The sequence below is a fragment of the Amphibalanus amphitrite genome, unplaced genomic scaffold, assembly GCF_019059575.1.
Source record: "Amphibalanus amphitrite isolate SeventyFive unplaced genomic scaffold, NRLGWU_Aamphi_draft 001799F_arrow, whole genome shotgun sequence".
NCBI classification, from domain to species: domain Eukaryota; kingdom Metazoa; phylum Arthropoda; class Thecostraca; order Balanomorpha; family Balanidae; genus Amphibalanus; species Amphibalanus amphitrite.
Window position 1 is genome coordinate 17,162 of NW_024883292.1, and position 58,304 is coordinate 75,465.

The window sequence follows — 58,304 nt, forward strand, 5'->3', positions numbered from 1 at the left end:
GGCAGAATCTGCCCCCCCCCCTCCAGCAGGGCGCGTATGGCTGATTAGCCCAGCGGGGCAGGGCGCGGGTTAAAGCATTCTAAATAGCGTGCAATAGGCTAATATTTACTATTGAACCTGAAAATTGCAACCATGACCCCATCTAAGTGACCTTAGGTCATCTTCGAAATGACAGAAAGTTATTAACGATGAATGAAGTCAATGCAACATTATAGTGTACCATTTAGCATTAGGTGTCTGAAATGTCAAGCTTTCATCATCAGGACTCTTGAAAAATCAACCCATGGCTGATTTTGAACCCATGGCTGAAAGAAGACAAAATTCCGTCCACCAATGCGCTAGGTGAATTAAAAGAAAATGAAAGCATATCTTTTACCTCCAAAATACGCTAATCATTCAATTGTATTCAACATTTCTTTTTGTTTTTGGTTCATAGCGTAACCGTGTAGTTAATTCGTTTTTCCATTAACCCGCGCCCTGGTGGGGTCTGTTTATAACGCGACCTGGTGGGGGGGGGGGGGGCTATTTTTTGCCCCCCCTCGTATCTCCGAAACTACTGGACGGATGCGCAAAATTCAAACGGCGTTCGAAAGGCCTGTCAAATTTGTCGAAGGAAACCAAATTTCATTGACCTCGGGGTCACCGATGACGTCACAGGTCAGGTCAAAGATGAAATGTTTCACCGTTCACGGGGCTTCTAGGGAATGCGCTATAACACCGAGGAAAACGCATTTTGTCGAGAATCAGCGGTAGAGCGTCAGTTGCCTAGTAGATATGTTGCTATTAGAGGTCACTGGCAATACCAGGTCAGGTCACAGGTCAGGTCACCAAGGGTCACAGGTCAGGTCACATGAGCCCAACTTTACTAAGGTTGTGTGATACATGTTTTATGGCCAATTTTTCATTTCCAACTCAATGGTGTTGGTTATAAGACTATCAGGTACGGCTTAGGTCACTTTCTGGTGAAGTTCAGGTCAAGGTCAGGTCAAGGTCAGGCCAAAAAAGGTCAAATTTTAAAGTTGATAGTTTTGCATAAAATGGGTATTGATTCGATGCAGGTCGTCACGGGGAGTCTAATGGTGGTGTTTGTTTTGCGCTACGGGGTCTAGAATTGCTAAAAATTTAGTTTGAAAATTTGACGTCATCAATTTTGAACAGTTTTTTCGCTATAACTTCGCCAAAAAAAGAGGCATCAATCTCAAATTTGGTATGTGGATGCAAGGCGGTAAGGACTATCACATATATTCCGGTTTTTGCGAAATTCAAAAAACTTTTTGGATTTTTCGATTATTATATCCGAAAAATCTATTTTTTGATTTTTGGGGGTCAAAATCCAAAAATTTCAAAAATCCGAGATACCAGTTTTGTAGCCCTGTCCAATCTACAGCTTTTATGTCTTTATCATTTTTCTGTATCTGCAAAGCTATAGGCCTGACAGCTCTTCCCGCGAAACCCTTTTTTGGGTCGAAAACGGCAGAACATGACGTCATTCTGACGTCATTTCCGGCCAACCTATCATAGCCTTTGGAAAAATTTTTGGTCACAATGTGTAAAATTGATGTCCGGGAGGGTACTGGAAGTTTCGTGACGATCGGCGCAGCGGTTCTGGAGATATATCGAAAAGTCTGGAGGGGGGGGGGCAAAAAATAGCCCCCCCCCCCCACCAGGTCGCGGGTTAAGTTGAAATTGATTTAATACTGCCCCAATATTTTCTGTCATCACATTCTTAGAAACAACTTTGAGACCTATCAATAGAAAATGCGAAGTTCCAGCACGCAGATCCAAAATAAAATACAACCTCGTCCTCCGTCCACTGACCTCCCGCGGCCCTGCCCCGTCACCCCTTCCCACCCCCCTCACTCCCGGCGGCGGTACAGCCGGATCCACACCAGCCCTCGCCGCTAGGTGTGCTGAGGTGGAGTGGCGGCGGCGGCGGCGGCGGCACACCGCGTCGCAGCGCCCGGCCACCCGCACCGCCCGCCCCCAGTGCTGCCGTGACAGTCGCCCGCGCCGCGCGTCCCGCAGGGTTTCCGCTGCCACACACCTCATCATGGACACAACAGTGTGTCTCAGCCAGAGCATGGACTCGGTCAACACTCAGAACGGCGAGGAGGAGGTGAGTACAGAGCTGTGTGAGAGCTTCTGTCGGTCTGTGTGACGGTGTTAGGTGATGTGTCAGCGTATAGGGATTTCCTGTGGGTGTTATCGGTCGTCTACACACGGCTTGGTGACCACCTGGGTCTCGCCAGGTAACCGAATCACAATGTCCCACCAGCGTGGGGTATGTATCTACCTGCCGGTTCTTTCCCAGGTTTACTTCCTGTTCATTGTTCATTATCCTCATACGTGCCAACCAGTCCAAACTTCCGCCACAAGCTCTCCAGCCTACCTTCTAAACTCCACCTACGTTTCCAACCCAGAAGGCTCGGTATGAGCCCTCCCCTCCCTCCCCTTCCCCAGCCCACGGATACGGACTCAGCTGTTTGCCCGGTCTTTGGTTTCCTCCGGCGTATCAGCTTTCGACCGCCAGCCACCCAACAATGCCAGTCGTGGGGGACGATCGCTGATCAACCTCCAATACCATGGCCACCGAAACCCGCATCCTCGGTCGAAGCACGCGCCCCGGAGAGCGGCTCGCTGGTCGCGGCGCGGCGCGAACGCTGCCGGGGCGGTCGCTCGCGCTCGCGCCGCTCCCGCGCTCGATTTCGCTCCAGTTGTGAGCTGTTTCCGGTGCTGGCCGACCGGTAAAAAGCTCCCAGCGCGCGGCGGACCTCCGAATTAGAGCCGTGCGGAGCGGCGCTGTATGCCGGGAAACTGGGTTATTACCACCGTGGTCACTGGACTGTTCCGGAGTAGACAGCGGGAGGGCTCCGTTCGTAACACCTGAGTCTTTTGTGAAGCTATGCTCCGTATATATCACACGTCGCTCACTTTCCGCAACGCATACGTCGGTTAGTTATACGCACTCCGGGAATGTTTTGCAAGCACGCACGAAAGTTGTTACGGAGCGGTAAAGGCGCCTGAAGCGCCATTAGCAACATGCTCGGAAGTTGTCCCTTGCTTTCATGCTGAACAGTCATAATGCTCTGTGACACATTGGCCAGTGCCGTTCAAAGCGGACAAAGGGACTCGTACAAACGGCGGAGAGCCATGTGGACCCGTTGACCCGTCGCCTCCACCCTGTCGACAGACATATGTGTGACTTCGTGGTCGTTCTGTGGGCACGTGAGAGTTTCGGGGCAGCTCGGTAGTTTAGGTAGCTGGGTGGAGCGGGGAGCTCGGCCCGCTCGCCCGTTTTGCTCACTACAGCGATGGGAACGTTACACGATCCGTCGTGACGCAGAGTGTTGTGTAACGGCACCTCCGCTCGTGGCTGCCCGTGCTGAGAGTGATGAAAATAGCTGAACTTGGACACCGTGCATGAATATTTGTATCTGGGTTTATCATGCATGACCCATATCAGGCTAAACAAAGGCATTTAACATAAGCAGTGGTCCGAGTCATGTGTGCCAACTGTTATTATGCGCTTTGTTTGGTTCATGCGTAGACCATAAATGAACTGTAGAATGGCTGATAGAGGAACAATAAGAGGATCCACCCTCACAGTGGGCGGGAAAAGGAGACAACGGTTAGTTAATTGCAGTCGAAGAATGGATGACACAGTTTCATCGCTGTACTGTTCTGGGAGATTTGATAGCGCACCATGCCTTAGGTGAAACTGTTTGAAAAGCAAATGCGACGCATGCCAGGAAGATCGCTCTTCATGAGTACGATCATAATGCATGCATTCTCAGGTGCTCCGCCGAGTCATCGCTCTCCATTGCTGAGTGATGCATAGATAGTCTGCGGGCGAAACTGCTCAGGTAAACGGGGAACCCCGGTCCGCTTACTCATGCCGCTGCTGGTTGAGGCTCTTCCCGAGTGCGTCATACCTACAGTAGAGTGTATCGATAACCGAGATTTGCAAGGAAACTGGCATAGGTTTTGGCGCAAGGACATAAAAATAATATCTAGGCGCAACATTTTCCTCAAAACTCAAAATTAACTGACCCGGAACGGTTTTTGTAAGCCCCTTTCCAACCGCTGCGGTCGTAGGATGAAGCTTTAGTTCACCCTTTTGACGCTAGATGGCAGTGATTCAAGACTGTCTCTAACTTAATTTTAGACACTTGTAAGCGTAAAAAAGCAATTGGGACTAAATTATGCACATTTTCTTACACCACTGGGTTTGATATATTGCTGTTTTTTTCCATTGCAAGTGTTTTTAAACGCATAGCTTTCCACACATAAACACACATTACACAAAATACATTACATGCGTAGCGCCTGAGCCCTGAAACAGGAACAAATGAGTAGTAGATTAGGCAACTTTTTGCAACTGGGCTCTTAACGCCTCGTACTTTTATGACTACATATAACCGGTAATATTGTGTTACCAGCGACCAACTGTCACAGTAGACACTGGTCAGGTGGTCAGTAACTGGTAACCGGTCAGCCACTTTGCCATCCGTCCTCTTTATTCTCACGACTAACTCATTATCATCCTTGCTTGCACTTCTCCGTGTTCCGGACTAACGGTAACGGTCCGCCTAGCAGACAACCGGTGGAAGTCAGCTTCGGAGTGACCATTTCAACGAATGTGTGCTCTGTCCCGTTGCGACTTGCCATCAAAACAATATGTCCCGGCGCTGATTCCGTCCCAGCGCTATAGCGCACTATATTGCCCCTTTCATACATTGTCCCCCTTTCGTGTTTTATCATCCCAGCATAGCATGACTCTCGGAGCATTGCAGCCATTATGGTGTCTTTTGACTGAGACGCTGCGGCACACAGCCGGTGCCCGATGGTCGACCTTTTCTGATATTGCTCTCTCCCCTCTTATTCATTCATTCATCATACAACGGCCCTAAAATGTTCTCGAATAGACTGAGTGGCCCTAACCAAGCATAACAGAACAAACCCACTTAGCAGTCTCCGAATGTCTGCTGTTAAAGTTAGTAGGTGCGTAGGTGCAACCCAAACCGACGAGTGGCCGCGTCAAGCGGTCCCTCAGTGCCCCAAAGGTGGTCACTGTCGGGGACTAGGGGTAAAACTTATCACAACTCAGCATATCATACCGGGCTGCCGTGAGCTCCTCTCTTGCCGCACGGCGAAGTGACGGTGAAAATCGTGCTCTGGTAGTACATAGGTATTACTTATATAGCTCGCGTCCCAAACAAACAGTTACTGCCGGCGAAGGCCCCAACCATTCACCGCACTATGGTGCAGGTCCCGTGACTTTCCCGCCGCCCGTGTCGCCGCGACCAACGGCGGCGACAGTGCCGTCACCGATCCCCTCGAGACCCGGCGCGCGGCCAGCGAGTGATGCCCTGCGCTGCAGATGTCCCCGCTGATCATCTTCATACCAATCCTCATCCGCATACCGCCCATACCCTCAATGCTAATCGAGTTTTAACGTCAGCCACTAGGAAGGAAGATAAAAAACGAAGAGTGACTCTCCCCCCCCCCCACATGCTGCTGCTTCGGTCATATCGTGCTCTAGCTGAGTCCGCACAATACATTGACAACGGCACCAGAAGTAACCGGGCCTGCCAACGACAGGTACCATGCACGTGAGGCCTCAGATGCATGGCGTCTCTCGCGAGTGAGACTTACCGGACCAGCCAGGCACCGATATGTGACGTGCTCTTTCAGCATCTCTGTGCATCGGCTTATCATCCCAGTCCGCAATACCTACTCCTCCCCGCACATATTTGTACCCGAACAGGCGCGTCTATGTGGAATAGGCACACTACGAAACTGAACTGCCGCATGCGAGAGACGGCTACAGTCAGCCAGGTCTCGTGAGTCTGCGGTATGTTTTAACACAGGAACACATGCAAGAGCCCGGTCACCGGCACATATTGCCTTGTCAACTATTCTGTTATATGACCCCTGCTGTAGCTAGCTCTCGTTCGGGCCCTGCTCGGCGCACTTGCCGATGAGACCAATGACGAGACCGACTTTTATGACGGTCCGTCTCCGCCGCGCCAACTGAGCTAATAAAATACCTTTCACTTTTGTTTTCATACATAATCATATTTTTACCCATGTGCTGTACACGCTTCGCGTCTGTTGCCGCTCAGCTGTTTCAAGCGTCACAGGCTCTAAATGAAGAGCTCTTGGCTAAATGACGGTGAACTGGACTGGTGCGCGATAGGCACTGGTGTACGCAATGCACTTAAGTTTTTAGGGTATTTCTATTACTTTGCTCAAATTCAATGGCCATTTGTGACTCAGACAAACATACAGTGATTATAGAACAGGAGACATGACAACAGCACGAAAACATAGCCTAGGGAATAAGTGCAGGGATGCGGTTTGATACTGCTAATGATAATGGTGCAGATATGGGTGTTGAAAGTCCATTCAAGCCTTCCAACGCATGTAACGCGCTCCTATACACCCCTAGGCATAATTTAGGCTTCGTTCGGCCCCAGACAGAACAGGGCCTGGGCCGAGAGCCAAGAGTAAAACTAGGGCAAAATAGGTTCATGTGTAGCTAAGTGTCCACTTTCCTTGCATGTTTTGTTATTTTTTACTATGAAGTATGCCAAAGGAACCTCTAGCAGTCATTTAAAGTTGTAAAACTGGACGTCTGAAACACATTATTATGGGAAATAAAGAAAAACAAACGGTATTGACTGAGTAAAATCAGCATCAGGCACCACAAATTGTGTTAAAACACCGTGCCGACGCTAGCGCCATCTACAATTCTAGATGGCGCTAGTAGGTTTTCCCATAGGAGCCCGTGTTACGGCGAAATGGTCTCAAAGAAGTGGGCGCGGACCAGACAAAATTGACTGCAGGACACTGATTTTGTGTTTTTCTTACTCACAAATATATAGCGCCACTTTATCCGACAGTTTCCTCTCAATCTGGAATAAAAACCCTCAAATCGATACACTCTAACCTACAGTCCTTTCAAGGGAGCAGCCGGTCGCTATCAACCGTCCGTAGGTATAAAACCATGTACACTCTGACATAGGTCTATACGTCTATCCATCGGTACGTCGTCCGTACGCTGCCCGTGCGGCCGTTTGACAGCTAGCGCCGTATGTCCGTCTTCCAGTCTTCGCTTTGTCGTATAGCCTACCACCCATCTTCAATTCTCAACTAAATTCCTTCAGCCTCTTTCCTAACCTCAACGCATCGACTGACACACACACACTTTCCAGTGGTCCATCCAGCATCTCTTGGAGTCTCACTTCCAGCGCGCAGCCTGTCCAGTTTTCGGGACCCCGCTCGGCCCGCCGCCGCCGCCGCCGCCGCCGCCCGGTGCCGCTGCCGCCACCGGTGTAATGGCCGGAAGTTTGCCCGACCACTCAGCCTATGACGTCATCCATAGGCGAGGATCAGGAGGGGCTGCGCTACGTGCTATCGGACATTTTGGTCAAAATTGAAGGCGCTAAACGATCCACCAGAGGGCGAGGAGGATACAAACTGCAGGGAGTGGTATGGCGGTGTTTGTGGGCCTCTAAAGTGAAAACAAAGCCATTCGCTAGCTGCTCGCTTTGTGTGACACTCCTAGGTTTGTGACGTCAGCCGGTTTGCTCGTGTCAAATGGCGACAAGGCGAGTCGACGTCACCATGAGCCACGCCTGTGTTACAGAATCCGGTACGTCTTTATCGTAGCCCAGCGTACATATGCTTGCTTTACTTTACTGGTAGAGCTCTGTAGCTATGGGTATATGATGAAGTTCGAGGTTTCGGAGAGTTAGGTGACATGACCATCACCAGGGTCATAAACGGCGTGTCGGCTGAGTGATGGGAATGGTCTGTAAGGGTAGGCGACCACGGTTGGTTGCGTGAGAAAAGTTCGGCCTATTCTTACGTGAGATGTCTGACTACATCAGTCGGGCATTTATTGGCGTTCAGAAAAGGTCGTTCCCAGTAAAATATGCCGGTTATTTCACTGTCTTCAGCGAGATGGCGTTAGCTATTTTGGACATACGCGCGAGTAGGTCGTTATCGAGTGATACGGAATCTGTCCTCACTTCTAAGCCTCCCTCGAGAGCTTCCTGCCTCTCTCTGGTTTATCCACGAGCTAATGGGGCAAAAAATGATGATTGTTTTTAGTCTTTCATTAGAACCTTCAAATTTCACTCGTGTTAACTATATCTACTGCCTGCCTAGGTATATTTTTCGTCATTCAAAAGCCATCCGCCTGTTCTAGTACGTCATTTTGCGTATTTATATTTATTTGATTAAAAGAAACATTATTTAACCCAAAATATTAAAAAGCAGCATGTAAAGGGTTAAAAATGTCGGTTTTACGTTATGCTTGCATTGATTTACCTAACATGAAGATTACCTAGAACTCGGCCTTATCGGAGAGTGCCGTGGTCTTTATTGCCACATGAGCGACTACACTGTAAAAAAATGTCACGAGCCAATTCTATGACAAGGAGTGGGTTACACGGTCGTCCATTGTACCTTGCTGTTATATATAGGGACATTATCAGCCTGAGAGTTGTTAGTTAAAGAGTGGCCTCGTGAAATAATTGGTTACAAACGGTAACCTAATAACTTAAATGCTTCCCTAACACCCCTTCCTGCTTATCAACAGATTTCGCGCTGTGTCGGAAAACTACGCATAGTCTCATAATTAAATCCGCCAGAAGCTTGTTGCATGCTAGTTACATGCGTGTTTCATTATCGTGTCATATTATTATTATGTCGGCTAATGAGGCACCGCCCTGCACGTGCTTTAAATATAATCCTGCGCACACGCCACCTCGTCGGAAACTCATCATCGGACTAGTCCTGGTAGGGTTTTCGTGTTGCCGAATGAGGCGAAACGACTTTGATTCGGTAGTGCCTCATAAATCCCTGATACGGTGAGCAGCGACGAGTCTGAGACTGCTCCTAAAACGCGTCCTTCACTTCCGGCGCGGGGCCGTCATTTCCGGCCGCCATTGTTCAGTTCTGCGGCTGCCGGCGGTTGGTGCGGTTGTGTTGTGGCACGGTGCGTTGTGAAGTTCTCGGACTGGGATATTTCGAAGGTACGTTATATTGTATGATATTTACGTAGCAATGGGGGACATTTTATTTATTTTGTAATATTCTGAACACATGTTGCGTCATAGAATTCACCCCTTGACCGTTGCGGGCCACTGTTTCGTTTGAATTCCGACTATTGGAAGACGGACTTTCTTTCAGTTGCTGTCTAGCCTTTTTTCCAAATATGTAAGCTACACATATTGCCTCACATTGATTTATCTTATACAAAAGTCAGTTGATGTAGATAATAAAGCCATCCTCACTGATATTTTAAAATCAGCAGTTAATTTTCTTTTCTGTTTGCAGAGCTGCTTAAAGTTGTGGGAGACTGAGGCATGAAGGTATACCGGAAGCCAGCGATATTTCTGTTGGTAAGCCTCGCCCAGAACAAAATACTTGCTTGAATCTGCAAAGTATGGCAAATATTTGATGGACTGCACAACTTGCTCACTCGCCTGTTGTAAGTGCCGTTGCGTCAGAGCCCGTGGAAGTGCCCGATCGTGTCTCATGCAACCGTATTATTTTGTGAATGTTATTGGTGGTGACTCGAATTAGCTTTTACACCACTCCACTATGATATTGTAATATGTATATATTTAGATATTTTGTATCGTATGCTAATAAGTAATAAACGTTATTTTGGTGTATGTTTTTTTGTAACGTTGCTGGCACGCTGTCGTGGCTGTCGTTGGCCGGGTCGTCCACCAGTCGGAGGGGCGGCTGGGGAGAAGGAGGGGGGTGTGGGGGGGGGGGGTGACGCAATTGAGCTAGTATTACTACTGGGCAGCAAAAGCAGGCGCTAGCTGGTTGGGTTACCAGGCGAGTCCTGCTAAGGAGCCTAATCGGCGTACCGATCTGCTGGTTTTGCCCTCGTTTTCAAACGAGGTACCGAATAACGAAACGAGGGGCTGACACGGGGGTGCTCGGTTTATGAGGCGTGGGCTTGTCATTTACTAACGAAACAAGCTTGTACCCTCTTACTAGCTAAATATGAGGCGATTTTTACACGTCGCTGCATGCTCATTTTTGCGCCAGCGGTTTTCCTACAAGGGGCTTGTAAGATTTTTTTACAGTGTACTTATTAAAAGCCATAATAGGTTTGAAGTACCTAGTATTTTGGTTTGACTGCTGTCAATTGATCGTTTATGTCAAGCACAAATGTAAGAGCTATAACGCAACATCCAGCATTTGTTATGACTTGGCAATGCTAACACCACACATGTGACAAAACGTCGTCGAAGAAAAGTGTATTATGTAACTCACCTGGAATGGCATAGGTCTATCACATAGACCCTCCACGCTCCATTCAGAGTGCTATTTTATTTAGAGCCAAAGTACATACTAGGCGGCAAATGCATACTAGTTCATGCAAAAATTAGCACATTTTCGTCATTACTAGGTGTCGACACAAGGACTTGTGTGCTGTTCTTCGCATTTGCCAGGATCGTGGGTTATGAAGGACGAATTATTTCTGGCTACCGTGGAAGCACTGCTGATAATAGACGCACAGCCTTGAGGCATAAGTCGTGTTTAAATGCCAGGCAGGAGTGCGTTTCTTTTTTAGTTATGCAACGCGTAATTAAGGGAGCATCATCGTCAACAACGTAAGCAGCAATTTGTTGCAGTGTCCGTTTATTTAGACACTTGCTGCATCAGCTAACACTTTATGCACTATGCAGTGTTGTAGTGTATCACATGCCGCTAGTGAAATTATATTTAAAAACAAAACGGTCAGAGTAGAGGTAGGGGAAGTGAAATGTGCAGTGTGAAACCTTCCCGAAGGACCCATGTAAGTCCTTTTTCCTAATCATATAATCGACATCTCTAGCTCTGACAGCTGTCTCCATAGTTTTGTCTTCCACACTACCATCTATCTTCAATCTTGCACACATTTGCCGTCCCCATTCTTCCGCCACTCTCTTTGTCTTGGTCTCCTTCTCCGCACCTATTTCTCTCCGTTTCTTTCCCTGTCTCCGTCTCCGTCTCTGTCTCCGTCTCCCTCTCCGTCTCCGTCTCCGTCTCCATCCCGGCCTCGGTCTCCGTCTCTCTCTGGCTCTCCGCCGCAGCCGCTCCAAACACTTTCCTGGTATGGCTCCAATCAGTTGGTCGGCACCCGTGCGAGGAATAGAGGCCGGGCCGAGTCAACAGCCACTTTCCTCACATTCCTTCAGCCGCACGCTGCACGTGCTGTGTGCGCCGAGGCACGCTGAGGAGCTCTCTGACCGCCGGCGCACCGTGGGGAGCTCTCCTGCCTCGGCTTTTAGCGTTTACGGGCCCAGCTCACCGATATGTCAGCGGGCTGTCACCCGGTGCTGACCACCGCGCGGTCTGTCAGTGCAACTCGTGGTCTCTGTCAGCTCAGCTGTCACTGACAGTTCCCGCAGACCGGGATCTGGCCCGGGCGGGCCGGCAGTCGGCCTCTCCGCGCCGTGTGTGTAACCAGGCCGACGGGGAAAGTACTACTCGGCTCGACGGAGGTGGGGTTAGCCGTGAGGTCTCGTTTTCCTGTCACCTTGAACCCATACCGCCGAGAGGATAGCGACGACCGGGCGGCGCCGCCCCTCGGAGCTGATACTAACCAGCTCACCTGGTGCTCTGGTAGGAACTCGGTAAAAGAACAGTCTCGGCTGAGTGGAACCCGCGCCTATTCCAGCGCTCCGCCTAGGGACAGTCGTGTTTTCAGCGGCGCCGAGCTTGGCTTCGCCGGGCATTGCCGTCCGCACGGTCTCAGCTCTCGGCGCTGCAGTATCAGCACTCAGCAGTCAGCACCCACCGCGCTCCGACGGCCGATAGGGCACGTTTCCGCCTTCCCGGCCAGCAGGCAGGTGTCTCATAACGACGAGCGGCGGCCGGCGCGGTGCCGGTTCCGCCGTCTGGAGGTACCGTCTCGTCACGCCGACCGGCCGGCCGTGACGCTTGGCGCCGTGACGCCGTGACGGGGGCCGGCTGCAGCTGCTCGTGGCTGGCCAGGGCGGCGCGGCGCGGTGACCTCCGCGCTGTCCGTGTCCGATGAGCTCCTCGGGCGCGCCTCGGTCGGTCCGGCGCGGCTTGACGAGCAGCGGCGCGCTGCGGCGAGGTTCGGCGCGGGCGTGTGCCACCGCGCCGCTCGGCTGCACCTGTTTCCGGCGCGGCAATGCGCCGGAAACGGCGCACTGCGGCGTGAGCGGCGCGCCGCAGTACCGGCGTGGGGACACCGATTACCGTGAGGCGCCCCTCTGGCCGCCGACTTCCGGTCACCTGGAGCGGGGCAGAGGCCGCCACGGCCGGCCAGCGGACCGGAGGACCGGTGCGCCGTGGACGGACGGACGGACGGACGGACGGACCGTACGCTGATGGACGGACGAACCGTACGCTGACTGACGGACTGACGGACGGACGGACCGTACACTGACGGACGGACGGACGGACGGACGGACGGACCGTAGGCTGACGGACGGACGGACGGACGGACCGTAGGCTGACGGACGGACGGACGGACGGACGGACGGACGGACCGTATGCTGACGGACGGACGGACGGACGGACCGTACGCTGACGGACGGACGGACGGACGGACCGTACACTGACGGACGGACGGATGGACGGACGGACGGACGGACGGACCGTATACTGTCTACTGATGGACGGACTGACGGTGGATGGATGGACCAGCACACGTAGCGGTCGACGGGAGGACGCACTAAACGACAGGCTGGCTGACAGACAGTCAAAAGGTGAAAGGCTGGTGTTTGTTGCCTGGTTAACTTACCAACTGTTTAGGCTTGGCTGGTTAGGTGGTTTGGTGGGTAGTTCTTTTGGTGTCTGGCAAATGTTCGGCTCCCAGCTGGCTAATTATCGCCAATATCTGGCTACTCTCCCTAAAAGGCATGATACTACCCGTATCATGCCTTTTAGGGATCCTAAGTTCTTTTTCGATTTTTAGTTCTTTTATAGAAGCGTAAAAAGCTTCAGATACCTATTTATAATGTGCTCTAACACTCCAAAGATGCTCTATACGTTTAACCCGGCGGCCGCTGGGCCTCCGCGCCACCCGCCGGCCGCTGGGGGGGGGGGGGGGGCATATAGTTGCCCCCCCCCCCTTTACTTTTGCGACGATATCGTCGCAACGCGAAACTTTGCACACATCTTCCTGAATACCTAGCCGAGGTTGTGTCCAAATTTGGTGTCGATCCCATTTGAAATGACGTCACAGTGACGTCATAAGTGAAATTATAGATTTGCGACTCTCATATTCCTCACGATACATCAGATATATGGGACCGAATATAAAGGGTCGATTATTGGTCAGAAACTAGATGGAAGTGTAGTTAGATGTTTTAGGATGACAGCAGGTGCTGTCTAGTTCATTTACAGTTGAGTTTCATGCTCAGCGTCATCAGAAACGGTCCATCTCGGAAAACGACAAAACTTTATGACGTCACTGTGACGTCATCTTAGGTACTACAACCACCAAACTTTCCTCAAACATTGCCTAGGCATTCATTTGAAGCTATGCCAAGTTTCACGTTCGTAGCTCATCAGGTTTCGGAGATATTTCACAAAACGTAAAGGGGGGGCAACTTTATGCCCCCCCCAGCGGCTCGTGGGTTAATTTCAACCATCGGTAAGCTATACTCACAAAAACCTTACTAAGGTAATTTGTTCCACCTCATTTCCTCCCATGTACGCTTTCATATCCTGCCAGCCCATTGCCTCCTCAAAACACTAATTACTCACGGAAAGAGAGCTAGTTTACCCAACCCGACCACGTCCAGCGGACGTCTCCATCCGTTTCCGAGCCGTTCAGCTGAGTCCAGACGCCGGGAAGTCAAACACCTGGCCTTTGGCCGCCCTCGGTTGGCCTAAGCCCACGGACATTCACTGCTTGTTCGGCCTTGCTAATTGGCCGTGTTGAACACCGTGTGCGGTCCGTGTCGTACACCGTGTGCGGTCCGTGTCGTACACCTCTGGCGGGTCGTGTCACGCGTCACGCGGCTCTGCGTGTAACGGTCGTCACACGGTGTCGGCCTGTGACTGAAGGTGGGTGTCACTGTGGGCTGGCACTTCGCTGCCCGACTGAACAGACCCCGTTGTGTAAGTAGTCTGTGCTAGTTGTTGAAGCTCAGTTTCAATGTGTGCTATAGTGAGGCGCTGTCGCATTGTGCATCGCACAATAGGGTATTTTCTGTTGGCGTTGGCTGTCAATAGAACACACTGAGGATGGCCCAACATATCACTGGTTATATCGAGCGACAACATAGAACGAAAAACACTTTATGTCTACCTAGCTACCGTGACCTGGGGTCCTGTCGAATTTGACCTGGGGTCAATTCGACACACCTGGTTCAGTATGACGCTTAGGCATTTTTGGTGACTGCCCCCTCCCTCCCCCTCCAACACCAGATGACAGCCGAACTACAGGGCAATGCGAACGTCCCCGCTTCCGGTCCCAACCACTGTACCCCTAAGCGCCTCCCACAAAACCAACAGCGCCCCGCCCCGCTGGATTCGGACGATAAGGTCACGCCCTGTGTCGCAGCTCGCCTTTCCGAGGCCCTTTGTTTGCACACACGGTACACTGCGATCCGAGCGGGATTTGGCGAGCCACCGGCGGCACGGGAGTCCTTAGTCACCTGGAAGGGCTCAGAATCGAGCAAAAACGGACGGTGCTTGGATGATGGGGTGGGAAGGGCGCGGGGTCAATGGGTGCGGGCGTGAGGGTCAATCCATCACCGGTTCGATAGGGTCTTTGAGGGTTAATTGTGGGTGTCATGGGACAGAAGGCTGTGGAAGGATAGGCGCGTGCCACTTGTATTGTTTGACAGTGGGCAGGTGATAATGATTTTGATTTATTCACTACCGGATACCTTTATTCACTTGTGAATGTTGAAAACTGAAAGGTAGATTAAAATGGGAAAGATGAGGCACTTGACCAAATGACAGCTGTGATGCTTTCGATAAAGACCGTACGCTACTCACTATTCTACTCAATCGTGAATTACTTCTCAATCATGAATTAAATTGCGTCAAATTTATAATTTGACTTGCTAAAATGTAACCTCAGAGTCACGGACCCTGGCCAGTGGCCATGTCCTCTCACAACATCTTTTTGCCGACATAAAGCCGCATGTGATTCATATTTTTTCCTTTTCGATCTCCCGGGACCTGTCTCCATCCCGGCTCATCTTTGCCTCGAGGCTTCTATCAATCTCCTTCGTTGTCCTTCCAAACTTAATCTCCATACGGGCGGGGCCGCGTCGTCCGGCCACCGTCTGCACGACTAAGGGCGATGGCGCCCGTAAGCTTATTATATCATCCTATTAGTTGGTCTATTGGTCCTCTGTTTATGAGATGCTCATTAGTTGTCGGCAGCGGGATTGGACGGGCCGGGTGGGTCTCGGGTCGATGATGGGATCCTGCCCTGTCAATAACGACGGATCGCGCCCAGATAGACGAGATGGGACACGGCAGAAGAGGACAGGACTTGAGTCCCAGACGGAACGGTAGAGAACGGGATGTAAGGAAAAACGAAATTAGGATGGTGTGTGGTAATTTGGGAATACGGAGTGGGACGGCACACAAAGGATTGGGCAGGGTGAAGTGAAACAGGACAGAACCAGACAGTAGACAAGGTAAAGTGGTGCACGATTGCAGGGAATGATATACGGTACAGGATGGGACGAGACAGAACAGGACAGGACAAAATGGAACAGGCAGGGATGAAAAACCATGCATAACGAAGGTGTACTAATTGCGAGCTGCATAGAGCCCAGATAATGAGGTATGTTTTCATTATTGTGAGTCCTTTTGTTCATCGCGGACAGTGGATGGTACCGTACACACCTCTATCAGAAGTGGCGTCGAGGTCTGGTCGCCACCAACAAAGCCTTCTTTTGATGAGTCTCTCGCAAAGGTGTCAAGGGAAGAGAGCTGGGGCCTCATTCATTTGTCGCCAGGTTTAGTGTCATTATGAGACTTTCTGTTAGTGTTACAACAATGCCGTAAGCGCTAAACAGCAATATACACCTCCAAAGCAGATGTTCGGTCCGTATACATAACTCACGTAGGGTGAAGTCGTATAAGAGTACGCACTTAGTGGATTTCTTGCTCTCATTTGTTTAATATTTGAAGGAAAGAAATCGCAAATAGGGAATATTAAAGTTCATTGAATTAGCCATCAACCCATGGGGCAACGATCCTTCAGCGTAAATGGAAGTGGTCTAAAACTGACAATTTCTGAACCGTTGCACTTGCGTACTCTTACCATATGGGGTGTGTAAGAGTACGCACGCCAGGCGGGTGGAGTACGCAAGCATATGAACACACACCTATGCCGCTTGCACTGTCCAAATGCTTAACTTCAAACTCAGAAGGCATTTAAGTTAATTCTAGTATCCAAAAAGAAAAACATAAAATAAATCTTTCAAGTCTCGTTAGGCGGCACGGGCGGACATCGATAGCAGCGCCTCTATCGGTCACTAGGGAAAGCTGGGCTGTAGGCGACGAAATACCGGCTGAGTTGTCACACGTTGAATAGGTTTATAGACATCCGTCTTGTGAAAAAGTTGAACTTTTGCCTTCAATATTTCTACAGGCAATTTTAGAAGTGTCTTCACATAGATTACAACACCGTTTAGATAATTGTATTCACTTCAAGCCTTCCCTATTGTTCTTGATGATGCGGGAACTATTTCTAATTAGTGTTTCTAGCTTAAAAAAAGAACATATTGTGCAAACGATGAAAAAAAACATAGATGGAAGATTTTAAATGCAATTTTCTCTAGCAATTAATGGTAAATTCTGTACAGATCAAGGAAAAGATGCATGCTAACTGATAATTTAAAGTTCTTGGGGCCAGTTGTTTTCTTCTTTTCTTACGTCGCCCCAATGGCCGCGAATACACGTGTGATAACGCCTATCGTATAAATCAGGAAATAATCATGTCGTGTGTTTCTAAAAAAAAATGCACAATCAAAAAGGAGAATAACTCGTATTTGGAAGAATTTCGGGTACGCATCTGCATCACAGTGCTCCATTGATGATATACCTACAAAACAAACGTCATTGAGCGATAGATTAAAATTATATATTTCTGTATATTCGATTTAATGTATAATTCTGCGTACTCTTACCCTCCTGAACAGTGCGTCCTCTTACCGTACATGCAATTCGCGCACAAAACAACCCCGAAACGTTGTGCAAAACTTCGCAAACAGAATATTGCACTGTACAGTATTTCCCCAGATAACCTCACAAGTTTCCCACAACAATCACGGAAATGTACCTCATCTCAACTGCCAAGTATCAAAATTATTGTACCATATCATAATAATATCATAACGCTCGAAAATAATATTCATCGCCTTAAACTCAACAGCGTCGCCGCTCAACGCCCACGTTCCGTTGGTGACATGCACGCACTGGCGGCTTCATGTCACTTCATGAACTCGACAAACCTGCGTTGCTAAGCAACCGAAACAGCTGATGCGTACTCTTATCGCCCGCGTAGGTACTCTTACCCGCCCTTACCCTATTACACGTCTGTTTTTACCAAAGTGTGGCAATTGTTATGGTGGTATGCTCTGATATTACACTTCCCTTGTAGAAATTTGAATCAAATTTGGTGAAAGAAAATAATGTTTGCTTATGTATTGCATTTTTACTTAAGTGGAAAGATGCAACATGTCATACGTGTATGTGCTATTCGTATCACCTGCAGGACCAAATTCAAATATTAGGATGGCGAGCTGGATCGTTTTTGAACAAGATATCCAAGAGATGTGTGGACTTCAGTGCATTTGATATTGAATTTGTTGCATAACATTGCCATGAGCTGCTCGTATCCAAGAAGATCTTATTCGGTAGTCATTTTAACCCTCGCATGTGTGCGGCGTTTGCCAGCTTCTAATGTGTAGGGGGGGGGGGGGGTCGGTTGGACCCCCCCCTTGCCGTTTGGCCCCTGATCGAGCTAGAGCTTCGCGGAAAAAACGAGCGTGTTGCCCGTGACGAGAGGAAGCCGATGATACCCAATTTTAAGGCCCTAGGTCATTGGTTGACCTTCCAGGTCAGGTCAATGACCCAAAGTCGGGAAAATCGGGACCTGTTAGCAAGTCGTAAAGTGTGGCTGCTAAGGGGTTTTTCGGGGTGCTGATCACGAATATCGTGTTAGTTTTGATCACAGATGATGTCTTGATGCATTTAGACCAGGTCGGGTCAGGTCAGGTCAGGTCAACCAGTAGGCGTCGTGACGGGTATTCGTAGTACGTGTCAACCGCCTCTGACAGCTTCGTAACATGTTACGAAGTCACCAAAACTACTTCGTAAATGTTCAAATGGTTGCTAAATTCGAATTCAGCTCCAAAAACTAGCCTAGAAACATGTAAAACTCGAAAAAGTGACCCGAGGTCACCCGAGGTCACCAAAGGTCAATGACCTGACCTGACCTTCAGGTGACCTTGACACACACGGGAGTAACATCAAATCACATGTTTGAACGTTTGAAACCACGAAAAGCTTGCAAACACGCGGCTAGTGCGAGCCGACATACGCGAAATCGCGATTCCGGCCAAACATGGTCTCGGAAAAGAGGTCACAGGTCAAAGGTCATTTGGGTCAGGGTCATGAAATTTTCAGGGTAGGTGTAAAATTGATCAATGCGAGGGTACTGAAAGTTTCGTCGCGATCGGCCGCTTTTTACGCGAGTTATTCGCGAAAAACCATGGGGGGGTCCATCCGACCCCCCCCCCCCCCCCCCCTACACATGCGAGGGTTAAGTAATGGAAGCACTATGAAAACCTCTTTCTGGCATATTCCATTAGGCCGAATTTTATTTGGTTCCAATGAGGTGAATTAAACAGTCGTAATTATAATCAACTCGAACTTAACCAATCGTCGAACCGACCCTGTGGGTCCTTTCAGCAGTATACCGCTCATCAACTCCCTAGTAGTCATCAACAATACCGTGTCCCTCCTCAATCGAGGCGATAACCAGCTGAGCGGGTAGACATATTGACGCTGCCCAGTCCCGGGCGTCTCCATTCGATTTGTACCGGCCATCAGTTCCCATTAGCTGGCGATGAGTGGTGGCCAGTGATCAGTCGTGGCGGCGGCGCGTCCGGCCCCTGCCCACGGTCCCTGTATAGCTGGTGGTCCGTACCCACGCCGATGGGTGTTCCACGGCCCGTGGTCACTCGATCAATAGGCGTCACACTTACCCGGCGACTGCACAGTCAATAGCGCGCTCCAGCGGCACCGGCGGCCGCGTCCACGCAATTTTCCACCCCGCCGATGCTCCACAACGCGCGCCGCGCCGGTCCTTCGGCCCACCGCGTAGGGACGCGTCCCCAACGACCCCTTTTGTCCTATCCTAGAGACGGCGAAAGCGTACTAGTGATGAGGGCAGTAGTGAAGACGATGGCGGTGGCGTTCGAAATGCCGATGGTAGCATGTTGGTAGGGCTGGGAACCGTGTTGGCATGTTTGAACGGTGTCAAGCTGATTCTTATGAAAACAACCTATCATGTGCTTTTCTTACATAAGCGATGCCACGCTGGCTTTGTCCGACCAAAGTAGAAAGCTCACCTGATTCACTATTTCCCTCGAAATTTAAGCAATGCTGGTGGTATGCATCTGAGCATGCCTATTAGATGCTGACAGCGTCATTGTTGAATATTGTATAAAGCAATACGCATTCACATTGCACCTTGCTCTGAGAGAAAGGCGATGAATTAAAATGAAATCGGACTTACTCCACAAGAGTTCGTTGGGTCGGAGCTTTCGAATTGTATTACAATTCTTCGTCAGCGAGAGTCGTATCGGATGTTAAGATCGAATCGAAGGTACAGTGCGGATCGAACAAAATATGGGTCGGACAGGAGGGTCTCTGAGGCAACTAGTTGGTCTTGAAATAAACATACAAACACTGGGAAAACACGTGAATAATAACAGGATGCACACTTACTAGAAAAAGCCTGTAAAATGGGTAAAAAACACACTAGTAAAATATCTAATACAAAAATATAGGCAGGTAGGTAAAAATACAGTTAATGACATGTAAAAAATTGCATAGATTAGGTGCAAACAGTACCTAAAGCAGAGATAAAGCTTTACAAAAACACGAATAGTAAACTAGACTAAGATATAAAATATCAAAATGATAAATTCTATAAATGAACTTTTTAACGGCAGAAACGGCGAATAATGGGAAGCCACCTGTCTTGCAGCAGGGCACCAGAGTTGCGGTTCACATTCGCGTCATTGGGTGACACTAGGACGGCTTCCCGCCGTCCCACGGTACGAATGTAGGCCGATTCGAGGAGTCTCATCTGGTGGTGGCAGGCACGGTTCAGGATTTTGGCGTCGTCGAAGGCCGGCGTGCAGTCCCGGTGCGTGCTGAACGCTGAAGCGTTGGCTCTGGAGCGGACCGAGCCAGCCCAGCTCTCTCGGTGCTCGCGGACTCTGGTTCCAAGTTCTCGGTCCGTTTCTCCGATGTAGACGACCGGGTCACCTTCTACCCGGCAGGAGCACTCGATGCAGTAGATGACATTGCTCTCCTGCTGCTTGGGTAGACGGTGCTTGGCTTGGCTACAGAGGAGGGTCCCGATGGTCTGCGACGGCTTCGACACGAGCTGAATGCCGATCTTGTTGGCTTCTCGCTTCAGTTGGTAGAAGCAGGGACCAGCGAACGGAACCGAGAGCCGGACGGGTGCAGGCAGCGGGCTGGGGTTCGGTGGCGACGGCAGAGCCCTGGCCTTCAGCTGGAGGTCCTTTTCTGTTCTTCTTAGGATCGGGTTGATGAACGAGAGAGGGTAGCCGTGTCGGTGGAATTTCTTGCGTATAAAATCAAGTTCTTGCAGGCGGTCTTTGACGGAGGAGCAGTAGCGGATGGCACGTAAGCAGTCAGATCTGATGGCTGATCTCAGATAGCGCGTCTCTGTATAGGAGTTGAAGGCCGGTACTTGGTTAGTGGTGCATGCCTTCCGGTAGACATTTGTAGTGAACTTGTTGTCCTGTCTTGTGATCATGATGTCTAGGTAGGGCAGTCGTCGATTTTCTTCGATCTCAGTAGTGACTTTGATGTTCTGGTCCTTGTTGTTGAGCAGCTCCACCCATGCATTGAGGATGGTGTCGCTGCCTTCGAAGAGGACCAGGTAGTCATCAGCATATCTGCAGAATGAATAAATTCTCCCTCCACAGTTGGCTGCCAGTAGTTCCAAGTCACGTTCCCAGTGTCCCATGTACAAGTCCGCGACAACTGGTGAGTAACTTTTACCCATGGCTAGGCCAGCAGTCTGCCTAAACCATCTCTCTCGGTCGCCGTCCTGGACGACAGCATGGCAGTTCTTGATGGAGATGCAGAGAAGGTCAGCCACTGCATCTGGCCTCAGGCAGGTTACGTCAGAGAGGGCGTCTTGGTTTTCATTCAGCATGGTTCGAATGAGAGAGATGGCCGACTGGGTAGGTATAGATGGGAACATGGCCTCCACATCCAGCGAGATGAGGCGGCAGCTGTTGGTGGCGTGACCCATGCTCTGCAGCAGATCCAGGACTTCCATTGGAGAACTGATGGAGTAAGTCCGATTTCATTTTAATTCACTATTCATCTCCACATCATGTCTTTAAATGCAGAAAGGCGATGAGTTACCGCGCGATGAAGTAAACCGCTCCAACCCGGTAAATTCATCTGCGCTGGTATTGTGAAACGCACCTCGTCACTACAATGGCCGACACCGAAACGTTTGAATGGCGCGCAGCGCGCGTGACGAACGGAGAAAGCCTGTGGCCGGTGCTGGCCCCGCCGGCTGCACACACACACACACTCAGTGGAAAGCCACGCGACCGTCCGACGTCATAACGTGCTCGGACATGGACTAGGAGGTTGACGGACGTCCAAGCTTTACCTAGTCTACGAACGTCGGCGCTGGAGTCGATGAACATTAGCGCTAGTGCCGCTCGTCCCACGCGGTTTCAATGGTCCCCAAAAATAGCACGGGGCAAAGGTCAAATGCACACTGCTGGCGACCTGTGCAGGGTACAGGCGTTTGTTCAGCATCACAGCTCGTGATTTGTCCGATTTTTGACCGGGAAATGGGCTGCTAGTTTGGTGTGGTATCTGTCCTTGGTGTGGTATGAATTCATTTTCCCAATGCCTTCTTCACTGGCTCCGTTCCCCTTCTTGTGTCCTATTTTCGGCACTACTCAAGCGGCACCTCCATGGCGTTGGCTATTTTCTCACGACAATCAGCCAGGCTACGCCCATGGCACACCGATGCAGCCACAAACAAAGCACGCAACGAGCGTCCTGCTCCTAACCATTCTTCCGCTCTCATCGCGGTAGTGAAAGGCGACCACAGCTTCCATAAGAAGACCGAGAACCTCCTCCCAGCTGGGCGCACGCGCCGCACTCTGCCCGGCCTCTGAGGTTGGGTATAAACGGATCGAATTTGACCGCAGTAATGGCCGCCTAACGTGGTGGGAATCGAGCCAGCCCTCGTCTCATGGTTCGTCAGGAACACATGTTCATAACTCGCTGAGGTGGCTGTAGGAACGAGTGGCAGTGAAGCGAGTTCTCCGCCTCAGACCTTTTTTGGCTTATATCCATGGCATGGCAGACTCATGAATGGCGTGTTTTCAGCTGAACAACTTTCAAGGGTTGAATGCTTCACTTTCGTGAATCGATATACGTATATTTTGCTTTGCATTGTATGTCTCGTTTCGTTTCACTGAGCTCCGGCGCTTGTGCCTCTTCCCATTTCTATCACCCGGGCCGGCTTCACCCATTGTCACAACGGCGCCACCCGGTGTCGTGCACATTGCACAGTGCACAGTGCACGCCCACTGCACACCGTTGTGCACACCACAGTGCACAGATTGGCCGCCTGCGCTGTTCAACAGCCGCTGGAGAGAGGGCGGCGCTGCATTGTGTGCCACTGCGCTGCCTCGGCACCCCGTCCCCCCGTGCCAGGGTAATGGAGGGATTTTGGTGTTCGTGGATTTGTGTGGTTCAGGAACAAAGCTGACGTGTTCGGAGACACCCACTCTGCGTGTCGATCTACTGTGACTGTTCTGGCACTTGAAATGTGTGTGTAGGTGTGCGTACTGCGTGCAAAGGTAGTGATAGTTCGTGATGGTGATTGATCCATTGTGCAAAATCCTAGTTTCATGTTTTGGATCGTGATCTATTCTTGCACTGACAATAACTCCATGCACGGATTTGCTGTACTTTTGAACAGTTATGAAATAGAAAGGGAACGTGCGTAATGCGTTTACCCTGTAAATAAGGCTCGTCTGATCATTATTGCTATGCTATAAGCAATACCCTGTCCTATGCTAGTAGCAAGCAGACAGCTTCTGTTCTATAAAATACTCCACAGTAGTGAAAATGTGTTGATAAAGAGCTTGCTTGACAGTGACATTGGACAAAATGGTATAGCAGCGAGGGTGCATCTTGCCATCCGACGTGAATATGATATCATGGCCTTAGACTTGTCTTCCTCCTCTCGTGCAGACATTTTGAATATTTTCTTAGGTAGTCTGAAAAGAATGGTCAATCAAAATCCGACATATCATGCTCATGTGAGAATTGTCATTACAGACAATGTATGAAGCTGAGACGAGCTTCCTCTTGATCGATGTGCGTGCTTGCACTGATTTTAACGTTCTGAATATGAATATCTTGATGTGTGTGTGTGTATGTGTGTATGTATGGATGTAATGATTGTGTTAGCTGTCACTGGAACTTCCTGTATGCACCTATGATGGTGTGAAATAAAATGGCATTATTATTATTATTATTAAGCCACAATATAGGAATTCGAACGTGCCTCGGTAGGTCACAGTGCAGTGCCTCAGCGCTCGGCACGTATGTGCAGCTCAGTAGTTTCGATGAACAAAGTTTGAGCACGGCTCATTGTATCACATATAGCGCTGGAGGGCAGGGATTGGCTGCTTTTGGTCCTGATGTGTTTGGATACTTCCCTGAACGTGCTCAGAGCTAGGTGAAATATAGTTCGTTTTTCTTAAGTTTGCCCCTCACTGTAAACGTCTTTTTGAACACAGCACGAGAATTGCTAGCTGAATTACTGAGAAAACTGGTTGGCGCACATTGATTTCACCAGATTTCACAGACGATCAATTTCATCAAATTTATTTACTTTTTCACAGACTCGTAGCTCGTATTTGCCAATACCTACAGCCCCACAGGGATAGACGACTTCTCAGCAATTATGTCTGAACTAATAAATAAATTGCACGGCGCTTAACATAACGTTAAATCGTCGGTGTTCAAACCTTATTTTGATAATATTATTCATATCTACAATACAATGTGCGCTAACCAGTTTTCTCAGTAATTCAGCTAGCAATTCTCGTGCTGTGTTCAAAAAGACGTTTACAGTGAGGGGCAAACTTAAGAAAAACGAACTATACTAAATCAGGTTTTCTCTATCAACCAATACAGTATTTGGTTCGCGGAACTGGCCAACATAAAATATAATTTATTCTTTGAGTTATGGATAAGTTTAGCAAGCATGAAGTCAAGTGATTCACCCCATCCAGAGAACATAATCTAAAGATTATGTTAATTTCATTTATAAATGAAATTTGAAAACTCCTCTCACGAATAGGTGAATGCTAGAGTGGCATTCATCACACAACGCTGCATTGGTATCGCCATTTCGACCATCATTTTAACTCGCCCAACATTATTCTGTCAGCCAGCAGCACTATGTCATCCTCCCTCTCTCATATTCGTCGGATGGTCCGCCCTCGCTTTCCGTAAAAATACGAGAGCACTGCATGACCAGATGAATTTTGACGAACACAATCACCGGATGTGTACGTTACGAGTCCAGGACTGACATATTCTGGATAGGAACTGACAGAAGAGGGTGTACCCGGGGGGGGGTGCAGGGGGGGGGGGGGGCTGCAGCCGCGCCCAACCAGTGAGAACACATAGTGTTCCCCGTCACGTGATGGTGGCATGGCGACTGTGGATGACATGACCTCGAGCTTTGGTCCGCTGTGGATAGTTGACCTTGGACCGGGAAATGCGGGAGGAATGTCGGATATAGAAGAGTACACGGGAGTCGGGACCCAATTAGATGGGTCGGTATTTCGGTAGTGGGGGTGTTATTTCTGCACTCGGATCGCACCATGGGATGTAGCTAAATCACAACCGGGACCGCGCGTCACGGCATGGACCGCGTCACGTCACGCCGTAAGAGCTGTGCGCTGTGACCGCGAGCCAAGCCTCCACTGTGCGTGCCGCGGCGGCATGGCGTGTTGCGAGCGGCACAACAGGCCCCTCGGTCTGTCATTACCGGCTCGGGCGTGGGCTTACTGAGCCGCCGTGATAGAGGCCGGGGAAGGGGCGCTGTGTACCAGCATCCGTGCCCGCCCCCGGCCGGTCCGCCCCGTGAGGGTCACGACAGTCTGTCGTGCACTGCACTCAGACCTAGCAGCGTAGATGGCATACAGACTGATCCAGCATCAAATCTTATGCATAAATAGGCTGATCTTTTGCTCATCTCAGCTTGATAATCTGACTATTGAATAGCTCAGCAACATAAACTGCAGAGAAGTGTGTTGAAATCGCTGACTTTATGCTCATGAGAGCATTTCTCTTACCAAAGGCCTGTTTCACTAAAAACTTGCGATTACAAGTGTTTGAGCTTTACAATTCATAAGTATTTTTGCAAACTATGGATTTCACTAAACTTCATCACCAGCGGCACCTCCGGTAAAAAGAGTTGGTAAATAAACTTGTAAAAAATAAAATTGTTTTTAATCAAGAACTATAACATGTTACAGATATTGCTTCTTTTTATCAAACTATGTCTAGTATTCATGTCAGAAATTGCAGGAATAAATTAAAAATAATGATGCTGTTTCTGAATGGTATAAATGATAGTTCACAACATCTTATTATTGAAAGAAAATAGCACGTAAAACATTTGACAGCAGAAGACTGTTGAATGCAATTACGGCGCGCGAATGACAAAACATGACGATATTTATTTATTGCTCGTAGCTGGTTCGTAGGGAATGTGCTAAGTGAAAAAGAGCATATAATGACTCAGCATATCATATTTGTTTTAAATAATTGATTGCTTTGCATCACTGCACAAAAAGTAATAAAATTCCAAACGTAGGGGCCACTGGAATTTCGGGTTTGTAAGTACAACGTTTTCTTTCAAGTTTTTGGTCTTCGTGAAACAGAAAGTTTGCGATTTCGATGTTTCTTACAAACTATTTTCTTGTAAAAAAGTTGGTAAATTTTAAACTCAAAATTTATGCCCGAAGGTTTCGTGAAATCCAAATTTCAAATGTTGGTAATTATTTCTTTTAAACTCAAGTTTTTTCTTTGTAATTACACACTTTATTTGTTAGTGAAACAGGCCTCTGACCGGGTCACCGTGTCACCTGACTCAGCCCACTATCCTCTGGGGCGGGTCTCACAAAGCGCCCTTCCCGCGCCGTCCGTCCGCCCTCTCGGACATCCGGCCGTCACGGGCGTCGGTCACCAAAGCACAGGATGCGCGTGCCACGCCCGAGCACGTCACGGCAGCGTCACGGCGTCACGGACGGCGGCGCAGCGGCGCGGTGACGCCCGCGCTGCGCCGGAAGTGTCGCGCCGCGTCAGAGGGCGTGACCTCTGCCGGTACGAGCTGCAACCTCACCGCTGCGTTGTGGCAGGGAGGCAGCGGCGGCGGCGGCGACGGCAGCAGCAGCGCTATATGTAGGACCCGGCTTTGGAAATTTGTTATAAACTACCTATACGTATACTAAAATGCTTTTCAGGATATCAGGGAAAGCTCCATGCTTGGTGCTGAAAAGCAGGGTTTACTCGCATTTCTATCGATCGTATACATGCTTAGATGGCATGCATTTACGTTGCAACCGCACCTACCCCAATCCATAGATCTTACTTTTCTGAAAAAAAAAATGGTTGTACATTGCATTTTAAAGCTTAAAACCCGAGGAAATAACTAAAAATACAACACGAGGGTCGAGGGAAGCGGAAATGGTGAAGTGCCTCGGCGAGCGGGATATACTCATTATGTTCAGGTTTTTACCATTTAGAACAGAAAAAGCTTCTGAAAAAGGTGCTGAGCTGAAATTCGCACCTGTCATGCTGAACGTAGGTAATTAATACCCTCAGGTGTTCGTATCTTTCATTTTTGACAGCTTCCGGCCACTATCTCATCGAACCTTTTTATTTTCCTGGCTGTGAGCTACTTAGCTGTGAAGGTATACGACAAAGCTATGGAAGAAGAGGCATTTTACGTAACCGTTTTTTCCAGCAATACACAGAACAAAGTCGTTTTGAAACAAACTGAATTTTTTAAAATCGGAGGCTATGACGACGAAATACATTATGGGTGTGCTTGAGCTTTGCGTAATTGCTCAGTGCTCACACCCTCAAAAAATGCTCCCTGACGAAAAAAAATTAGCATCGCGTATATGCCAGCATCTTCAGATAAAATCTCATCATTACCCTTACTGTGTCTGAGAGGTAGCGTGCGTCTGACCTATGACCTTTGACCCCTGACCCGTGTGTGCCGGGGCAGAAGGCGTGTCGCCAGGTGCACGTGTCGGGTCGCGGTCCCCGTGCCAGCTCTCTTCATGCCGCTTCGGTGCAGCTGGCTGCCCAAGCCTGACCGCTCGCTAAGCTCCAGGGGGCAAGCCAGCTCGTGTGTTCAGCCTGGGGGCTGCAAACGGAGCAGTTAGGCTGCTTGTGAGGGTTTGTGAGTGCTTAGCAATGAGCACCAGCTTAACCCTCGCCGGCCGAGGGGGGGGGGGCGGGTGCCGCCCCCCCCATAGGGTTTTTTCGCGATAGCTCCGAACACGCTGGCGATAGAGAGCTGAAACTTGGCATACCTGACCTTCGATCCAAGCCGGATCTTTTGACACCAACCGCATTTTTGGGTCAGGTCAGGTCACTGACCTATGACGTCATAAGTGAACCTCTGCACGGTCTTCAGATGTCGCAACTTCGCAACGCCCTCACTGCCAGAGGAGATGTCACAGGGAAATGAAACTTGCAGGATCTAGTATCCATTATGAGTCCCACAACTTGTATATCTCGGATTTTTCCTAAAGGTCATATGAGGTCAGGTCATTTTCGTGACCTCACCATTATAAGTCAATGGGGAAAAATTCAAACTGCTATTCTGGCGCCGGGAACGATCTCCAACTATCTCAAGCACACAGAATCGTGATTTGATGCACTCCTTGCAAGGTTAGATGCGTCACTTTTGCAATGTTGACCTTGCGTGACGTCATTTATGACGTCATCAAGGTCATATTAGTTTTTCGTCAATAACTCTTGATCAAATTGAGCTAGCGAGTCGGGAAAGCCACCAATGGACTCAGGAAGACCTGCCGAATCGAATGATATGCGACATGACCTCTTTCGACCAACATCGTGACCTGAGGGTGCTGACCTGACCTTGACCTGAGGTCAACACCCCAAGTTGACCTGACCCGGACAAAAAGTATATCATTCGACGCGCCTGAGCGAGACGAACACGATGCTGCCAATATCGGCGCTCTGCGGCCGTTTTTTGCGAAGTTATTCACCAAAAACTGAACCGTACCTTGGGGCACTTGACCTGACCTCAGAGGTCACCGGTTGACCTAGGACCTTAAAATCGGGTACCAATCTCTGCGTCTCGTAACGGCGCACACGCTCGTTTTTTCCGCGACGCGCTAGCTCCACCAGGGGCGAAACGGCGAGGGGGGGGGGTCGTACCCGCCCCCCCCCCCTCGGCCGGCGCGTATGTAGAAAACCAATAGGTCCGGCGAGGGTTAACCCGCGCCGTGCTGGTGGCCTGAACTTTCCGCCGAGTGCTGGGGGGGGGGGGGGCGTTTTCACGCCCCCCCCCGTCTAACTCGGCTCCTGGCCACGTAGCGACACGCGGTAAGCGGCAATCGAAAGAGCGTCAAAAAATAAGGACGAAAACACTTCGGTCATTTTTTGGGTCAGGTCAAAGGTCAGGTCACCAGAGGTCACCAAAGGTAAAATGTTGACTATTTCAACATTTTGGAAACTGCCAACGGCTATCTCGGGAACCGATAGAGCTACAGCGCCGCGGAAAAGCGCATTCGATAGCCCTTTTACAGACCTTTCTGAGTAATGTTCTCAGATTTGACCTCAGGTCAACGGTTTAGCCTCCAGAGGGCAAAAACTCCAAAAATAGCCGTTTTTACGAAAAACGTTTTTTCGTCAATAACTTTTGACTCATAAGCGCCATGACATTACTTTTGCCAGCATCGTGTTCCTCTCGTCGAGACGCGTCGAATGAACTATTCGTTGACCTTGAAAGGTCATTTTGAAAATTTGACCTCAGGTCAAGGTCATGACCTGACCGAAAAGGGTCATGTTGCATATCAGTCGATCCGTATCGTCGAGCTGAACACATCTGACGTGTTTTCACCGCTCTAGCACGTCTCTATCAAAAGTTATAGCCAAAAAACTGCTGGCGACCGTTCATGACCTGAGATTACCTCAGGGGCACACAGAGGGGTCACAGGTGCATTTTTCCTATTCAGTGTGTCATGTTTACCTATGAACCGATGTTTGAGAGCGTTTTGAACGATATTCGTCCAAAAGAGGCGCATTTCAATTTTCTCCCATTGACTTGTAATGGAGAGGTCGCAAAATTGACCTGACCTTAGGTCACAGATATCAAAAATCCGAGATATACATACATTTTATACATACTGTTACTCATATCAATCGCTGAAAGTTTCAAAGTGATCGTTCAGTCGGTGTAGCTATAGCGAGCCTTTGAACTTTTTCTGAGGTAAGGTCACTTGACGTGACCTGGTGACCTGACCTTGAACGGCCTAGGTCTGAAATTTTCACAACATGTGCGGAAATGATGTAGGAACACGTGTACCAAAAACGGCGGCGCTGCGCGCCGCCGTTTTTGAGATATTCGCGAAAAACCTGAGGGGGGGGGGGCGTAAAAACGCCCCCCCAGCACGGCGCGGGTTAATGAGGTATTAATGATGTTGTTTGTGCACAAGTAACAGAAACTTGATCCACTTCAATTCGCTTTTCGAAATAGCCGAGCTGCAAAAGTTGTCCTCCATAACATTGGTTGCTAATGGCAGGAAATTCAGCTGCAACCCATTCCCAGTTTATCTAATAAGCTTCCTCATGACCGGCTGATCGGTAGCGGCGACTCGATACATAACCACTCATGTCCGACCCGTGGCACGGTCTGCTCCGGAAATGAGCCGGACGATGTGACGCGCGCGTGACTACATCAGCCGAGCATTCTTCCCCCGTCACACGCTGATGGATGGGGTCGAGCAGCACTGATTGTGCGCCAGTGCCGGGCTGGAGGGGCAGTCCAGCAGCCCAGCAACCGCACGGGAGCCGTGCAGCACCCCGGGTCCACCGCCGTCGCGGCTAGGCTGCACGATCGCTATAACAAAGACAAACCATCCTGTGTTGGCGGCCGTTGCTGCGTTACGCAGTACCAAAGGTGGTCATTGCGTCAACCCATTCATTGTCACCCCATTCATTCCATTCGGTGTATTGGTGTCGTCATTTCTAGCACCGCAGGGCATCCAAGCTAAAGCACTGTTCCTGGAGTGTTCATATCCCATCAGAGCCTCTCCTCCTATGCGATGACACTACCTCATTCTGCCCGCGGCGGCAGCTTGGAAGCTCAGCGCCCTTTGATGGCTCGTTCTGGGCCTCTGGGCAACACTCATTTCACAAGCCGCCTTGTTTGTGAGACAGGATCAAAGTAGTAGCGAAGTACCTCGGACCCTGGAGGGTCAGCAGTTGCCTTTTGCTTGAAATGTTCTGGAGCTTTGCAGGCCAATGTGGCTGCAATTTCATTCGTACGAGAGAGCGCACGGGGACTCGGTGTGATGCGGTTACTCTGCTTTGGTTGTTGGGTATCAAATATTGCGATTTCAGCTGGACACCAACGCTGAAATCTGATAGATGTTGTCTCAATCCCATTGCAGCTCTACGGAAAAATAGGTGCACATTTATAAACAAATGCATACTATATTTGATACTATTTTTATTCTTCAGCTGACAAATAATTTAATCAGTCTTTTAACAACGGTAGCCGTGAAACTTAATTTCGCAAACGTGGACATTCCGTGGCTCTTTATTGTGCTGTATAACAATGTGAAAAAAACAAACGCAAAAACATCAGGAAACATCGCTCGTTGTTTTTGGCCTGCCACCACCTAGGAGCTCTTTTCCATCCTGTTTGCCACTCTCGTCCTGACGCGTACCATCCAACTGGTACAAAAACTACCCAGTTACGACCCAGAAAACTGGAGGGCGCAACAGAAAGCGGCGGTTCCGTTTTCGCTCGCGTGCGTCTCATTTTTCTGGAGTCGTCTTTGACAGTGGCGAGCGCCGAACCAAAACTGAGGAGGCAACGCACCACGACGGAGTTTCTCTTGAGTTACAAACTCCACGTGCACTGAAAAGTCTCCCAGCAAGCATGGTTCAGCGTACATTGTATAAGCCCGATTGACGCTGAAACTTTTGCGAAAAATGATTTGATAGGTAATAAAATTATTGATAATACCCAATGAAAAAAGTATGCATAAGTAGAACATGTTTTGAAAAGAAATGCGCTAAATCCACATAAATCCTCTACATATTTTCTTCCAAAGCAGTTATCCCGCGCGGGGCTGGGGTCTCCAGCCGAACGCGCGGGGCTGGGGGGGGGGGGGTAAATTTTACCCCCCCCTGTTATCTCCCAAACTAATGGTCCGATTTGGAAAATTCAAACGCCAATCGAAAGCTCTCATCACGAACTACTAAAAACATGTACTTAATTTAAAGTTTGAGGTCAAGGTCAAGGTCAGGTCAAGGGTACAAATTGCAAGTTTCTACAGTATCGGCCTTGCACCGTAGTTGCCGAAGAATGGAGTCATGGACTGAGACTGATCGCCCAAAACGTGTTCTTAGGCTACCAAGACAATATTCGTTGCATACAATATCATTCAGAGGTCAAGGTCAAGGTCAGGTCAGGTCAGGTCAGGTCACCAAAAAACAAAATATAGAAAAGGGCATGTGCGACACATGTTTTATAGGTCATTTTACTCATAGAATTCAATAGGCACACTCAATAAGTGATATGGACCACCTCTGGATGAATTTCAGGTCGAGGTCAGGTCAAGGTCAGGTCAAGTGAGGTCAAATTTTGAAGTTGTTTTTTAAGGCCTAAAAAGGTGTCTATCTGATGCAGTTTTTCACGGCGAATCGAATGGTGCTATTTTTGTTTCCGTACGAGGTCTAGAACTTCCAAAAAAGTCATTTTTCAAAAATTTTGTGTGTCGTGACGTCATAAAATTTTGAATAACTCCCACATTTTTGAACCGATTCTTCTAAAATTTGGTATGTAGGTGCACATAGACCACTTCTCTGACATATATTCCGGTTTTTTCGATAGACTTAAAATTTTGGATTTTATAATGATTTTCCCAAAAAATCAGTTTTTTGAAAAAATTTAGGCCAAAATCCAAAATTTTCAAAAAAACGAGATAGCCATTTGATAGACAAAGTAAAATTACGTATAACCTTTTTTGTTACGTCTTGATTCCTTTAAAAATGAAGATGTTAGCGGCGTTTGAACTTTTGATGTTTTTGAGGCGAAAATGGCGAACATGACGTCACTAAAACGTCAATTTCTCAAAAATTTTCCGACGGATTTCGCTCAAATTTTCAGGGAACGTGTCAAATTGATGTAAGAAAAGGTACTGAAAGTTTGGCGGCGCTGCGCGCCGCCGTTTTTAAGATATCGCAAAAATTCGCGAGGGGGGGTAAAATTTACCCCCCCCCCAGCCCCGCGCGGGTTATAGTAGGTATACTTAGCATTATTGTCAACGCGAATTATGTGAATGAATACTTGTTTGACACCCGTGACATGCTATTTTCAAGTCTTTCAAGCAACAGTGGATACAGGAGCCCACCCAAAACCCCAACAATTACTTGAACCGTTCACCTCGATACAGATTACAGTCGGTAGTTTGTAACCACATATAGCCAACGGGACTCGGCTGCTGTACGGGGCAGGTGCCGCATTCATACTTCAGTCACCCACCCGTGTCACCAGCTTCACCTGCTCCCCCTCCCCACTCCGCTCCCCTCCCCTCCCTCTGGGGTCGTTTCGAGTCAGTGCCGGGCTGACGACTGGCCTCTAACCGTTGGACGCAGCCAGGCTTACAGGCGTCTCCATGGATCATGAAGTGATCCGAACTGAGACGTGATCATCGTGCCATTATACCCTGATATGCTACTGTGCGCATCGGAGGGTTACATTTTGTAGACGCCAGCGCCCATTGGACCCGTTTGACGCATTATTTCATTTTCTTCCGATTTTTTTTTTATACCGGATAATGGCGTGATATGTGCATCGAGTCTTATCTACAGGAGGGTTAGATCATAGATGGACTGAAAAAAGTTGTATTTCCATGCATCAGCATTTCCGTTATTTGGAACGGCGTTTGTAAATTCACATATTGTCGTTCTCTTTTAAGTACTTTTATAATTACTCCTTATCTTAGCACGTCGGTTAATCAAGCACCCTACTAAAAACTCCTCACTTCCTCTCGCCAAAAGTCAAACGTCCAGTTAACCACATCCTATCGTGGCCGTGGCTGCCGTCGGCAGCTGCTGGTCCTCTTAGTAACGAGCTGGCCCCACCTGCCGGTCGGGCTGTCGGCCGCTGTCCGGCCGCCGGGCAGGATGTCCTGTTTCCTGGGCAGGGCAGGGAGGGGAGGGTAGGGAGTCGGAGGAATCAGCGACGATGGCAGCTCGCCTCAGGGCTGATGATGCCAGGTGCTGGTGACTGCTGAACTGTGAGGGCCGGCAGGTGATGATGATATGACAGGCCTGGTGCATTGTGTGGTCATAATTATTTGAATCTAGCTTTGTCGCTACCTACTAACTAGATGGATTTTGAACTTCAGGTGAACTTTCTGAAGAGTCGCGCTAAATGAGTGACTTTATGAAGATGTTTGATGTCGTGATATGCTTTTTCTACCAGAACAGATATCGTTAATAATTTTCAAGAAGTATATCGGATGTTACTCGCTCCGCTGCGTCACTGCCATTCCATTTGTCTCCGTGCCTGCCGTGCGCCTCCATCCAGTCAATCTGACCGCGCTCGCACGTCATCACCCCCTAACCCCCCCCCCCCTAACCCCCCGTCGTGACCGGCGGCTCCGACGGCGGCGGCGCGGCGGTGCACCTGGATCCGTCGCTCGCCGCCGCCGGCCGTTGCTACAACAAACCTTTCCAATTATCGACTACACCGGCGTTGCTATGGAGGCCATGTTTTGGCGATTCGGTCGATGACCAAACGCCGGGCCACGTGGACTTTTTGGGATCGAAACGCGAAATTCCGCGTCGGTTGGTGATCATTAGGGGGTGCGTGGCGCGTGGGAAGGGGCGTCAGTTGAAAGCAGCAAGCAGAGCGCGCTCACTGCTCGGCTGTTGCTCGACGGCACCGGTCTGGTGGACGGCCGTCGGGTAGTGGGGGGTTCGAGACAACATACTGCACTCGGACAAATTGCCATTGCAGAGCGCGCTGGAATGTCGCCTAGTGTTGAGTAGACTGCTAGCGACAATGCTAAATTCCAGTTGTTCTAAAATAAGGACACTTTTTGTACCCTTCGTGTGTGTTAGCATGGTGTTTGTGACAGTTTGTACAATTGCATTATTTTTCTCTTGTTATTTAGGACATTTAACTTGCTTTGCTTATCGTAAAACTTCCTTTGAAGTAACACCCGACCAGTTAGGTCGTTATGACATACTGCAACCATGCAGGCTTGGGAGTATAGATAATTTGCTGATTTGAAAAGCGGAGTGAGTGAAATGTGCCAACTGACCGGTTTCAAGTGGCAAGCCACTTCAAACTGGTCAGTAGTACTTTTACGTTTGAAAGAGATAATTTGCAACGCATCGCTCTTTCCGTTTTCATGGTAGCCAACAATATTGCAATGACTCTCCGTCCAATGCAGCATTGACGACAATTCAGCCGCCGTCTAAACGTGCCTCCGATGATGTGGAGGCACGACATGCGCGCTGGCATTTCAAATGTTTGAGGAGCAAGCGTGCATAACTGTTCAGTTATGCACGCCCACTGGCGCGATAGTTATACTTCAAAAGAATGTTTTACATACTTTGTCTTATCGATCTAGCGCTTCTTGATTTATGATCGGTGAACAAAGGTCACTCGATGGCTCGGAGTGGCCACAGGCTCGCATGATGAATGTCGTCATTTTGTTGTGCTGTCCAATTCCAAGAGTCTGGAGGCATGACACTCGTGCTGGGAGCAGCAAGACAGCAGGAGTCGATGCTTTTCTTTGTCCACCATTGCGACATGCTGGCTTCGTCGTGATGGTGCTGTTTTTGCGGCACTTCATTCTGATTATTCGTCGATATGGCGCGTGCTCCTGTCGTCTGTTTTTGGTCGGTGCGTGACAAGGGGCCAGTTCGCCCGGGGTTGAAGCGGTGGGTGTCCGGTACGCACCTTATCGTTCTGGCCAACTTCCTCCAAGGAGTAATTACCGCTAGTTTTCGATTCCATTACGGTGCACTGGCCGCAGTTGGTGAAACGCATTAACCATTCACGAGCTGTTCAAAAGCATTAGTAACGAACGATAATTGGTCAGCAGGGACCCCTGCGCTTATTTTCCATTGACACTTTTCAGAATTTGCCGACTTAAAGCATGCCAAGTGTGACCGAAATGCACGTCAGATCCAGCTCTTTTGCACCGACCCTGCCGTCTTGATTCTTGAATGCACCGTATTGTCAAACAAACAGTATGCAACGATCGGATATTTTTTTCACCAGACGAATAGTTACATTTAATTTTTACTTTATTCAGTAAGAAATAAGTAAATAATTTATACACGAGGCAATCGACGGTTTGCTGTCGAGGCTCGCTGTCGCTCGCTGTCAAGCTCTTAAAGAAGAAGAAAATGCTGTTAGCCATATTCTCTTCATTGCTAATCTCTTTTGAATAACATATTTAGGTGTGCCGTCACCAAGGCCATTTCTATATCTTGGTTGATGCCAGGAGACCTCACATGACGAATTTCCAGCCTAGTAACCTCAAAACGTCTATTAAGGTGTCGTTGTCTGGGTCTGCAAGGTGCATACGGCGTGCACATTGCACGTTGCACTGCATGGTCACCCTGCTGCAATGTCGGTCACCGACCTCGAAACCCAACCAACTCTAGTCCAGACATTCAGCGCTGGAGCGCCGTGCCAGAACTATCGTCCAGCTATCCAGAGCAGCAGCACTTTGTCAAGTCAATCTCCAGCAAAATCACACCGGATTGGGCCACTCTCGCTGCGCTCCAGACACGCACAGCAGCGACCCGTGCAGCGACCCATGATCGCGGCCAGTAGCGGCACGTGCCGGCCGCACGAGTTGGCACGTGGCGTCACGTGCGGTGTGCTCCGCGGGTGAGATTCAGTCGGCGTCCCTCTGGGACAGTTGGGCGCCGGCTGGACTGGCCGTGTCGGCTTCGAGGCAGCCATGAGGGAGGTGGCAAGGCGGCTAACATTCTGTCGGATATCCTTGATGTATTAGATTTTGTGTTAGCAACCATGTCATCATCGAAGGTCTAACAAGACGACGGCTCCGTTTGATACCCGGACAAACGCAACTATGGACTGTTGGGACGGATATATCACCTTTATTGACTCTTAAGAATTAATGACCCAATGGGTGGTCATTATTTCATTTATTTATCACATACCTGCGTGTCTATTTTGCTTTAGCTAATAAACAACTTCAAAGCTGATATCAGATGAAAGACGCTATGTCATATGGACTTCCGTCCGTCTCGCTTTCAGTACGAACCGATAGACCGATTGTTGACCCCGTCACCTCTTCTTTGACAGGTGCGGACACTGTTTGTTTCCGGCCTTCCGATGGACGCAAAACCCAGAGAGCTCTATCTCCTCTTCAGAGAATATGAGGTAAGCAGTGGACTATTTGTCATCCATTTTTGTACTGATTTGTCCCCCCATAGGAAGTGTATACTAAAGCATATATTTCAAATAATGCTTATTATCTCTATCTGTGTTTTCACTCCGTCTTGCCTATCAGTACAGGTGAAATCATATTTATCAATGGCAATAATTATTTGTAGTTCATTTATGCAGTAATGTAAACCTAGTTCAGACTCACGATCTCGCTTTAGCTGCAGACAGCCACAGTTTCTGTGATGCTGAAAATCGACCCACATCTCTGCAGTCCAAGCCGTCGCGTTTCTTCTGCTCTGCTCGTTGCTATACTCTCCACGGAGGTCGCTCCCGGCTTCAATTAGCTCTCGAACTTTGCAGGGATATGAGAGCTCGCTGCTCAAAATCACTAGCAAGAACGGCAAGACGTCGTCTCCAGTCGGCTTTGTCACATTCAACACCAGAAATGAGGCGGAGGCGGCCAAAAATAGAGCACAGGTGAGTCCGGCAGCCTGGGGAGCTTAGCAACGCTGGAGGGTGTTTTTCTGCATACCGAGCTGGTATCCTTTTAGTATATTGTTTCGGACCTTGTTGACATAATATGTGTACACATCAGTTTCTATATGGGCCCACAGGCAGAATAATCAGTCGATAATTGGATAGGACCTGAGCTGCAAACATTGCTGGTAAATGAGTGCGTGTATTTGCCTCGACAACAAGTTGCCTAATTATAGTCAGTGGGTACTGCTACCACGTGCCTGCATTCTGGGTTATATTGGAGCTCCTTGACGAATATTTAACACGATTTGCGATTGAAAAACGTAGCTGACGTCACAAAATGGAAATCGAAGTCCAAGACACCGAAAACGAATAAAACCAGTATAACGCCTTTTGGGGCGACTAACGGAGCGCAAAAGCGTCCGGCCGGCCGCTCATACTCAGAAATTTCCGTTAATCTAAGGATAGACTACGCTCGCTTCGCTCGCTCCGTAATCAATTGAAATGTTGATGTTCAAGTAATCCACCACTTATATGTGCAGTCATTGATACATCATCACGTAAAAATTAAACGTTTTGGTCCCTAGCAATGCAGTTCCACCCTGAGTATTTAAAGTTGTGTGACACTGGCAGTAACATTTGGATTCTTCCACCAGTTTACATTTAGGCTGTTAAAATGATGTCAACGAATAAGTACTTCTCACAACACTATTGCAAAAATAGTTCGCTTTCGTGGACACGCATATTTCGCATTTTGCTTTACATTGTCATAGAAGTAGCTAAAATGCATAAGTAGTTATTTGTTAACTCGTATAATTGCAAATGGATTTGTCCACACGTTATCTCTACGTATATTTGAAACATTTTGGCATGGGTTATGTGCGACATGTGATCCCAGGACTTTCAATTAACACGACTATCAAACGGCAGAGCTAACTCTCAGTACTGGCTCGCCGTTCCCCGCAGAGCGTCAGCCTCAGATGACCAAAAACAGACGGTGTGCCCATGTAGAGTGCCCGACTCGGGCTCAGACGCAGGTAACGCACAGGTTTCGGGCGTTCGGCCGCTCACGTGTCGTGCCGATCTTGAGCGGCATGGCGGCAAACCACTGTCTCACGAGTTTCTCACCTCACTGAAGAGAGGCAGTTCTGATGTACTCACTATTTCACTCTCACCGTGTGTGCGCGTGTGGCGAGCGTCGGTTCTCTCTAGCCTCCCTCTTCCTCTGTTTCTCTCCCATTTCTCGAGGCACGAACTCTTGAACCCGGCAGCGGAGAGTAGTCCATCCTTCGGCTCCTAGTTCTCCTATCGGACCCGTCTGACCGTCCGCACTTAGTCTGTCTTCAGCTCAGCCCGTGCAATGTGGATACTCTGTATAACTCGAATCACGCCACCTGTCGGGACCCACGCCACCACTGCCTGCCGCGGCGCCCAGTAGATGGCAGCACCGTCACCGTGCCACCGTCTGTGTCCTCCGGCAGGGGGCTCGCTTCGACCCCGACCTGCCGCAGACCATACGGCTGGAGTTTGCCAAGAGCAACACCAAAGTCAGCAAGCCTAAGCAGCAGGTGTCGGCGGCAGCACCCCACCCAGCACTGATGCACCCCGCCTTCTCACACGGACGTAAGTACTGAAACTCACAGCCAGGAACTCACCAGAGCTCGTTTGATTTTTGCTGTCCCTTTCTGATGCTGGCTGAAGCACATACTGAGGTTACATAAGGCGCAAGGTTTTAATTTAAAACAGCAAATTAGAAGAGTGAGTTATGGACGGCTTTGTCAATTAAATTTTAGCTCATTTAGCAATGGCTGTGTTTTTTAGAGACTACGTAGCGATTTTCCCGTACCTATCTTCAAACTTTGATATGATAACCTATGAGCTGAAATGTGTTTTCCTCTGCTTCTCAAACCTCGGATGTGCGTACAAATTACAAAGTCGCAAGACATGACTCGTCAATGAGGAAACACTATTCACATGCGTGTGCGTGTGTGGGCGGTGAGGCTATGTCCACGCATGGCTTATCCTACCGATACCATCCAATCACATTAGCCGCATTACTTAGTCATATAGTGCCTACCGGGAATGGGCCGATGGCTGCATCGGGCGCTTTGGTGGATTCGCCGTGATCCGCCATGTTTGTATAGGGCCCATGGGAAGGATAATATGCGACCTAGAAGCATGGGTCATGATGCAATTCTTGGAACTAGGATATCACCACTCAATGGGCGCATTCTGATCATAGCGATCACTGGGCAATCATGACGTAATTGTCATGCAGCAGCAGCGTGTTAGGTTGTTTTTTCTCTGCCATTTTTCCATCGTTGCTTCCCTTACGGAACAATAAGGAATGTTGGCTCTTACTCGCAAAAAGAAGTGTCTGGTATGTACATACATGCATATTCGTAGGGATTTCTTTTTTGAGAGAGCTGACTCTTTTTTGTGTCCCGCTGATCATCAGTGCAAACCGCTCATATCCTCGATACCGCTTGATCAGCTCAACTACTAAATAGTTACTATCTGTTCCACCCGTACGGACCCATGTGCTCAATGCTCTGGGTTGAGCTCATTTCCGTGCGCGTCCTCGTCATTTGCCAATATTATGTCGATGTGACCATGTCGACGTGCGTCGTAAACGGCGGAACCACGTTCCGCCACGGGCTCACGTCACGTCCCCAGCGGTGACCGTCGGGCCGACCGGGCGGCTGGCTCGTCGCCGGCGTTCCACTGTAGGCCCGCCGGCTCTGGGAACCCGACAGTGAGGGCTGGTCGTTAGGCCGACGGTACGCCGAATTCACTCATCGTCGGCGGCGACGGTTCGCGATGACCGATATGTGACGACGGGGCCGTGGCGGGGCATATCCAGGGGAATGAAGGTCGTTGATAGGTCAGGACAGGGGGCAGGTTAATGCTGGTCCTTAATTACGTGGTGGTCATTGTGAGGCATTGTCGGCAAGGTTGGGAGTAATGAATTAGCGTGTCTGATGTATGAAGAGGAAACAAAATGCTCACGAATGCTATTCGTTTTTCATTATTTTTAAAAGTGTTCTAGCTTTAGAACCAAGTATAATAAATTATAAATGAAAAATGTTATTGATTTGTTTTATAGGGCATAAAAGCTCATTTTTATAGACTATCAAACATGCTAAAATTTTCTAAATGAATATGCTGCCAACTGACGTGTCGATGACAGCTCCGAACCTGGATTAGCAGCACCAGCCGGGCGGTTCATTATTGCCGCGGACACGGCTCAGACGGGGTCTGTCGCCTGTCCACCGAACCAGTGTCACCCTCCGTCGGACACGACGCGACCCTAACGACTACCGGCGCCCATGTCAAACCAAACGAAAATCTATCGATTATTTATCCGTCAGACACAGATAAATGAGGGATAGCGCGGCCGCTGAATTACGGATGAAGCCACATGCATGGAACATCGACGCTGCCGTCGTTGCCGGTGTTTCGTGATGGCCTGCAGGCGACCGCCTAGCGTCGTCGGCGACGACGAACGGCCGTGGGCCGGTGCTTCGTGAATCATGAACACGGTGACGAAGAGCGTCGGCACGAAGCGAACTAAGCACACTCAATAATTCAGAGCGGCGCGCCGCGCGCCGGTCGATCGGCCGTGTCCGACTATGAATGCCGCCCTGATGAATTACGCCAAATTGGCGCGAGCCGCGCTCAACACTTCGGCGCGGCGCGCCCAGCGCGGCGGACGCGCCGCGGGAGGCGGACGTTATTGCTGGCCAACTTTTGTGCCGACGCATGCCAGTGTGTCCGCGGGGCGCCAAAATTTATAAGGTGAAGACAAAGCACCGTCGGTGAGAGAATGAGACTAAATGGGCGCTGGTTGGTGGAAGGTTGGAGCATTTTTGCAATGTTTGAAGTTTGCACGCCGCTCCAGAATGCACTGAATTATTAAATTATGCGGCGTAGGGTGGGCCAGAATTTGTGACGCTCATTGTGGAGATTTGTCGAGTATAATATATTTGTGATTTTTGTGGTTTGCTCAGGAATCACTCTACAGCTTGCGCTTACTTTCTGCATTTTTGTATACTAGCTTACAGTAACCATACCTACCATGTTCTTTGCTCATATTATCAAAATATTGCCATAGTTCATTTGTTTCATGACACTAAGTAGTTGCGTTGGATTGGTTTTGAATCGTTTGGCATTATTCAGGGTGACTGTCGTTCGTTTACATCCATTCCTCTTCCCCTCTTCTCAAACAACCCATACGGAGCGGCAACTGATGTCTTGCGGTACAGCATAACTGCAGGCGTCTCGCAAGTTAATGCTTCTCTTCATAGATGGCGCTGCGAGCGCTGCCTGTAGGTATGCTGTACCGCAAGACACTACGCTTCGTTTCATTGCATTCCGAGCGAGCTGAATGATGGCAACGGGCGGGGGACGATGGAAAAAGCACGATATGTAGATAGCAGGCGGCATGCGTAGGTAAATGTTTAAGTTTTTTAATAGACAAAGTCGGTAAACATTATAACAACTAAAACAGTGCCTACTGCCTGTTGGTCCCGCCGGTGAGACATGTGTGACTTGTGACTTCTGAGCCTCAGTTACATAGACTTGGTATCAACTTGGACATCGTAAGAGTAAGATTGACAAGTTCTGGCTGCTGGATACGTAGCAGTAAGTTTATTGCTCTGTCGGAACAGGCTCGTGTTTCATAAGGATGATATCGTCATCCACATGCGATCTAGGTTTTCTGCGGTCACCAGCTGCTGCTTGTTGGATGTCCTTTGAACTGAGCTGCTGTGTAATTCTTCTTGATGTCCCATCTTTTATAAGATGTTATGTAAGTAGCTTGTGTTTAAATTAAAATCATTGCAACCACTGACGGAAGCCTTACATTTTCGGGGTTTGCTTCTCAAACTGCTATTTTTTTGCGTCACAGGCAGCCGACGCATCATCAGACCGCGAATCACATCTGGTCGATGTCCGGCGAATTTGTGCCGCCTGGCCGGCGTTGTCATGGCGACGGGGTGTGTTGAGCCACTCATTACACGCCGGGATATATGGATAAGACATTTCCGAAGGAAATGCGAGTATGTATGATGTATACAGCTCGTTTGGATGATGGACCTTCGCATGTACGACGGCAAGTAATCGCCACAGGGGAAATTGGAGCCCGTTAGGCGAGGCTCTCTATGGGGTTCGGCGCAGTGATGGCTGCTTGGGCCAGGTCGGAGACTTGGGTTTCCGCTCAGGGTACGTGCATCGAAAGGTCGCCTGAAGGCCACTCGCTATCGAAACGGCCTAAAGTCGAGCTCCCTGCCGGATGGGTATATGTCTGGTTCATTGTTTGGTATCGACTGGTTCGATTCAGTCGGGATTAATCAGCCGGTTGCCGGCTCCCGGAATTACACGAGGATCGATGGGGCCCGATGCTCTATTACGCATTTGGGGTAGATGAATCTGGATGCTTCCGCTAGGTTTTGTTAAGTGTTCCGGGAACTAATGTCATGACCTCACTAAAACGTTTGAACGATTCGCTTCGTACCGGCGATAAGCTGTCTAAGCGGAAATTGGGGACGAATTAAAACGTACTCCATTTCCTAGCTTTGATCATCTTCGATTTTATCAATTCAAAGAAGCGTCGACGTCTTTTTTATATGCATAGAGGATAGAGTATATTGTAGATGATGATTGTTGTATGTACTTTTGACTTATCAACTGAATACTCACCTGCTCTTTGGGCTTTTATTGGACTCGCTCTTTCTCGCTAATCGTTTCACTCGTGTTTCCATGCAGTCTGAAACCACCACTTCACCACCCAGGTGCTGCAACCTTTGAAATGCCCCTGTCGACCCCGTCAGGCCCGCTGTCGCCCCTCTGACCACCCTCTCTCGTTTCGACAGAGGTGGGCGGCTTCTACGGACCGGGCGCCGACATGTGGCACCACCACCAGGCGGCGGCGGCGGCGCTGGCCTACGGGCCCGACTCGCTGCACCACCCGCACCTGCTGCACCCGGCTCTGCACGCGGCCCAGGTCCCGGTGCGTGCCGCCTCCGGCTCCTTTCTCTGACTGACGCCCGGCGGCGCCAGCGCCAGCGGCGCCAGCGGCGGCGGCGGCGGCGCCAGGCTGGCTGTCGTCCCGCCGGATCATGTCAGTGATAGCCGGCGAGCGGCACACACACACCGCTGCCGCTGCTGAGCTGTCTGAGCACGGGGCGACGGCCGCAGGGCTCCCGACACTCACTGGCTGGACTGTGATGTCCGACCTCAGAGGCACAGCCGCCGTCACAGGCGTCACAAACGTCACAGTTGTCACTTGTAGATGTGTGACACTTTCTGGTCACGGAGAGTGATGTCACCACTGTCACTTCGTCACGCCAGATTATCAGCGGACGCCCTCACTTGTAGTCTGTAGAGTCACATTCCCCTACACTCATGGTTTGATCACCAGTAGTTGCAATGGTGTCGCCATCACTTACACTTATCAGCTGCCTTCTAAATTCATCAAGCTCCTGTATATGTTGCTCCTCCCGCACGTGTTTGTGTTTATTGTACCTAGTTGCTCACTATGAAGATGCACCAAAGCTGTTTCGCCCGAAAACGCACGCGTTTCAATCACACCCACTGTACATAGATACGACACTGAAGTGATGCTGTGTTGAAAACCACATGGTAATGAAAATGTATGCATATAATGCAATTATGGCTGACTACCGATTGGATTTGTGACGCTATCCGCCATACCAATTGGTCACACTGTCGACATTGCTACTCGGCTTTTCAGGAAAATACGAATACCAAAGGATAGTGCTGTCCGAAGCTGAATTAATTTTTCTTTCAGTGCATAACTTATCTTATTTTATATATTTTATATCTTACATGAAGGAGTGATAAGTGCATGTGCCATCCAGCCAAGTTTACATTTTTGTGGGCTTATGGAACAACTCCAACATGTATTGCGCTATATTGGTAATTCATATAGCACTATGCTGCATAGTGATCTACTTCCATTTCCTACTCAACTCACCATTACTTGTCTTGGAATATGAGGAAGAAGTAGGATGGAAAGCGCGTGTCGGGACGCGGCCGGCCGGCCGCGGACCATTTTCAGAAGTGGCGGGCAGACCGTGCGTCGAGTACTTGCTTTCTCGCGCGGCGGTACTGGGGTTCACTAGCATTGTTTGAAATATTTTCATTTGCCATGAACTTGAAATTATACACTGTAATTAACGATTATTTGTCAATTATTACAAGTTCTTCAAAATTCTTCTTTGAAAGCAAATGATTTCATTTCACTCAAGAATTGTCTTGTCCACCACTACAACCGCCACCCAGCCGCCATCCATTGGAAGAGATAGGCTCTGCGGCACAAAGTGTCGTTTTAACCCGCGAGTTGCTGGGGGGGGGGGGGGGGCGTTAAACGCCCCCACTTTTTTCGCCGGGCCATAGCATAAAAACGGCGCGCCGCAGGCGCGCCAAATTTTGGGTACCTGTAGGGAATTGATTGAAGTTTATTGTGACAAAGTTTCAAAAAAATCGGTCGGAAAATTTTTGAGATATCGAGGTTTTAGTGACGTCATGATTTCTGAGTTTTCGACGAAAAACGGCATATGTTCAAAAAATCATATAAAATCACAGAATAGACATACAGACATGCCGTAAACGCCATTAGACTGCCAATACCATGATCAATCAAATGGCTATCTTCGATTATTGATTATCGTTCCGTATTTTCCATAATCTTGAACTGAATCTTGGCAATTTTTCGTGACTACTTTACGACCATGATACATGAATTTCTTAAATTGAACTTTTTTAGCCAAACACGTACACATATGATAAAATGAATGTCACCATCGTGTTCTACGCCCCAAATTACCTATCAAACATGTGTCACAGGCTGCGAATATCAGTTTTGATTTTCGGGGATATGTGCCTACCCGGTTGACCTGACCTTGACCCTGACCTATGCTTGACTGACCCCTACATGGAGCTGACACTCTTGTAGGCCTTATAAGATGGATTGTGCACCTTTTTGACAGAGTTTATGGCGAGAGGCGCCCATTGCGAAGTCCTGAAATCCATGCTACTGAAAGCCCGATTTCAGGTGTTTGACCTGACCTTGACCCGACCTGTGACCTCAAAATTCAACTTTAAAGTACTCATCTGAAGCGTCTCGTCGCGCTCTTTCGTTTGCCGCCTCGTGCGTTTCGCTGCGCCTATTGGTTCTCGAGTTATCGGCTGGGGGCGTTTAACGCCCCCCCCCCCCCCCCCAGCAAACGGTGGGTGGCGAAATACCCCAGCAACTGCCGGGTTAAACTGGACTGGGAACCAATATGTGATGACATTTCGAGCTAAATTTATGCTCATTGTGTACCTAGAAGCATTGGGAATAACGCTCTGACTGTACATTTTTAGATTTTTGCCTCTAAATGAAAATATTTACAATCAAGTACTTTGCGAGCGCAGTTTAGAAGCTCCCGTAATGTTAAAGTCCTATCTCCTACAAGTATGTAAATACTGCTCTAGGGAACCAACAGTTTGCATCGTACTAGCTTTAAATTATATCCATATTGTTCCCAGTACTTTGCTGAACACTGTGGTGAGTGTACATTTTTCGTTTTTTGCTTTACAAGCGTAAAATTCGTCTGGTTCTACACCACTTCATTCGCCTCCATAGCCCGGTAACGGCGCCGCGCGGCGCGGCCGGCCGGCGCCCGCTGTAGTTCCAAACACTGCCCGATAGATGGCAGGCGCAGAAGTGGTCCCAGCCGTCCCGGTACGGCAAATGATGTTACATCAGGTACAAATTAATAGCCAGATAGTATTGCTTTTACCTGTCGCTCTGTCCCTCCGTGTATCACGGTCCCTCTCTTCCTTTGTCCACCGACCGTCGTCCACCGTCCACCGCCTACCGTCCACCGTCCACCGTCCGCCGTCCACCGTCCACCGCCTACCGTCCACCGCCCCAGCGCCGGTCACCCCTAGCCCGTTGAAGTATTGATCGCGGCACACCTGGCTGCAGCCAACAACGGCTCAAACTGTTTTGACTGCGCTGGCTAGCCCGTGAAACTCGGTTTCCAGAAATGATGCAGGTCTCAGATAGCAAAGAGTGCTTGTCAGTCGATTTTGGGTAACATATGCAAGAACCTTTTTTGTCCTAATGCGATGCTTCAATAAGCAATGTTCCAGGGTCATTGTTGGCAAAAAATCCATATAAGTTATGTTTTGAAGTAACTACGGAAAAGTCGCGAATCTTTCTCCCATGAAATGAAAGCAAATGTAAATGTGTCATTCGAGACGCCCAAAGAACGAACATATATCCGCGATACTAACAAGATCGTTACGAAGATCGTTACGTCTCTTGCGCCGTGCTCGTAAACGTATCTGGCTGACTATCAGCTATTGTATCCCAATTATGAGTACCTAGTTACGCACGCTATCAACTTTCGCTACCTTAGATTCTTGCCGAACAATACTAATTTTCTGGCACAGCGTCGCACCGATTTTCTTGCATAATTTTGAGCACCTTTGGTTAAATTCATTGTCACATCATTACCTTATTTGATTATTTTTGTTTTCTGCATTTTTCTGCTATTGGTGGCTTGTAGGTGAGGTTCCATTAAATGTTACGTCACTGATGAGTATATACCGCCCGCTGGCGCTGGCTGGCGCTGCTCAATACAACGATAGACAGTGGCAAAGATAATGCCTTTATCTAAATCCAAACGCAATAATAACATGAGTTTGCAATAGCTATGGCAAATATGATGATTATCCAAATCTAAATGCATCAGAAAAACGGGACAATGCAATAGTTTCATTATACCTACCCACAGACATGGCCGGCTAGTACGCGATTGCAGAGTAACGTAACATTCTTTATTGTTTAGTGGTACCGAAACGCATTTGATGTCTCCTGCCATTTGTTCATAACCCGCCATTGTTATCATGTTTGCAGTAAAAGTTCATAGGACAGGCAACCCTCTCAATTAAATGCCACTTTTTAGAAACATCCTCATAAGCTGTGCATTGAACGTTTGAATAAAGTCACATCATTAGACATTGCTCCCAAGTCCATCCAAGTTCGCAACGTACGTACATATTTCCCTTCGTCGAATGCGTATTACGTATCTTACTATTGTCACGTTGCATTATCTTTCGCTTGTAACAACCGAGTCTTTATGAGGATACGCCACTTGGCTAAAAACAATTGCATTTTGCTCTGCAATGTACCATGCTTGTTGTGTTCTTGTGTAGCTTTGCGTCACTTTTCGTGACTAGATTATCTAAGTGATCGTAACTTGTGACCTCGTGTAATCCTACATGATGGCCAGTTTCTTTGTGGTTTCGTTGCAATGGTTTAGTTCTCTTTTGTAAGTTGGTTTATGCTTTGTGTTTTAGCAGCATTTGTTGACGCTTGCTTTATTCTAACGTAAACGTGCAACATGTCTGCCAATATCTCTCCCACTTGAAAATTTTGTTTGCCGTCGTTGTGAACCTTGGCTGACCTGCGTGACCCTTAGTGGCCTACTGTGACCCTTAGTGACCGTGTGTGTTCCTCGACAGGCCCACCTGCAGCTCTCCAACCTGAACACGGTCGGCTCTCTGCCGCTGATGTCTCACGGCGGCCTGGGATCGCCCACCTCTGTGGCCGGCAACACTCCCTGCTCCACGCTGTTTGTGGCCAACATCGGCCAGAACGTTACTGAGCAGGACCTCAAGGAGATTTTCGGCAGGTGAGACGGCCGACCGCCCCACGCGGGAGAGCGCCCCAGTGAATGTCACAGTGGTAGTCGCGCCCTTTCACTCAGCTATCGCACAGCAGTTGAGGACCACAAACTAACTACTCTGTTCCACAAACTAACGAACTAGCTACCTACTAATGTCTCTTCTGTCACTATCCCGGTGAACGGAGCCGCCCGGTAGCGCGGTCAGCGGCGTTTCCATGTCTGACCTCGTCTACCATTGTACCCACCGTAGCAGAACATCACCCTCTGTCGGCGACGCATGAAGTACTAACTGGTGTCGGCGCCACCAGGTGGCAGGCACGCGCACCGTCTAACGCACCGTCTCTCTCCGCCTCTCACAGCCTGCCCGGGTTCACTAGGCTGCGCATGCTCACCAAAGGCGGCTCGCCGGTCTCGTTCGTGGAGTACCAGGACACAAATCACGCTGCCGTTGCCATGGCAATGCTGCAGGGTTTCGTGCTCAGCCCGGAAAGGGGAGGCGTTAGAATTGAGTACGCCAAAACCAAAATGGCCGATGGCGGTAAGCGCTCGAGCAGGCGTTTCCGCCACCGGACTTGTCGAGCAGTCCAGAGCGCTGTTCCTGTTGGTTGGTCAGTCTCGAAAAGTGAGCGTTCTCTCCCAGAGGCAGGAGTCAGCCGGTTTCATCGACACATGCGTTCCTTTCTTCTGCTCGACAGGTCCGGTGGAGGACGCATTCTCTCACAAGTAATTTGTCTGTGACATGTGACCATTGCCTCCCTCCACTGGTTTCACTTATGCTCTTTTCAGTAGTTTAGCGATCCACAATCGCTTAGGTACGAAAGGTGAAGGACGTAACTTTCCCCTTCTTAGTTCTTTCATGCTTACAACAGATAGTCGATACTCGATGCTGTGTAAGAACAGAAGAGTTCTGAAGAAGTTAGCCCTCAAAAGTCATTTGGGAATTGTGTCCTTGTCTTGAAAGATCAGGGTGTTCAGTATTTTTGTTAAGGATCACATCAGGGTATGACTTGCTGTGCCCTGCTATAGAAAATGAGCTAACAATCATCAACTTGTAAGTGAATGCGTCGGTACTATGCCTTACAGGCCTCAATGGTAAAACGATTATTAATTACTTGCATGTTTGAGTCGATATTATTTACACGGGCATATAATACTTGATATTATGAGTAATTGCAGCTTCATTATGAGGTTACCATCACTTGCAGAACAACTCCCAAACATGTTTGTTCACTCCAAGTCCGGCAATGACTCGTTACGTGACGCCGCCCCTTCCGTCCTCAGGGATCCAAGACTAAGGATGGACAACATCATGTCGCACTGAGTCAGCCTTCAGCGTCCCTATAGGAGATCCCAGCTGGCCGGCTCTGCAGACGCTCTGGGCCGATGGCTGGCACTGCAGGCAGACCGAGGCCGGTGCTGCTGAGCTGCCGCTGGCCGCTGACGCCGCTGGCGCCGCTGTTACAGCTGATGCTGATGCCGCCGATCCTGCTGAAGCTGCTGGTGCCACTGGTGCTGACTCGATCCGTTGTCGAAGGAAGCAGCGGGGGCGCCAGTAGGGTGTAGGCAATTTTATCCGTCCGTGAACAGCATTCAAGCATATCAACGGCCTTGGACAGTCACAAAATAACCTGTAAATTTATAGAGCGCTGACGGGAGAGGAGTCCCCAGCGTTGACGTGATGCAGATGGCGTGGAGGTCGACCTCCGATAAGTAAGCGTGTTTCTGATCTGTGTGTAACTCAGATAGGCTCATGTATATGCCCTTTGAGCAGCTATTTCCTCCGACATTCCCTCGAGCGGCGAGCAGCGCTGCCTGAGCAGCGGCCACCGCACGTCCATAGACGGCGGCATTGGATGGCGCAGGAAGCAAACTTTATGTCTATGAATAATCCGTAGGTGTCGCTAGTTCCTCGCTGTTTTTCTCCAGTATGTTAGCTGTTCGGTGTTAGGCCCCTGGCAGGGGCAGGGCATGCTTGTGTGCATGAGGCCGGCTGTTCCCTTCCAGAGGCTCAGTGACGCCCCTCAGGCAGCCTTATAGCGCGGCGGTGCGACTGCTCTCAGCGACACATGTCGGCCGGCCTTGGAAGCAATAGTTACCGACACTGTCGCCCGGATCCCGCTGGTAGGACTGGCTGTGGCCGCCGGGTCGCCGTACCGTCCCCGGAGCTCGCTGGGCTGTCCCAGGACCCCAGGTCCACCGGTGGGAAGCGGCAGTGCGCAGTGCGACTCGCTCGCCTTCAGATTCCGTCCATTTTGACTCTGGCAGCAGCTCAACGTTTCGACTGCGGGGGCGGCGCGTGCCGGCCGCCCCTGCTGCCCCGAGGCCGGGCGGCATGCCGGCCCCCATCGAGGTCTGATGCCTTACTTCTTTGTACCGTCGTTTGGCGCTGCCTGCGCGCGGGTCACCCACCGGATGGATAAGATGGCCAGCGATGGCCAGCACCTTGGCTGCGGAGGCAAAACGCTGGGGAGGGCCGGAACGGGACATATCAATGTATTTCATCCGTGTGTTTGAAGGGGCATGTCCAAGAGCGGCTTTCTAGGTCGTGGAATCTCATGAGGGAGCTACAAGAAGTAACTATGATCAGATTTAAAAATGTCTCGGTTCCCAGGCACCTTAGCATCACCTTTGAAACGTTCATGGTCTTGTCTTTCAAGCGATGTACTCTTTCAATCCGTGATCTGAAGTCTGAACTCATTCCGATCAAAAAGTGCAGATCAACCTTCTTTCTAGATGTCTTTGGTGAACGAGGGCAAAACTGCATTTGGGGTCTCGGAGGTCCGATGTATAAATACTGGCAAGTGTGAGCGTATATAGTGTGACAATTTACCTGGAGGCCTAGTTCTTTGTGTGATAGTGTCTGCTCGGAATATCAGAGGAATCTAAGATGTTGCACCGTATCTTTAGACGCTAAATTACAAATTTGTCAATAACGATATCTTATCTCTTCGGATCTCCATATTACCTCTCGGTGTTGTTTTATCCAGCTGTAAAAAACAGCGAATTTTGTTTTATTATCATTGTGATCAAGTGGTGGAAGTAAATACGGCCCCCACAGCAAACCTGGCCTCTAGCAGAGTGATTGCGTAGCGCCTTTGCGATGTTGAGGCTCTTGTACATATGAAATACGTGTCGGGTAATTTAAGGTTTCATTGTTCTGATCCGGGACGTTCGTACGTCTTGTCAGCTACATCCCAAAGAGTTTATGTTGATAGTCATTTGACGGCCGGCCTGCTGGTCTGCCCGGCAGCCGCCCCAGCGTGTTTAGTTTCACTTGTTGATTACACACCGAAATGACAGCCAATTTTGGCTTTATACATATTATTTATTTTCTTAGACAGATGGCGTGATGATATTACCGCCTTGGCGACCCCCCGTGCTGCAGTCTGAAGAGTGCGGTCTAAATTTCAATTGCGGCTCTGAGAAGTGATCATAAGATCTGCCGTCTTGTGATCTTTGACAGAATGGTATTCGTGTGAAATTTAGCTTCGATAAACCTTAGGAAACCACATTGACTGCAATCTAGGACTGATAGTTTCTCTGGTTCCATTGATGTCAGCAGACGCATATTTCGTAGGTTCCCCAGTCATCCTGCACTTGAAGAGCTCAGATTTAGGTCAGGTATTCAGTCACAAGACATGTCACAAGTCGCGATTGTCGCCGCAATGGTCAATAAATGGCATGTCATAAACGGTCATCTGATGGCAGGTTACAGACATGCCGAAATAGCGGAAACTCCCAAAGATCGTGAGGACGGTGTGGCGTGAGACGCTGTCGACTCTCCAAACAGTATCGCTCTGCTCAGGCCGCCGCCAATCCGTATAGCTCGCGTTTCTGGGCGCGGCCTCACATCCAGCGACCGTCTCTCCTGTCTGCCGCTATCTAAACTGGCCTGTTGTGGGTCTCGCTCCTCCTCTAAAACGTCTGACATCAAGCAGCGGTGTGTGAAGATTGTTATTCGCCGCGCAAATGATACTTTCTCCGTAATCCTCTCCGACCCGTATGTAGTCTCCGTGTTAACTTATTTCGCTGTGTTTAGTGCGTTAGCTAGTCAGCGTCTGCCGCGCGCGTGGCGCCGCTTGTGTACAGTAGGCCGTTTGCTGCTAGTGTCGTCCCGGGTCCAACACGTGAGAGAACGCCAAGCCTGAATAAAACTCGGATAAAAAACTTCAGCATTGTGTTTGTTGGGTGGGAATGTGGAGGATAGCTCTCAGCTTTAGGGAGGGGAGGATAATAGGTAAATCTGAGACATAACGTTTTAAAGGGACCCTCCCACCTTAACATTAGATTTGAGTTGAGATAGTAGGGTGACCGGTTTTGCAAAAAGTTTCGAAAAGTTTTGCTCCCCAGGTCTAATCTAACGTATTTGGGGGTGCTGATCACGAATCCGGCGGAAAAAAATATAAAATTCGAATTTTTTTTTACCGCCCCGGCTCTTTGATTATTTCCGGTTTTCTCAATTTTTGCATGTTTTTGAATAATATGATGAATGTAAGGAAAAAATATTAACAATGTAACGCTAAATGCATGCACCAGTCGATTCGGCCTACAGCGGCGTCGAAATCGGCACGCCGCCTGCTTCACCGGCCTCGCAGGAAAGCATAAGGCTCGGAAGGTTTGCGTTAGTTACCCGATTCTCTCCATAGATGGCGCTGGCGTAGCCGCCCGCCGGCCGGTCGTTGCCGTGCCGTTCACAGCCCCGGCGGTCACTTGCGTTGCGACCGTCGTGGTTGCTATGCTACGTCTATCAAAGCACGACAGAAATGTTCACTTCATTTTTATGTTACTTCAGACATATTTTAGACCTAATGTTGAATTGGATAAATGACTATCGTGAATTGGCGAAATAGTGGAGTGCGCTCGGGAGCCATTTACAATAGCGAGGAACGTAGGTGGATTGATCTGAGTAACATATGACACTGCGTTCACTGTTGATATGAAGTTTATTCACACTATGTAGTATGTAGTCGGGTGACATGAGAACAAAGTGACTAACATACCTTGTGTACGACACATGGATGAAGCTAATGCTACTTTTTCATTTTGTTTCGGTAGGCCCATTTGCTCAGAGCGTAGCCGTCCTGTCGGTCTGCGCCTGTTACAGCTGTGACTGATTCGGTGGTCAGCTTTACAGCCCTTTCGGTGGATTGGGTATGGCAGGGGACCCCCGTTTTAAGGGGAGTCTGTAGAAAGTCGCGCAACTCATCCTCGCTCATGTGTCGTACACAAGGGGGCTCAATGTCTCGGCCCTCGTCAACCGCTCGCTGCACGTTAACCAGCTCCATATATTGTTCGCTTGAACGTTAATTTCCGGCAGCCGGAAGTGCCGAATGGGCTGCTGCTGTGGCGGTGGGGGTGGCAGCTTTGGCGGCGGTCGTGGCGGCGGTGCCGGCGGTGGTGGTAGTGGTGGTGGTGGTGGTGATGGCCGCCGCCGTTTCAGACGCCGCTGCTGCTGTTGTGGCGGCGGCGGCGGCGGCGGTGGCGGTGGTGGTGGTGGTGATGGCCGCCGCCTCTGTCGCCGCTGCTTCTGCTGTGGCGGGGGCGGGAACGGCGGCTGCTCCTGTCGCTGCCTTTTTTGATGAATGCTCTGGATTATTAATCCAAAGCATTCGTTTTGGATTATTAATCCAGAGCATTCATCAAAAAAGGCAGCGACAGGAGCAGCCGCCGTTCCTGCCCCCGCCACAGCAGAAGCAGCGGCGACAGAGGCGGCAGCCATCACCACCACCACCACCGCCACCACCGCCGCCGCCGCCGCCACAACAGCAGCAGTGGCGTCTGAAACGGCGGCGGCCATCACCACCACCACCACCACCACTACCGCCGGCACCGCCGCCACGACCGCCGCCAAAGCTGCCACCCCCACCGCCACAGCAGCAGCCCATTCGGCACTTCCGGCTGCCGGAAATTAACGTTCAAGCGAACAACTATATGGAACTGGTTAACGTGCAGCGAGCGGTTGACGAGGGCCGAGACATTGAGCCCCCTTGTGTACGACACATGAGCGAGGATGAGTTGCGCGACTTTCTACAGACTCCCCTTAAAACGGGGGTCCCCTGCCATACCCAATCCACCGAAAGGGCTGTAAAGCTGACCACCGAATCAGTCACAGCTGTAACAGGCGCAGACCGACAGGACGGCTACGCTCTGAACAAACGGGCCTACCGAAACAAAATGAAAAAGTAGCATTAGCTTCATCCATGTGTCGTACACAAGGTATGTTAGTCACTTTGTTCTCATGTCACCCGACTACATACTACATAGTGTGAATAAACTTCATATCAACAGTGAACGCAGTGTCATATGTTACTCAGATCAATCCACCTACGTTCCTCGCTATTGTAAATGGCTCCCGAGCGCACTCCACCATTTCTCCAATTCACGATAGTCATTTATCCAATTCAACATTAGGTCTAAAATATGTCTGAAGTAACATAAAAATGAAGTGAACATTTCCGTCGTGCTTTGATAGACGTAGCATAACGACCACGACGGTCGCAAGTGACCGCCGGGGCTGTGAACGGCACGGCAACGACCGGCCGGCTGGCGGCTACGCCAGCGCCATCTATGGAGAGAATCGGGTAACTAACGCAAACCTTCCGAGCCTTATGCTTTCCTGCGAGGCCGGTGAAGCAGGCGGCGTGCCGATTTCGACGCCGCTGTAGGCCGAATCGACTGGTACATGCATTTAGCGATACATTGTTAATATTTTTCCTTACATTCATCATATTATTCAAAAACATGCAAAAATTGAGAAAACCGGAAATAATCAAAGAGCCGGGGCGATAAAAAAAAAAATCGAATTTTATATTTTTCCGCCGGATTCGTGATCAGCACCCCCAAATACATTAGATTAGACCTGGGGAGCAAAACTTTTCGAAACTTTTTGCAAAACCGGTCACCCTATTGAGAAAGCCAAAATGGGGTCCCTGGCTCACAATTACCGGTTTCGGCACTCACAACATCGAGAAATGCCTTAAATCGGAAATATTGAATTTCAAAATTGCAGCATTTTGATTCAGAGGGGCTAATGCATAGGAATACCCCTCTGAATGTGTGACGTCAGCGCAGATATCTAACGATTTTTAAATGTTTGACTAAAACGTTTTGTAGCACGCGGTGGTATATGCTGCTTTGCGCGCAACAAGTGCCGCACTTTCAGCTGCCAAACTATTGCTTCCGCTAGGAACAGCGGTGATCCCAAAAAGTAAACAAAAGTAAAAGTCTAATATCTTGAAAACCGGTGAATATTTTTCGGTGAAATTTGGTAGATATTCGTTTTCGCTCTTTCTGAACCGAGCGACATCACTTTCATGCCAATTCATAAACTTTTTTGAAGGTGGGAGGGTCCCTTTAAGGTTTGATTTGTCCTTCGACGAAATCTGACAGGGTCCAACTCATAGTTGAAAGAACTTGAAGGACCATCAGCACAAGCAGAAGTGACACAATTATACTAACAACACGCCGTGTAAACGATAGGGTTGCATTGTCTAGAAAATAGAGGAACAACTTACACATTCACGAAATCAGTGACACCATCTTTCATCTGATCCCAGCAACTATCGACCGATTTCCATTTTACCTGTAGTTGCTAAACTGTGTGAACGAGTGATATGTACCCAGCTGATGACGTATCTATCGAGTCATTGCATTTTGTGCCCGCAGCAGTATGGTTTCCGTCCCGGTCTGTCCACGGAGGCGGCTGTGCTGGACGCTGTCACATACGCCACTGAGAACATCGACCGAGGACAAGTGACGTCACTAGTAACAGCAGACACGTCGAAGGCGTTTGACAGCGTCGAGCACGGCCGTCTCCTGGACAAGCTGGGCTGGTATGGTATCCAACCTGACTGGTTTGCTGACTGGCTTCAGGGGCGGACTCAGGTCATCAGAGGGGGGTCGACACGTGCCTATGACGTCACGCATGGTGTGATCCAGGGATCCATTTTGGGACCTGTTCTATTTTTACTTTTTACGAACGACCTGACCGCACACATGCCCTACGGCAAAGTGATTTTGTACGCAGATGACGCCCAATTCCTGGACACAGAACTGCCTTCAAACAGTGACATTCTTAAAAATCGAGTCGAACGTAACCTCTCCAATGCATTTAAGTGGTTCACTCAGAACAGACTGAGGATAAATCCATCCAAAACGGAAATGGTTATTATTAAATCGAAGCGGAAAATCTTTGAGGAAAATTTCTCAGTTAAATTTGGAACAGATACGATTCTCCCAGCTCAAAGTGTCAAGGTTCTGGGCGTCATCATTGATCGGCATCTGACGTGGGAAAAACATGTATCAGCAGCTGTGCAGCGCTGCTACGCTGTGTTGATAGGCCTGGCCAGGATGCGTCACCGACTACCAGAGGATACCAAGCGCCTGCTCGTTGAAGCGCTAGTCCTTCCACATGTGCGCTATTGTATCAGTGTTTGGGGTAGCTGCACGGTAGAGCAGAAGAAGCGGACCCAGAAGGCTGTGAACTTCGGTGCTAGGATTGTAACTGGACTGGGCCGCCGCGAACATGTTACACCGGTGCTGCAGCAGCTCGGATGGGGAAAGCTGGATGATATGCTGAAGGATCATGATATCTCGATTGTAAAACGACTACTCACTGCGTCAGACGCATCGGAGATCCTGAGAGCGAAGCTCGTGCATCGCTCTGAGATATCCGGCCAGAGTACCCGAGCAGCAGCGAGTGGCCAGCTGCAGTTGCCACGCGTCAAAACAGAGATGGCGCGACGCAGTTTTCTTTTTAGAGCAGTTGCTGCATGGAACAGTGTTCTGAAGTGATAGGTCTGTCCTCGTGCCTTTTATTTTTTATCTTTATAGTATATACCTACATGTATGTGTTACGGGTCATATGCTAACTTGGGCAGTATGCAAACTACCCGGGCAGTATGCAAACTACCCAACAGCCCGGGCAGTATGCATACCGCCCGGGCAGTATGCATACTACCCGACCCCTTGGGCAGTATGCATACCGCCCGGGAAGTTTGCATACTGCCCGGGTAGTATGCATACTACCCACCTTTCAGCTCACGGGCAAGATGTTTACTCGGGCAATATGCTGACCGTGGCTCGTGAGACTATTTAATGCGATAGCTCACATATACATGTCAATGACGATGCTTTAACCCGCGCTGGGGCGGTGCTCGGCGCCAGCTGTGCCGGGCTGGGGGGGGGGGATTAAGCACTCCTGTTCGGCTCCTGTGCCTGGTGCCACTTAGCGGCACAGGAGTAAGCGGCATGTAAGATGCGGTAACCGGCATTCGAAATAGCGTAAAAAATCATGACGAAATTACTCTAGTCATTTTTTAGGTCAGAGGCCAGTTTTACCAACAGAAAAATAGCCGCCTGCTGGAATTTTTCGCCTCAAGACGGCTTTACATACGGAGCGTTAACGGTAAAGCCCTATCCGCTTATGTGCCCATCGCGTTTACGTTCCGTATGTGAAGCGGTCTTTAGGCAAAACATTCCGGCAGACGGCTATTTTTCTGTTGGTAAACTGGCTTCTGAGCTGGTAACCTGACTATTACAATTTGTAACATCTTACATGTAAATGGTGTCATGCAACATTAGCTATTGAAACTATAATAACGCCCTCTACAGATCCAGGTGCCAAACCAAAGGTATAGAGTGATGACACTATAGATCTGTCGTCATTTCAGATGAAAATGACTTGTTGGCCGCTGGCTTATTAACAATGAAATTCTGGGAAAATAATTTAAAGTCTTTATATTCCAATCCTTACTCCACTCTTCAATCGATAAATCACGTTTGACGGCAAAAAGACTTCGCGGTTGAACTATGTACGTTACTTAGGTAGTCATGGATATTTTGAAAATGGACATGGAATACACAACTTCAATACAAGAAGCGGGCAGTATGCAAACTGCCCAAGCTTTTGGGCGGTATGCATACTGCCCAAGGGGTCGGGTAGTATGCATACTACCCGGGTGGTATGCATACTGCCCGGGCTGTTGGGTAGTTTGCATACTGCCCGGGTAGTTTGCATACTGCCCAAGTTAGCATATGACCCGTAACATATGCATTTTAATGGTTCTTATTTTCTTTAAGGATTTCTATCTATTTTGTAGCCATTTACATAT

At 49.2% G+C, this 58,304-nt stretch overlaps 1 protein-coding gene across 2 annotated transcripts; it reads left to right on the plus strand.

Moving 5' to 3' along the window:
* The first annotated feature begins 1,946 nt into the window (after positions 1-1,946).
* On the plus strand, positions 1,947-52,364 carry LOC122375228 (protein couch potato-like). 2 transcript variants are annotated; one of them, XM_043354499.1, is made up of 8 exons: positions 1,956-2,116; positions 36,929-37,006; positions 37,373-37,489; positions 38,971-39,112; positions 43,363-43,499; positions 48,029-48,198; positions 48,552-48,730; positions 49,474-52,364. In XM_043354499.1, exons 1-8 carry the CDS (start codon positions 2,051-2,053, stop codon positions 49,485-49,487), a joined length of 903 nt encoding a protein of 300 aa, XP_043210434.1. In that variant the 5' UTR covers positions 1,956-2,050; the 3' UTR covers positions 49,488-52,364. The 2 variants fall into 2 exon arrangements, with proteins under 2 accessions (XP_043210435.1, XP_043210434.1); XM_043354500.1 differs by lacking the exon at positions 48,552-48,730 and having other exon boundaries at positions 1,947-2,116.
* The last annotated feature ends 5,940 nt before the right edge of the window (positions 52,365-58,304 follow it).

Coding starts and splice junctions, on each gene's coding strand:
- LOC122375228 (XM_043354499.1), top strand. CDS start 2,051: ATGGACACAACAGTGTGTCTCAGCCAGAGCATGGACTCGGTCAACACT. Junction 37,490..38,970: donor CGGCCAAAAATAGAGCACAG/GTGAGTCCGGCA, acceptor GTCCTCCGGCAG/GGGGCTCGCTTCGACCCCGA. Junction 39,113..43,362: donor CCCCGCCTTCTCACACGGAC/GTAAGTACTGAA, acceptor TCGTTTCGACAG/AGGTGGGCGGCTTCTACGGA.